Source organism: Hylobates moloch, unplaced genomic scaffold (assembly GCF_009828535.3).
Source record: "Hylobates moloch isolate HMO894 unplaced genomic scaffold, HMol_V3 SCAFFOLD_2, whole genome shotgun sequence".
NCBI classification, from domain to species: domain Eukaryota; kingdom Metazoa; phylum Chordata; class Mammalia; order Primates; family Hylobatidae; genus Hylobates; species Hylobates moloch.
Genome location: NW_026652277.1, coordinates 68,159,312 through 68,230,939, shown reverse-complemented (window position 1 = coordinate 68,230,939; position 71,628 = coordinate 68,159,312). Strand labels below are relative to the sequence as shown.

The 71,628-nt window shown below is 44.7% G+C and overlaps 2 protein-coding genes across 4 annotated transcripts in view; one reads left to right on the top strand and one right to left on the bottom strand.

The window, feature by feature from the left end:
- The window catches only part of NOA1 (nitric oxide associated 1), a 28,897-nt gene extending 26,351 nt beyond the window's left edge, over positions 1-2,546 (top strand). The window contains exon 6 of the mRNA XM_058435722.1: positions 2,478-2,546. Coding sequence (XP_058291705.1) covers positions 2,478-2,546 — 69 coding nt within the window. The remainder of the gene's footprint in view (positions 1-2,477) is intronic.
- A 21,556-nt stretch (positions 2,547-24,102) lies between these two features.
- On the bottom strand, positions 24,103-50,971 carry REST (RE1 silencing transcription factor). 3 transcript variants are annotated; one of them, XM_032151562.2, is made up of 4 exons: positions 50,658-50,971; positions 47,339-48,245; positions 38,014-38,097; positions 24,103-28,079 (listed from the first exon to the last, which is right to left on the bottom strand). In XM_032151562.2, exons 2-4 carry the CDS (start codon positions 48,234-48,236, stop codon positions 25,768-25,770), a joined length of 3,294 nt encoding a protein of 1,097 aa, XP_032007453.1. In that variant the 5' UTR covers positions 48,237-48,245; positions 50,658-50,971; the 3' UTR covers positions 24,103-25,767. The 3 variants fall into 3 exon arrangements, with proteins under 3 accessions (XP_032007453.1, XP_032007455.1, XP_032007460.1); XM_032151564.2 differs by lacking the exon at positions 50,658-50,971 and adding an exon at positions 49,832-49,958; XM_032151569.2 differs by lacking the exon at positions 50,658-50,971 and adding an exon at positions 49,283-49,401.
- Between the last annotated feature and the right edge of the window lie 20,657 nt (positions 50,972-71,628).

Here is a 71,628-nt window from a genome sequence, read left to right as displayed (position 1 = left end):
CTGGAAAATAGAGAAAGAGCAAACTTTAATTTGCTTAGTAGCATTTACACTAACCTCTTACAGAGTTTCTTCCTTTCCCGCATAAAGCCACTACCTCATGGTCATTGTATTTGAGACTTCAGATTACTCATAGTTGCTATAATCATATGATAGCCCATATATCTGTTTACTCCTTTATACTCATATAATAATAATAATAGTAGCTATCACTTATATAGTAATAAAATGAGCCAGGCACTCTTTCAAGTGCTTTACATATATTAACTGAATCCTTACAGCAACCCCATGCAGAAGATACTATTATTACCCACATTTACAGATGAGGAAACTGAGGCACAAATAACTTACCCAGGATCTAACTAATAAGTGATGGAGCTGTGATTCAAACAAACCCAGGCACTCTATCTCCAGAACTCGTGAGGCTTTGTTGTTTTATTTTGAAAAAAGTTCTCACTCTGTCACCTGGGCTGGAGTGCAGTGACACAGTCTCAGCTCACTGTGGCCCCCACCTCTCAGGCTCAAGCGATCCTTCCATGTCAGTAGCTGGACTACAGGCACGCACCACCACACTCAACTAATTTTTTAATTTTTTACAGAAACAAGGTCTCACTATATTTCCCAGGCTGGTCTCAAACCCCTGTGCTCAAGCGATCTTCCTGAGTCGGCCTCCCAAAGTTCTAGGACTGCAGGTGTGAGCCACCATGGGCCCAGCCTGCGGTTTTTAATTATAACAGACTTTGTTTTCATGTACAGTTCTATGGATTTTATCACACGTATATGTTTGTTTAATGACCACCATAATCACAATATAGAACAGTTCTGGTTGGGCACAGTGGCCTGTAATCCCAGCACTTTGGGAGACTGAGGCAGGTAGATCACGAGGTCAGGAGTTCAAGACCAGCCTGGCCAAGATGGTGAAACCATGTCTCTACTAAAAATACAAAAATTAATCGGGCATAGTGGCGGGCACCTGTAATCCCAGCTACTCATGAGGCTGAGGCAGGAAGAATCCCTTGAACCTGGGAGGCGGAGGTTGCAGTGAGCCAAGATCACGACACTGCACTCCAGCCTGGGCAACAGAGTGAGACTCCATCTCAAAAAAAAGAAAAAAAAAGAAAAGTTCCATCAGTATCCATGTCTTCAACCACTGCACAGTAATTCCTCTATATACTAAAACCCATCAACAAATCTAAAGGTGAGAATTTTTCAACCTTAGGAAGGAAACCTACTTTGAAGACATTCAAAGATAATAGCACAATTCTCTTGGGAATTCTGGACAACTACCACTTAATCTTCTTCTGGCTTCCTTTGAATTCTATCATATATAATTTCTCCCAGAGCATTTGTCTCAGAGCTGTGTGTGTGTGTGTGTGTGTGTGTGTGTATGTGTGTGTGTGTGTGTGTGTAATGTGCTGTGCCCCTGCTGTCTTACTTCAGCACTGCTGCCCAAACCAAAACAGGTATCCCAGTGTGATTTCAATGCTCTCTCACCACCTCAGATGGCTTTAAATGGACTGTGCTTCCCTGGCTGGCTGGGAATCTTTCACATGGCTGGTGAGCTTGCCAAGTACCACGGACAGATCACAGCATGCATGGAGATCCTTACCCACGATTCTGATTAAGAAAATAGTAAATTAGATATACAGAAAATTTGGGAAGCAAACATGCAAAAATTACACTAAACTGTCATAGAAAAGAGACTGTAATTTTTCATCCTAATCCTACTCATGAGATTAGAACCGGTGATCCCCGTTTACTTGCAAATCAAAAAGCCTCAAAAACCAATTTGTTAATTTGGCCCTGAACTTGTTTAAATGCCCCTGCTTTTCCTACTTGTGTAGCTGTCAATCCAGTTGCCTGTTTCTTGCTACATCTTACTGACTTTCCCTAAACAGGAGTTACTGGGTTGTCCAATTAAAAGCTTTCTATTATTGCAAGTTTTGCTCGCCATTTAGCATTTGACCTAAATAGATTTATCTTTTTTTCCCTGTCTTTGACTTTAAACTCTGTGGTGAGGCCAGGCACGGTGGCTCACACCTGTAATCCCAGCATTTTGGGAGGCCGAGGCAGACAGATCACCTGAGGTTGGGAGTTTGAGGCCAGCCTTACCAACGTGGAGAAACCCCGTCTCTATTAAAAATACAAAATTAGTCGGACATGGTGGCGGGCGCCTGTAATCCCAGCTTACTCGGGAGACTGAGGCAGGAGAATCGCTTGAATCCAGGAGGCGGAGGTTGCAGTGAGCTGAGATCGTGCCATTGCACTCCAGCCTGGGCAACAAGAGCGAATCTCTGTCTTAAAGAAAAAAAAAAAAAACTATGGTGAAATACTCAACAGGAAGGCAAATTAGAGAAATGGGGCTGCTTTCCTTTAAAATACCAGATAAAAGATGTATTTTACTGAAACACTAGCTTTTTCATTAGATAAATAAAGCTTTATGTAAAGCTAATTCTGAGAAATGTGTTAAAATTTTTCAGCATGGGAACGTGGACAAGAGACTGTTCAACAAAGGAGAACAATGTGTAACTGTCCCATGTACCCACTAACTCCCCCGTTGGGCATGGAGTAAGTCACTTCTAGGTACAGTTGCTCATTTGTTCGTTGAAAATGCTTCTTTTTTATTAACTAGGTTTGAGGAGATGATTAGGTTTGTATTCACATCTATTGCTGAATAACAAACCACCCTGAAAATTGGTGACTTGAACCAAGCGATTATTTGCTCCCATTCTTTAGTTTGGCAACTTAATCTAGGCTCCACTCCGTGGTACTTCTGCTCTGTGGCAATATGCATTTGCACACAGCACACAGCCAGGCTGACCTCACGCACAGGAGTTTCAGCTGAGATGGGTGTAACAGCTGAGCAAGTGAGGCATTTTCCATTGATCACTCTCTCTTCCAAGGGTCTCATCCTCAAGTAGGCTAGTTCAAGCTTGTTCACAAGCTGACAGTGTTCACAAAAAGCCTGAGAGTAGAGCTTGCAAAGCCTCTGGAGGCCGAAGCTCAAAGTCACACAGTGCCACTTCTGCTGCATTTGTTGGTCAAAGCAAGTCACAGTGGCAGCACAGATTCAAACATGTACAGGAATTTGTGGCTATTTTAATCCATCACAAGCTTTTGACGTTGATGACCCTGAAGAAAATACAAACATAATGTGCTATCTAACTGGCCTATAGAAAGTGAATCCAGGCCGGGCACGGTGGCTCACGCCTTTAATCTCAGCACTTTGGGAGGCCAAAATGGGTGGATCACGAAGTCAGGAGTTCAAGACCAGCCTGGCCAATATGGGGAAACCCCCTCTCTACTAAAAATACAAAACTTAGCTGGGTGTGGTTGTGTGTTCCTGTAGTCCCAGCTACTCAGGAGGCTGAGGCAGAAGACTCGCTTGAACTTAGGAAGTGGAGGTTGCAGTGAGCCGGGATCGCACCACTGCACTCCAGCCTGGGCGACAAAGTGAGACTCCATATTAAAAAAAAAAAAAAGTGAATCCAATATAAATCTATCAAATAAGAAATACTGAGGCCGGGCACAGTGGCTCATGCCAGTAATCTCAGCACTTTGGGAGGCAGAGGCAGGTGGATCACCTAAGGTCAGGAGTTCGAGACCAGCCTGACCAACATGGTGAAACCCATCTCTACTAAAAATATAAAAATTAGCTGGGCATGGTAGTGCATGCCTGTAATCCCAGCTACTCAGGAGGATGAGGCAGGACAATCGCTTGAACCTGGGAGGCGGAGGTTGCGGTCAGGTAAGATTGCACCACTGCACTCCAGCCTGGGCAACAAGATGAAACTCCATCTTAAAAAAAAAAAAAAAAAGGGGGGGGGCCGGGCGCGGTGGCTCACGCTTGTAATCCCAGCACTTTGGGAGGCCGAGGCGGGCGGATCACGAGGTCAGGAGATCGAGACCACGGTGAAACCCCGTCTCTACTAAAAATACAAAAAATTAGCCGGGCGTGGTGGCGGGCGCCTGTAGTCCCAGCTACTCGGAGAGGCTGAGGCAGGAGAATGGCGTGAACCCGGGAGGCGGAGCTTGCAGTGAGCCGAGATTGCAGCACTGCACTCCAGCCTGGGCGACAGAGCGAGACTCCGTCTCAAAAAAAAAGAAAGAAAAGAAAAAAAAATATTATCCTAATTTAAATTTACCTCAGAAGTCTGATACATAGAGCTGCTATATGACGAGGAAAGAACGGGGGAGAGATTTTCGGCTTTTGATTTCATCATAAATCCTTTAGGAATATTTTGCTTTTACTTATGTGTACATATTACTTGGGTGAATTTCAATGAAAAAAAAATCCATGCAGACTCAATTCTGGGCTATCTTTCCCTCTAGCTCCAGTACTTTTTTTTTCTTTTTGAGACGGAGTCTTGCTCTGTCTCCCAGGCTGGAGTGCAGTGGCGCAATCTCGGCTCACTGCAAGCTCCGCCTGCCGGGTTCACGCCATTCTCCTGCCTCAGCCTTTCTGAGTAGCTGGGACTACAGGTGCCCGCCACCACGCCCGGCTAATTTTTTGTATTTTTTTTTAGTAGAGACGGGGTTTCACCGTGTTAGCCAGGATGGTCTCGATCTCCTGACCTCGTGATCCGCCCGCCTCGACCTCCCAAAGTGCTGGGATTACAGGCGTGAGCCACCGCGCCCGGCCTAGCTCCAGCACTCATACTAGAAGAAAGCTATCCTAGGAAGTCCTCTACCTGGGAAGTCTCTGTAATGGGGAAGGTAATGAGAACACAGAAATGAAGGGCCTTCATGTCTCAAAATAGTATCCTATTGCCCTCCAAGAAAGAAAAATGGACAAGGGTTTGAGGCAGAGTTCAAGCTGAGGGTCCTGAAGCCATACAAACTCCTTTCTTTTCCTGGATCCATGACCAGGGAGAGAGGTGGGGAGGCCGTGTGGCTGGAAGTAATTTCAGAACCCCTTTTAGCAGTGGCCATCTGCCAGCATTTTCGCAACTCTATCCCTCCCCTCCCCACACCCGCTTGTCTTGCCAGAGCACACTGGGCCCATACTGAGACAGAAGGGGAGGCAGGGAACAAGGAGAACCATATAGGAGGTCCCTTTGTTCCCAAATCCATCTTCAACTCCATGTTCTACTAGAATCTTATATTGGGGCCGGGTGCGGTGGCTCAGGCCTGTAATCCCAGCACTTTGGGAGGCCGAGGCGGGCGGTACACGAGGTCAGGAGATTGAGACCATCCTGGCTAACACGGTGAAACCCCGTCTCTACTAAAAATACAAAAAATTAGCTGGGAGCGGTGGCAGGCGCTTGTAGTCCCAGCTACTTGGGGGGCTGAGGCAAGAGAATGGCGTGAACCCGGGAGGCAGAGCTTGCAGTGAGCCGAGATCGCGCCACTGCACTCTGGCATGGGTGAAAGAGCGAGACTCCGTCTCAAAAAAAAAAAAAAAAAAAAAAAAAAAAGAATCATATATTGGGGTATCTAGAGATGTGATAGTGTTGAAACCCAAAAAGAAACTACTTGAACTGTCCCCACCAGTTAGTGTAAAAACTATCAAGATGAAAAAAACATTGGGCAAAAAGGTGTAAAGTCAATTTTTTTTTTTTTTGAGATGGAGTCTTGCTCTGTCGCCCAGGCTGGAGTGCAGTGGCACAATCTCGGCTCACTGCAACCTCCACTTCGTTCAAGCAATTTTTCTGCCTCAGCCTCCCGAGTAACTGGGACTACAGGCGTGTACCACCATGCCTGGCTAATTTTTGTATTTTTAGTAGAGACAGGGTTTCAGTATGTTGGCCAGGCTGGTCTCTAACTTCTGACCTCAAGTGATCTGCCTGCCTCGGCCTCCCAGAGTGCTAGGATTACAGGCATGAGCCACCACCCCCGGCCAAAAGGTGATTTTTATATGCTTTATGAATTAATTTCATCATATATTTACAAGGTTATTAAGTTTGAAGAGGCCACTTACTCTAATTAAAGTGATCAAGTATTCTGGCAGGACTTGAAATCTGGGGATCTGCATAGGTCTCAGGGAATATCTTGAGATTTTCCAGGTTCTGCCACAAGGCACATTTGCCACATAGGTATGAGTGTCAGGTGTGAGAACCAAAGCAACTCCATCTTAAATAGGAGCTGGGTAAAATGAGGCTGAAACCTACAGCGCTGCATTCCCAGATGGTTAAGACATTCCAAGTCACAGGATGAGACAGGAGGTCAGCACAAACTACAGGTCATAAAGACCTTGCTGATAAAACAGGTTGCAATAAAGGAGCCGGCCAAAATCAACCAAAACCAAAATGGTGACGAGAGTGACCTCTGGTCATCCTCACTGCTACACTCCCACCAGCGCCATGACAGTTTACAAATGCCACAGCAACATCAGGAAGTTACCCTACATGGTCCAAAAAGGGGAGGCATAAATAATCCACCCCTTGTTTGGCATAGAAATAACCATAAAAATGGGGAACCAGCAGCTCTCGGCGCTGCTCTATGGAGTAGCCATTCTTTTATTCCTTTACTTTCTTTTTTTTTTTTTTTTTTTTTTTTTTTTGAGATGGAGTCTTGCTTTGTCACCCAGGCTAGAGTGCAGTGGCACGATCTCAGCTCACTGCAACATCCAGCTCCTAAGTTCATGCAATTCTCCTGCCTCAGCCTCCCGAGTAGATGGGATTACAGGCATGCACCACCATGCCAGGCTAATTTTTGTATTTTTAGTAGAGATGGGGTGTCACCATGTTGGCCAGGCTGGTCTCGAACTCCTGACCTCAAGTGATCCACCCATCTCAGCCTCCCAAAGTGCTGGATTTACAGGCGTGAGCCACCGTGCCCAACTCCTTTACTTTCTTAATAAACTTGCTTTCACTTTGCATTGTGGACTCGCCCTGAATTCTTTCTTGTGTGAGATCCAAGAACCCTCTCTTGGGGCCTGGATCGCGACCCCCTTTCCTGAAACATATTTCTGGTGACCACAGAAGAGACTATAGTGCAGAAACCTTGACCCAGCAGCTACCTTTGGGTGAGTGTTGGGTCCCGTAACCTCTTTCTGGTGACCAGGGAAGTGACTATACTGCAGGAACTCCCAACCCAAAGGCTAACATTGGGTAAATGGTGGGGTTTGGTAACATCTATCTTGCAAACCACAAAAGGGACAATACTGAGGAGACCCCCCTGACCCAAAGGAAATAGACTCCAGCAGTGATTGGATGACTTTCGGTAAGTGGTGGGGTACCCAGGTAAAGAATGGGATTGGGTTAGAGACCCAACTTAGGGGAGTTAGAGTCTCCCCTAAGACAGAGTAGGTTAGAGGCCCCTCTTAATAAAAGGCAAGTATGCTTGACTAACCGCGGGTTAGAGTCCCTTCTAAGATTTAGAAGGTTAGAGACCCCTCTCAGTAAAGTCTACCTCTCAGCTAAAAGGGGTTTGGCACTGCAGGCTATGCTCTTTGTATTAATCTGCCTTGCACTCTTTGCTGACGGCTGTGGGTGACAGGATTAGGCAAGTACAGGATCGTGGGACATGGGGAGCTTTTTCCTCCCTAAGAGGGGAAACTTGAGAGCTGATGGGACTGCTGGAAAAGGTATCTTCATGACAGCAGCCGCAGCCACCTAACTTTTCAGTGTTGCTGCAATGGGTGGGTCTTTCTCTGGCCTCCCTGAGCACTTTGCCTTCCCCACCCTGCCACAGGCAATGCTTTTTTCTCTCTCCTTTCCTTTTTTTTTTTTTTTTTTTTTTTTTAATCTTTTCTGCTACTCAGGGCAACCATATTGCCCAGAGTCCATGTGTTGAAACTCCAACTCGGAGGCTGGATTAAGGATGACAGGGTTGCCGGCTGCAGTGGCTCACACCTGTAATCCCAGCACTTTGGGAGGCCAAGGTGAGCTGATCACGAGGTCAGGCATTCAAGATCAGCCTGGGCAACATGGTAAAACCCCGTCTCCATTAAAAATACAAAAATTAGCTAGGCGTGGTGGCACGCAACTGTAATCCCAGCTACTCAAGAGGCTGAGGCAGGAGAATCGCTAGATCCTGGGAGGCAGAGGTTGCAGTGAGCTGAGATCACGCCACTGCACTCCAGCCTGGGTGAGAGAGCAAGACTCTTGTCAAAAAGGAAGGAAGGAAGGAAGGAAGGAAGGGAGGGAGGGAGGGAGGGAGGGAAAGAAAGAAAGAAAAAAAAAGATGACAGCGTCCATCTGGGGGCAAATTTAAGCCTTGCCAGTTTGATATTGGGGGCTAAGCAGAATGGCTAATGTCTATGTTGTATCACACATATTTTGCTCTAGCCAGAACAAAAAAAAAAAATTTACCTTTATGGCCGGGCGCGGTGGCTCACGCTTGTAATCCCAGCACTTTGGGAGGCCGAGGCGGGCGGATCATGAGGTCAGGAGATCGAGACCACAGTGAAACCCCGTCTCTACTAAAAATACAAAAAATTAGCCGGGCGTGGTGGCGGGTGCCTGTAGTCCCAGCTACTCGGAGAGGCTGAGGCAGGAGAATGGCGTGAACCCGGGATGCGGAGCTTGCAGTGAGCCGAGATCGCGCCACTGCACTGCAGCCTGGGCGACAGAGCAAGACTCTGTCTCAAAAAAAAAAAAAAATTTACCTTTATGATGCTGCTTGGCCCCCAGGGTGATGGTGCCACAAGCCACATCACTAGGGCCACTCAGGGAAAGGGAACCCAGAAGCCTGGCATCCCAGGAAAAAGATAAGAATTTCTTACCAGTCAGATTTCTGGTTTCTCTCTGAGCAAACAGTTGAATGAATGGTAAAAAAAATTAAATGCAAAAAGAAAAAAAAAAGTCTTACCTGAAATTCCTTCTATGGAACAGAGTTCCATCAAACCCAATTTAAAAAGAGCTTATGTGAAAAATAATTATTCTTGCTGCACTTTATACATATAATCAGGCCAAGTATAATAAAGCAAATAGTCTTATCATGATTTCTCTTTAGTAAAAATAGGAAACTGGAGAGAAATATTATGTTATTAAATTCTAGTCTCATTAGTTATTTTTAAGTTTGTTTCTGCAATTTAGGCTAACGTTGCTTATTCCTATGAGCCAAGCAGTAATCTCTGACTGCTGATCTGAAGAAACAAGAGGATGGGTAATGTAAAAATCTGGATCAGTATTCTTATTCTGGACACATTACAATCAGCTAACAACCCTGTATCAGCTTAGTTCCAACAGTTGCCCAGTTCATGAAAAGCCTTCTAATTTAGTTTACTTGGAATAACTTTACTTATTTTGCTTTACTCTTGTGGAATATATTGCTGTTATACTGTTTGTGTAGGAATACAGGACAAGCTTACTAAATATTTTCTTAAACACTAATCTTCCAGATATCACCTTTTGTCAAAACTCAAGAGTTATGAATGGACCTTACCATACTGATGCTTTCTGAGCTCCTCTCTACCCTAATTAGCAAGAGACCCTTATAGTTAGGCAGAAATATCTTCGCCCCCTATTCAGCCTGAAGAAGTTACAGAAGATAGATCTTAATCCCTCTGCAAACTTTAGGATTAAGGGTTCTCCTATAAAAGGGTCGGGGGAAATGTCAGAGGCATGTGAACCAGAGCAATTCCATCTTAAATAGGAGCTGGGTAAAATGAGCTAAAACCTACGGTGCTGCATTCCCAAATAGCTATGTCACAGGATGAGATAGGAGATCAGCACAAACTACAGGTCATAAAGACCTTGCTGATAAAACAGGTCGCAGTAAAGGAACCGGCCAAAACCAACCAAAACCAAACTGGCGACTCGAGTGACCTCTGGTTGTCCTCACTGCTACACTCCAACCAGCGCCATGACAGTTTACAAACGTCAGGAAGTTACCTTACACGGTCTAAAAAGGGGAGGCATGAATAATTCACCCCTTGTTTAGCATGTCATAAAGAAATAACCACAAAAATAGGCAACCAACAGCTCTTGGGGCTGCTTTGTCTATGGAGTAGCCATTCTTTTATTCCTCTACTTTTTATTTTTATTTTTTTGAAACGGAGTCTTGCTCTGTCGCCCAGGCTGGAGTGCAGTAGCCCGATCTTGGCTCACTGCAAGCTCCGCCCCCCGGGTTCACGCCATTCTCCTGCCTCAGTCTCCCGAGTAGCTGGGACTACAGGCGCCCATCACCACGCCCAGCTAATTTTTTTGTATTTTTAGTAGAGACAGGGTTTCACCCTGTTAGCCAGGATAGTCTCAATCTCTTGACCTCGGGATCTGCCCGCCTCGGCCTCCCAAAATGCTGGGATTACAGACGTGAGCCACCGCGCCCAGCCATTATTCGTCTACTCTCTTAATAAACTTGGCTTTCACTGGGGACTTGCCCTCAATTCTTTTTTGCGCGAGATGCAAGAACCCTCTCTTGGGGTCTGGATCGGGACCGCCTTTTTTTTTTTTTTTTTTTTTTTTTGAGACAGTGTCTCATTCTATTGCCCCGGTTAGAGTGCAGTGGCGCGATCTTGGCTCACTGCAACCTCCGCCTCCCAGGTTCAAGCGATTCTCCTGCCTCAGCCTCCCGAGTAGCTGGGACTACAGGCAAGGGCCACCACGCCCGGCTAATTTTTGTATTTATAGTAGAGATTGGGTTTCACCATACTGGCCAGGCTGGAGGACCCCTTTCTTGTAACATGAGTACAGCCCAGAAGGGTCTGGGCTTTGCTCATATCAGAGTCTTCTGGTATCTCCAGAAGAGTCTTTCCTCTGGAGTTCACTGACTTGAGGGACCACGGCCCTGAAATCCCTGTCTTCATCTGAGTGGGGTGGACTGATCTTGCGCTGCCTGCTGTAAGCCATCTACCCACCAGAGACAGAACTCCAGCAAGCCTCAGTGAAGAATTTAAAAGCGTGTGTGTGTGTGTGTGTGTGTGTGTGTGTGTGTGTGTGTGTGTGTGTGTGTGTGTGTGTGTGTGTGTGTGTGTGTGTGTGTGTCCGCACGTGCATACATGCAGGCATGCCCTGCAGATGAGGAAAATACCCAAAAGGTGCAGGATTAAGAAAGAAAATGCAGGCCGGGCGCGGTGGCTCACGCTTGTAATCCCAGCACTTTGGGAGGCCAAAGCGGGCGGATCACGAGGTCAGGAGATCGAGACCACGGTGAAACCCCGTCTCTACTAAAAATACAAAAAATTAGCCGGGCGTGGTGGCGGGCACCTGTAGTCCCAGCTACTCGGAGAGGCTGAGGCAGGAGAATGGCGTGAACCCGGGAGGAGGAGCTTGCAGTGAGCCGAGATCGCGCCACTGCACTCCAGCCTGGGCGACAGAGCGAGACTCCGTCTCAAAAGAAAAAGAAAAAAAAAAAAAAAGAAAGAAAATGCAGCTGGGCGTGGTGGCTCACACCTGTAATCCCAGCATTTTGGGAGGCCGCAGCGGGCAGATCACCTGAGGTGGGGAGTTTGAGGCCAGCCTGGCCAACATGGAGAAACCCCGTCTCTACTAAAAAAAAAAATACAAAAATTAGCCGGGCATGGTGATGCATGCTTGTAGTCGCAGCTACTCAGGAGGCTGAGGCAGGAGAATCACTTGAACCCAGGAGGTGGAGAGTGCAGTGAGCCAAGATTGTGCCAATGCACTCCAGCCTGGGCAACAAGAGGGAAAATCCGTCTCGAAAAAAAAAGAAAAAAGAAAATTCCTATGCCTATTACTGCTATCAGTGCTATTACTGCTGTGGCTGGTCAAGGAGAAATGAAACAGGAGAGGACAGCACAAAAAGCAGCTTACATTTTTAAAAGATTTAAAATTAAGCAAAATACAACTCAAGTGTCCAGTGGACACCAAGCAAACAGATAGAAAGCCATTTGGGGAACATTTGTTGCTCTCACGGCTTCCTGCTTTCTAGAGTCGGTTATTGGTTCTGGGACACCATGAGACGTTGGCCGACTACAAGTGTCTTCAACTAAAGTGATATTCTAATAAGTGAATCAGTTGAGACAAATAGCAAGGCTGTAATACAGCAGGCTCACAAGCCCAAGAACGAAGAACATTTTCAAACAAATCCAAAAAGTTAAGAAGTATTCTTTTTTTTGAGAGGGGGTCTAGCTTTGTCGCCCAGGATGGAGTGCAGTGGTGTGATCTCGGGTCACTGCAACGTCTGCCTCCCGAGTTCAAGCAATTCTCCCGCCTCAGCCTCCCAGGTAGCTGGGACTACAGGCATGCACCACCATGCCCGGCTAATTTTTGTATTTTTTGGTAGAGACAGGGTTTTGCCATGTTGGCCAGGCTGGTTGCAAACTCCTGAGCCCAAGTAATCTGCCCACCTCAGTTACGGTTGTAAAGAACTGCACACATAATGAATACAGTGGCTTATCTAAAAATGCTGGCTTATGCTATCTCAGATCTCTCTGTACAAGTAGAATCAGGGCCGGGCGTGGTGGCTCACACCTGTAATCATAGCACTTTGGCAGGCCGAGGAGGGCAGATTGCTTGAGCCCAGGAGTTTGAGACCAGCCTGGGCAACATAGTGAGATCTTGGCTCTACAAATAATAAAGAAAATTAGCCGGCATGGTGGCATATGCCTGTAGTCCCAGCTTCTCGGGAGGTGGAGGTGGCAGGATCACTTAAGCCGGGGGCTGTCAAGGCTGCAGTGAGCTGAGATCAAGCCACTGAACTCCAGACTGGGCAACAGAGTGAGACGCTGTCTCTCAAATAAAAAAATAAAAATGAAGCAGAATCAGGGTACAACTGTTTTATACGTTTACTTTTGTCAAAAGGATGAAATTAATCTGCCAAGTGTTGGTAAGCTTCTTATGGTCTTTAGTAAATTTATTTTTTGAGGAGCCTCACGCTACCACCCAGGCTGGAGGGCAGTGGTGCAATCTCTGCTCACTGCAACCTCCGCCTCCCAGGTTCCAGCGATTCTCCTGCTTCAGCCTCCCGCGTAGCTGGGACTACAGGCGCACACCACCACGCCCAGCTAGTTTTTGTATTTTTAGTAGTGACGGGGTTTCACCAAGTTGGCCAGGATAGTCTCAATCTCTTAACTTCGTGATCCACCTGCCTTGGCCTCCCAAAGTGCTGGGATTACAGGCGTGAGCCACTGCACCCGGCCAAGTAGTTCTATTTTAAGAACACAAGGATAGGCCGAGTGCGGTGACACATGCCTGTAATCCCAGCACTTTGGGAGGCCAAGGCGGGTGGATCACCTGAGGACAGGAGTTCAAAACCAGCCTGACCAACATGGTGAAACCTCGTCTCTACTAAAATACAAAAATTAGCCAGGCGTGGCGGCCCACGCCTGTAATCCCAGCTACTCGGTGGGGCTGAGGCACAAGAATCACTTGAACTCGGGAGGCAGTGGTTGCAGTGAGCTGAGATTACGCCACTGCACTCCAGCCTGAGCAACAGAAAGAGACTTTGTCTCAAAAAAAAAAAAAAAAAAAAAAAAAACACAGGGATAAACAAACATAACTCGTAGGGTTGTAAGAAATAAATTATGGGTATGTGAACCATTCGCTTAACCATGGCCTTCCACTCTCAAAATACACTGTCAACCAATTTTGACAATAAGAATGTCCCAGAAATAATAGATGTTAAAATGATTAACCCATGATACATCCTGCTATGTGCTATGGCTTGAATGTGTCCCCCAAAGTTCTGTTTTTGAGGGGTTTTTGTTTTTAAATGGAGACAGGGTCTCACTATGTTGGCCAGATTGGTCTTGAACTCTTGGCCTCAAGCAATCCTCCCACCTCGGCCTCCCAAAGTGCTAGGATTACAGGCATGAGCCACCAAGCCCGGCCAGAAATCTGTTCTTTAAACGTTATTCTGTCTCAGGTATTGTCTTAGCAGCACAAAGTGAACTAAGACACATCCATAATATGAAACGTTATGCAGTAGTTTAAAGAATGAAGGTCTCCTTCCTGACAAAGATCTCCAAATTAAGAGTTTCACAAATTGCAGAACAGTATCAAAAATCCCATTTATTGTCAGTAAATAAAACTGTCAAAATTGAGCCTTTTTTCCTGGCATAGGTGTAGCTACATTTGATCCTATAAACTAAAGCATTCCTGACTATGCACATGAAAGTCAGAGTATTAATCTCCTTACCAGAGTCACCAGGATGGTTCACTACACAGTTCCCTATAGACTACAAGACTTTAAGAGAAGAAATGTGTGCTGTTGTTTGTAACCAAGAGAATAGTACCCAGGTTAGTCTATGAGAGACATCACTTCCTACATAATAGTGCTTACATGCAGACTTCTTATTTCTGTAGGCTAAGTTTGCTACTTCTTCAAGTTTGAGATTTGGGTGCTGGAGAATTTTTTGGATACCTTCTAGTAATTATTCATTTGGCATTTCAACGCTGCTGTGGAATTACAGTCCTATTTGTAATAAAAATAAATGGAATATTATGGGGCTTTATTAACCAGCAGGCTTTTCGTTTTATTAGTGCCAACTATCTCTTTACTCTGATATTTTATTTCTGTATCACCTTTTTCAGGAATCAAATGCTAAGAAATTCAACTTTAGGACCGGGCACGGTGGCTCACGCCTGTAATCCCAGCACTTTGGGAGGCCGTGGGGGGTGGATCACCTGAGGTCGGGATTTCGAGACCAGCCTGACCAACATGGAGAAAACCCATCTCTACTAAAAATACAAAAAATTAGCCGGCCATGGTGGCGCATGCCTGTAATCCCAGCTACTTGGGAGGCTGAGGCAGGAGAATCGCTTGAACCTGGCAGGCAGAGGTTGCGGTGAGCCGAGATTTCGCCATTGCACTCCAGCCTGGGCAACAAGAACAAAACTCCATCTCAAAAAAAAAAAAAAAAGAAAGAAAGAAAGAAATTCTGCTTTAGGCCATGGCTCACACCTGTAATCCCAGCACTTTGGGAGGCCAAGGGGGGGTGGATCACCTGAGGTCAGGAGTTCAAGACCATCCTGGCCAACATGGTGAAACCCCATCTCTACTAAAAATACAAAAATTAGCTGGGCGTGGTGCAGGTGCCTGTAATCCTAGCTACTTGGGAAGTTGAGGCAGGAGAATTGTTTGAACCTGGGAGGCGGAGGTTGCAGTAAGCCTAGATCATGCCACTGCCCTCCAGTCTTGGCAACAGAGCGAGACTCTGTGTCGGGAAAAGAAAAAAAAAATCGATTTTATAAGATATTAAAGGACATCATGTTGATTTTGGAAATGTTAAGAAGTGGGAAACAGAGTATTTAAAAGACCATAACAAATTATGATATTTATGGATATTCCTTTAGACTTACACTAACTTACTAGATTTCAAAGATATAGGGGTCTGATTTTTTTTTTCCTTGAGAAGGAGTATCACTTTGTTGCCCAGGCTGGAGTGTAGTAGAGCAATCCCAGCTCACTGCAACTTCCACCTCCGGGTTCAAGAGATTCTCCTGCCTCAACTTCCCGAGTAGCTGGGATTACAGACATGCGCCACCACACCTGGCTAATTTTGGTATTTTTATTAGAGACGGGGTTTCACCGTGTTGGCGAGGCTGGTCTTGAACTCCCAACATTAAGTGATCTGCCCATGTCAGCCTCCCAAAGTGCTAGGATTACAGCGTGAGCAACCATGCCCGGCCAGATCTGATTTTTTAATAATCTGTAACATTTAGGAATTAGTAATAACAATAGTAGATAACTTAATCTACAACATGAATGTGGATCAGCATGAAGTTGTGAGAGGTGTGATATTAATAAAAATAAGTGCATTAGGTTGCAAATGCTGATTCCATGTTGAGAAATCATGCGTTTCAATCCGCATATACAAGTAAGTAACAAGTTAACAATAAGCAGTTAACAGTGGTTAATTCTGGAGAAGAAACAAATTAAATAGAGTTAGTAGGAAGAGAGCTGTAATCAAGATGAATTCTGAGGATGTAATTGTGTGAGTTGTGACTTAAACATTATCTAATTAGAGCACATAAAGGAAGACATGAAAATTGTGGTATTTCGAAGTTAATAAAAGAGTTAGGATATTGTTCTCTAAGATTGCCTCTTCTGGTACAATCTTCAGTGCTGGTAAATTTCCATTTGCAGTTTATCCCTTAAGGTATTCCATCAAGCTTTCATAAATTTTAAATCGTATAGTACTGTTATGACTTATACATTCGTTTGATGTAGCTGAGTTTGAATGTCTTTGGTCACAAATTGGAACCCTTCAGTGTATTAACAGACTGTACAAAGTCTCATTCAAGGACCTGAGATGAGCACCCCAGCCCCCAACAGCTGAATGGGGTAAAGTGAATGACTGTCATGGGTCATAACACATTAATCAAATTAAGAATTGAGTCTACACCAACACTGGTGTAGAAATTAGATATGATATAAATGAAATGAGAGAAGGGAAAGCTCTTCTTGACTGGAGAAGTTATCAGCTAATATATAAGGTATGATAGTAATAACTGATTCAAGCAAGAATCAACAGATGTTAAAATCAGTGGGTTTGTTGAGGAAGGAGAGTCAATGTATCCTCCTGCAGAATCATAAGAAACCTTACAGTAGAGAAATCTGGCAGACAACACCTTAACCACCTAAGTTAACACAACAAATATTGGAATAAGCTGACATAATGTGCCTTCTCATGTAATATAACAGAGTTATATTATGCCAAAATGCATAACCTGAACTGAAGCTGGAAGAAACAGAAAAAAACAAGGGACATTTTTTAAACATCTGGTGTGCACCTTTTAAAGTGTCACTGTGAAAGACAAAGGCTAAGGAATTGTTCCAAGTTAAAGGAAACTGAAGAAATGTGACGAGTGCAATGGGTAATAAATGGAGGGAATTAGGTATCAAGACATTTATCAGTTTGAAAAGACATTTGTTGAGCATCCCAAATCTGAATTGGACCATTTCAGATTTTTGATTTTCAGATTTGGGATGCTCAACTGATTAAGTATAATGCAAATATTCAAACATCCAAAATCCAAAACACTGTAGTCCCAAGCTTTTTGGTTAAGGGATACTCAATCTGTATAGACTGTCTATTAGAACATTACATTAATCTTGCTGGGTGCTGTGGCTCACACCTGCAATCTCAGCACTTTCGAAGGCCAAGGTGAGCAGATCACTTGAGGCCAGGAGTTCCAGAGTCTGGCCAACATAGTGAAACCCCGTCTCTACTAAAAATACAAAAATTAGCCAGGAGTGGTGGCACGCGTCTGTAATCCCAGCTACTCAGAAAGCTGAGGCACGAGAATGGCTTGAAACCGAACCCGGGAGGTGCAGGTTGCAGTGAGCTGAGATTGCACTGGACGACTGTCTCAAAAAAAAATTTTTTTAAATAATACTAATCTTCAATGTCCCAAATTTATTATACTGATTGTAGAAGAAAATGCCCTTATCCTTAGGAGATACAAATGACATATTTAGAAAGGGTATATCTGCAACTGAATTTCTAGTGGTTTAGCAAATAGCATAAATATATAGAAAGCAAATGTGAGGCCGGGCGCGGTGGCTCACGCCTGTAATCCCAGTACTTCGGGAGGCCGAGGCGGGCGGATCACGAGGTCAGGAGATCGAGACCATCCTGGCTAACACAGTGAAACCCCGTCTCTACTAAAAAATACAAAAAATTAGCCGGGCGAGGTGGCGGGCGCCTGTAGTCCCAGCTACTCTGGAGGCTGAGGCAGGAGAATGGCGTGAACCCCAGGGGGCGGAGCCTGCAGTGAGCTGAGATCGCGCCACTGCACTCCAGCCTGGGCGACAGCGAGACTCTGTCTCAAAAAAAAAAAAAAAAAAAAAGAAAGCAAATGTGAGTGGTGAATCCAACTGAGGAGTATGTTTTCTTTTTTCTTTTTTTCTTTTTTGAGACAGAGTCTCACTCTGTCACCCCTGTCACCCAGGCTGGAGTGCAATGGCACGGTCTCAGCTCACTGCAACCTCCGCCTCTGGGTTCAAGCGATTCTCCTGCCTCAGCCTCCCGAGTAGCTGGGATTACAGGCGCGTGCCACCAGGCCCAGCTAATTTCTGTATTTTTAGTAGAGATGGGGGGGTTCACCATGTCGGCCATGCTGGTCTTGAACTCTGGAGCTCAGGTGATCCGCCCGCCTTGGCCTCCCGAAGTGCTGGGATTACAGGCGTGAGCCACCACGCCCATCCTAGTATACCATTCTTTCAGTGTCTCTATAAACTTGAACCTTTCTCAAAATAAAGTTGAAAAAAATATCTTTTTCGGTCAGGTGTTTCAATGTCTCTGTAAGCTTGAACATTTCTCAAAACAAAGTTGAAAAAAAAACTTCTTTGGCCAGGTGCGGTGGCTCACCCTTGTAATGCCAGCACTTTGGGAGGCCAATGTGGGAGGGCTACTTCAGGTCAGGAGTTCGAGACCAGCCTGGCCAACAGGCAAAACCCCATCTCTATTAAAAATACAAAAATTGGCCGGGTGTAGTGGTGCATGCCTGTAGTCCCAGCTATTTGGGAAGCTGAGGCAGGAAAACTGCAGTGAGCCGAGGCTGCAGTGAAACGAGATCGCGCTACTGCATTCCAGCCTGTCTCAAAAACAAATAATAATCTTTTTCAAGTCTTGCTATTTCCTGCTACTTAGGATGACTCTCCTTTTTTTTTTTGGAGATGGAGTTTCGCTCTTATTGCCCGGGCTGAAGTGCAATGGCGCAATCTCGGCTCACCGCAACCTCCGCAGGTTCAAGCAATTCTCCTGCCTCAGCCTCCCAAGTGGCTGGGACTACAGGCATGCGCCACCATGCCCGGCTAGTTTTGTATTTTTTCAGTAGAGACGGTGTTTCTCCATGTTGGCCAGGCTGGTCTCAAACTTCCGACCTCAGGTGATCCATCCACCTCGGTCTCCTAAAGTGCTGGGATTACAGGCGTAAGCCACTGCGCCCGGCAACTCTCCTTACTTTGTTAAGGCATCCAGAAAGAAACAGTCTGTTTACAAAGAGATTTCTACATTATCAGAATTTTAAAATCACAATAAAACTACCATTGTGTATTAGTTAATATCAATATACACATACTATTCTTGGCCTAGGCAATTAACTCTTTGTCCCAATAAGGGCCAGTATGTGAAAATAAAAGCATTCTTGCTCTCATGGAAATGTTAACAGATTGACACAAAGGCTTACATACTACTTATATACCAGTAAAATGCTCACTACTTCGCAAACCATGCAAAAATGGAGATAAGCTATACAACTGAACCAGAAATTGAGAAAGCACCTTTTCTTTAATATTTGGTTTGTTATCTAGTGGAAGAGGTCTTAATGCTAGCACTATATGCCAAGCAAATGCCACTCTATAGACAGATGTGCTACACATCCACTTTATAGATGAGGAAACAGGCTTAGTAAAGTTAAAATGATCTGCTTAATTATAGAAGAGAATCCCCTTGTAAACCTGGCTCCCACTGCAGGGCCCACAAAGCACTTGATACAGTGAACTTCAAATCCTTTGAAAAGTCACTTTCGGCTGGGCGCGGGGGCGGCTCACGCCTTTAATTCCAGCGCCTGGGGAGGCTGAGGCGGGCGGAACACAAAGTCAGGACATGGAGACCATCCTGACCAACATGGTGAAACCCCATCTCTACTGAAAATACAAAAATTGGCTGGGCATGGTGGTGAGCGCCTACAATCCCAGCTACTGCAGGAGGCTGAGGCCGGAGAATCGCTTGAACCAAGGAGTTGGAGGTTGCAGTGAGCCAAGATCGCACCACTGCACTCCGGCCTGGGCGACAGAACAAGACTCCGTCTCAAAAAGAAAAAAGCCACCACTTTCTTCACACTGACCTCCCTGAGCAGCAAATGTTAGCATATGGTTCTTGGAACTTTCATCAATCTGCCTTCATGAAGGCAGATTTTAACAGGCTGCTCACCCTACTATACTGTTAATTCTTCCTACGTTCAACCCACGTGAGACCCTTGGGAAGAAAAAGGGATGGGGCAACAAGGCAATTGTGAATGTGTAATGTATGTAAAAACCCTTACCAGGGATAGCTGTGGGAAAGCAACAGCAAAGGACTGGAGAGAGACCTCGCAGCAATTACTTCATTCACTAAACACCCCAAATCAAAGGATTTATACATTCAAGATAAACTCCCCATATATCCCAGCTCAGCTAGAAAATTCCATGCTACTCATCATCGACTCTACCATAATAAAATCAATGCTTAGAAAATTCATTTTGTAGTCAGGCATGGTGGCTCACGCCTGTAATCCCAGCACTTTAGGAGGCCGAAACAGGTGAATTGCCTGAGTCCAAGAGTTCAAGACCATCCTGGGAAAACAAGGCAAAACCCTGTCAATTAAAAAAGAAAAAAAAAAAAAAAGAAAAAGAAAAAAAACTAGCTGGGTGTGTGGCATGCACCTGTAGTTCCAGCTACTCCAAGAGGCTGAGGTGGGAGGACTGCTTGAGTCCAGAAGGTTGAGGCAGCAGTGAGCCATGATGGTGCCACTGCACTACAGCCCGGACAACAGAGCAAGACCCTGTCTCAAGGGCAAAAAGAGTTCATTTTGCTTTGTTGCTGATAAGGAGTTTTGCAGGAGTGGGAAGAGGGTGAATAACTCACCAATCCAAATATGAAATACCATTCTCCTGACTCAGAATCTTCCAGATCTGACGCTACTTCAAGACAAAATGTGGCGGGCCATGATGGCTCATGCCTACAATACGAACACTTTTGAGAGGCGGTGGCAAGAGGTGTGATGGGGCAGGTCTGTAGTCCCAGCTACTCGGGAGGCTGAGGCAAGAGGACCGCTTGAGCCCAGGAGTTCAAGGCTACGGGAACTGTGATCATGCCACCATGCTCCAGCCTGGGAGACAGAGTAAGACCCTTTCTCAAAAAAAAAAAAAAAAAAAAAAAAAAAACAGGCCGGGCGTGGTGGCTCATGCCTATAATCCCAGCACTTTGGGAGGCCAAAGTGGGAGGAATACTTCAGCTCAGGAGTTCGAGACCAGCCTGGGCCACATGGTGAAACCCCGTCTCTACTAAAATACAAAAATTAGCTGGGTGTTGCGGCAGACACCTGTAATCCCAGTTACTCAGGAGGCTGAGGCAGGAGAATCACTTGAACCTGGAGGCCAAGGTTGCAGTGAAAGGAGATCGTGCCATGGCACTCCAGTCTGGGTGACAGAGCAAGACTCCGTCTGGGAGAAAAAAAAAAAACACATGCAGGGCATGGTGGCTCACATCTGTAATCCCAGCACTTAGGGAGAGTGAGGTGGGAGGATCATCTGAGCCCACTCTGGGAAACACAGAACTCTGTCTCATTTTATAAAAAACAGCCAGGTGCAGTAGCTCACGCCTGTAATCCCAGCACTTTGGGAGGCCGAGGCAGGTGGATCAGGAGGTCAGGAGATCGATACCATCCTGGCCAACATGGTGAAACCCCATCGCTACTAAAAATACAAAAATTGGCCAGGCGCGGTGGCGGGCGCCTGTGATCCCAGCTACTTGAGAGGCTGGGGCAGGAGAGTTGCTTGAATCCGGGCAGCAGAGGTTGCAGTGAGCTAAGATCATGCCACTGCACTCCAGCCTGGGTGACAGAGCCTCTGTTTCAAAAAACAAATAAATACCTAAAATAAAACATCTTCATGAATCAAAATTCACTAATTCCAGGCCTGCTACTGGAAAGGGATATGCATATGAAAACTATTAAGGGGACTTGTGGTTGGCAAGTAACTACTATTTAAAATCTTGTGTGAATTGTCCAATTTCTCCCCCACCTCCCACCAAACAGTGTATGCTTTGGGTTACTACCCATTCTGGACTGTTACCTCAAACAACATGCTGTGACTTTTCTACCTGTGATAATTTTCTTTTCTTTTTTTTTTTTTTAAGACGGAGTCTCGCACTCTTGCCTGGGCTGAAGTGCAATGGCATGATCTCGGCTCACTGCAACCTCCACCTCCCGTGTTCAAGCGATTCTCCTGCCTCAGCCTCCCGAGTAGCTGGGATTACAGGCACCCACCACCACATCCGGCTAATTTTTGTATTTTTAGTAGAGACGTGGTTTCACTATGTTGGCCAGGCTGGCCTTGAAATCCTGACCTCGTGATCCACCTGCCTCAGCCTCCCAAAGTGCTGGGATTACAGGCGTGAGCCATTGCGCCCAGCCTGAGAAATAATCTTGAAAAGCCTATTAATACACTTGCAGTTCCAGCAGCATAAATTTGGCTTTCCTGCATTCTGGATATACCAATAATAAACAAAGACATCATGGTTTTTAAAACTTTATTTCAACGTAACTATGCTTACAGAAATACACTCATATTGGTTAATAGAATGCAATTTAAGTTTAACTTATCCTACACAGTTTGGACCAAAAACTTGGTACATGGTTTAAGATTTTAAAAAAGGACTTGCAATCTGGTTTATTTTTATCTATTACAAATGTATAAAAGATCTTCCATTAAATGCTGCTCAAGAAGGCAGCAAGAACCTTGAGAAATTTACCTTTGGTTTGCCTCAGAAAAATAACACGTATTGCACTGCATAAGTACATAAAATTGGTGCAACAAAACATTGTTGTAATGTTTCAATGCCAGTTTAGAAAGTTCAATAACTAATGGATATGGAAGGGACTGGGAGGGAACCTATGTACACATGTGAAACTGTAAAAGCTTTCTGATTTAGTTAATATTGCATGTAGATTGTAGATCTACACAAACCAAGATTCAGATAATTTCTTCAATCTGAATTAACACTATCTGTTCACTTCATGTGCTGAGGTCAACCAGGAAACTAGGAACACCAGCTGTAAGTTTTTCTGACTTACGTAAAAAAGCAACTTAACCTTCTTCCTCAGCTTTTCAGTCCAGAAGTGACAGTATACTATAGGCAAGGTATTCCTTCCATTGTCAACATTCATAGGGTGACATGCAATGAGGTCTACTTGGGTTTTAATTTGCATCAGCACTCATATGCAAAACAGTCTCCAAAGTTAATTACCACATGACTTTAGAAGTGACTCTAAAAAATAAAATGGCCCTTCTTAGAAGACTAGAGCAAAAGATCCAGCCATAGTTATAAGCCTTATTAAAAAAAAAAATGCAGCCCCTTGTGAATTACACAATTAAAAAAAAAAAGTAGCCCCAGAATAAGAAGCAGCTCTGAAAAGAGGAAAAAATATAACTTAAAATATCTTGAAAACCAATGTGAATACAGGTTCAAAAGATAGTTAAGAGATTCATTTTCATAAGACTACCTAAGATTAAGGCTTATAATATATGCTAGTATTTCAAGTTTATCACTAATTACTAAACACCAATTTACAAATAACATGTTCAATTTTTGTTCTTTTATCCAAAGGGAAAATTCTAGACTAAATTCTATCCAGTGTGGGGGAGGGGGTCTAGAAAATAAAAAAGTTTCAAACAGTTCCATGCAAATATCACATTTTTCAAATGGAAGAACTTCCAACTGGACCAGAAGTTCATACTGCTAATGTACTTTTCATTGAAACAATTTTTAGTTAAGTACAAATACACGGCATTAAGGTTCAGAACCTAATATAGGCCTGACAATCAAGTCCTTATTTTCTGGAGGAAGGCCTCAAGTCCAATCAATTTCCAGTAACAATGTTTTTACAAATCAATTTAATAATAAGGGGTTTTAATTTCCTTCATGTTTTTGTTTTTAGCATTCTAGTCTTAAAGACTAGAGTTTAGCTCAATTCCCCAAAAGGCAAATGGTTTTTCTTTGCAGTATGAAAGAATCCACAAAAAAAACCTCTTCCCCAAACTAATTCCTAATAACCAATCTGTACTTAAGATGTATCTTTTTCTATATAATGTAAACGGTAACTTAGGTAAAATGTACCCATGAACATTAAAACTAGTCATTAGAAAGACTTAACTAGCTTTATAATTTAAGTTTTAAAACATAAATATTTGCAGCTTGAATCTTCTGTTGACAATGATTGTCGGAGCCTAGAATTCAACATTTACAATGTCCATTCATGCACACAAAACACACACCATTATCACACAACTTACTCCTCATGTCTTAAGAGAAGAATCTTCTGCTTCTTTAAATCTTTGGCCTCCCAGTCAATTCCAAGTTCAAACAACTTTTAACTCAAACTTCACTCTCAGATTTTTAACAAGCTTTCCACCCACACGTTACTAATGCTTTTCCTAATCTTTCATGTTGTACTGCCAAAATCTGAAACCTGCCCCAAAGAGATCATCAGATTTTTAAAAAATGAAATATAAAGTGGTTATTTCAAAACAGAATATGGGAGGTCAGAATTCAAGATTCCCTAATGGGATCATATTTTATTTTACTGCAATGAATGACTGCTATCAGTAAGAAAAATCCTCTATTGGATACTTTCATACTCTTTGGCAACTGGCCAAAGAACCTACAAAAATGTTTTCGAGTACATGCCCTTTTTCATACAAAGTGCCCTCATAGGAACACCAGGATAGCTGCAATTCATTTGAGGCCTCACCTATAGAAAGAGGCTATCACACAGACAGCCAGGACACCCACCAGTTTGTGGAGATCCCTGAGAAAGTATGATTTTAAAAAATCTGGACTGTACTTGTTTCACCAGCCATTTTCACTGTAAAGGAAAGTTGCAGCTGGTCTACCAGCACTCATACTACCTCTCTTATCCTAGGTTTGCCGCGTAATAGCTATGGCTTTGGAATCTCCCAAGTGATATTCTATAAAACTTGAAGGAATAATTATGTCTCCTAATTCCAGGTTTGCAGTTTCCAAATATCACTTACAGTTCTCTTTATTGTAAAGTAGCCATATGAACACCAACCATCTATGAGAAAAGGTTCTCCTCAAACATTTAACACTCTACAATTAGGAATTAGCTGTACCAAAACACATGAAAAAAAAAAAAAATGATGGTTGGTATTTGAGATAAAAATTTGTTCGATGTGCAACCTAGTGGTTTATTTATTGCAAAATCAAAACTGATAGCTGTGAATTTACTACATCCATTCAAAATAAATAAGTTATATGAAATACAGATTCTGGCATAGATATAAGATGTAAAAATCAAAATCAATGGATTGAACCTGCATATTTCATTTGCTCACAAACTTGCACACACTATTATTCTGCAAAATAGACAACTGCAGCAAAGAAAAAGAACTGCCCTTTTGCAAACAAGTCTAAAAGCATCCCTCCAAAGATGCCAAACAAAATAAACATGCATATATATACGTATAAAGTGTTACTGTTCAACACAAACGCTATTTCTAGGAAAAATTTAACTGCATAGGCAAAAAAACAGAAACAGAAACCAAAAGAAAAAAAAATGTGCAACATCTTAAGCCATTAAAGCACCAAAATAAAAAACACACCAAAATCACTGTTTTTATGACGATTAACATACACAAATAAAAAATATTGATCAAAACTCAGGAAGTAAATACTTGGACTGATAGAATGTCTATTGCTGGGAGAATTTTTCTTCAATTTAAATGTCTTCTCATCTCTAAAAAAAAAATCTTAAAGTGCTAACTTTATATAAAGCAGGCAAATTCTTCAAGTAATTTGTTATTAAGTAAGCCAATTTTTTATAGATCTCAATAAAAACGAAGAATAAACTAAAGTGAAACAGGAAGATAAGACACGGAGAAAAAAATGACAAGCTGTAGCTGGACAAAGCAATAAAATGCTGTTATACCATCTTAGCCTTCTAATTTCAATTAAACACATAAGCTAACAGATACAGGTATCTGCTGGTTTAGTACACTAACTCTCTTAGATTTGCTAAAATTTACACAACAGTCAACAGGTATACATAAAAAGTCCTAAGGAAAAGAATGCCACTTAAAAATCAATATCAGATACTAATTAAAGCAATCTTAAAAGGTTGTCTGCTATTATAAATGAATATAAAATGTAATATACCTTACAAACTAAGAACCGAAACCTCGTCCAAAGTTTCATTACTCCTGCCCTTGAGCTGCTTCTTCAAGATAGTACACATTAACCAAATGGCGATTGAGGTGTTTACTGTAATCTTTTCCCTTTCTGAAAGAACGATCACAGAAGATACAAACAAAATCTCCCTTGGCCGCTTTGACTGCCAAGGCTTCCTTTGCATTTTTTCTGCTAGATTCTTGTGGAACTGGCCGAGCCCCATGCAATCCAGAATCATCACTACCCTCTGACATGTTGTCACTTAGGTCACTTCCTTCATGGCTGTGGATGCCTTCATCTTCATCAATTTCCTGAGACTCATTTGCTGCCATGGTAGCAGGAGGTGATGCCAGTGCAGTTTTGGACACTGCTTCACGTTCTTCTACTGCTGAAGGGGGAAGCACTGGTGAAACTGGTTCTTCAGCTGTTGTATTTATACCAGTGAGATTCTCTCTTGTGTTCTGATCAGTGTCCATTTTCATTTCACAAACTATAGTGTCAGTCTGATGTTTACCATTTAAAGTTTCACCCTCTGACATATTCAAGTTTTGTCCAGAGGATGAAACATGGGTAGATTCGTTGATATTAGCAGCAAGACCAGGTAGGCTCTCATCTGCCTCTTCTGCTCCTACTTTCTGAAGAGGGGCTTCTTCATTTCCTTCACCTGTGTTGAGTAATTTTTGGTCTCCTGATGCCTCTTCTCTTAAATTTTCCTTTGGCAGTGGTGGTGATGGTGGTGAGAGATCCTCTGTGCTTACACTTTCCTTTAGAAGCCAGCTATCTTTAACAGGCACTAAGCCAACTTCAATAAGGACTTGCTCCTTCCGTGCCCTTTCACTCTGCATGTTAGACTTTTCCTTTTTATCTTTTCGGAGAGGAGGCTTTTTGGAAATTGGCTCCATGTGAAGGGGAGGCTCTCTGGAAGGAGGTGACTCCCTCTGAGCAGGCTCCTTCTGAACTACCCCCATGGGAGGAGACAACTCCATCTGAACAGGCTCCTTCTGGACCACCTCTATAGGAGGAGACAGCTCTATCTGAATAGGCTCCTTCTGGACCACCTCCATGGGAGGAGACAGCTCCATCTGAACAGGCTCCTTCTGGACCACCTCCATGGGAGGAGACAGCTCCATCTGAACAGGCTCCTTCTGGACCACCTGTATGGGAGCAGGTTCTACCTGGGCAACCCCCATCTGAGCAGGTTCCATGGCAGCAGGCCCCATTTGGGCAACCTCCGTCTGAGCAGTCTCCATGGGAGAAGGCAGCTCCATGTAAGCAGGTACCATCTGGGCACCCACCATCTGAGCAAGCTCCACAGGAGGCAGCAGCTCCTTCTGAGCAGCCCCCTCCTGAACCACCTCCATCTGAACAGGCTCATCATGAGCAGGCCGTATCTGGGCACCCTCCATCTGAGCAGGCTCCATGGGAGGTGGCGGCTCCACCTGAACGGTCCCCTTCTGAACTGCCTCTGTGGGAGCAGGCCCCATCTGAGGAGGGTCCATCTGAGCAGATCCCTTCTCAACAGGTTCCTTCTGAGGAGGCTTACTGCTTTTCTTACTTGATTTATTTTTCAGAGTTTTCTTCTTTGTACTTTTTTTCATGCAAGTATTTTGCTTTTTATTCTCCTCCACTTTGCTGTCACCTTTTGGCACTTCCTGACTATTATTTTTGGATTTGCTTTCTACCTTCTTTTTCTTTTTTGTTGAAGATTCCTCATCATTCACAGGACCATGTAAAGCATGGATGTCAACTTCCAGCTTCCTTTTGCTTTTCTTAGTTTTACTGAATTTTTCTGAATTGCTTCCTGTATGCACATCCATCTCTTTCATCTCTGTTACTGATTTTCGAGTTCTGGTAGTCACCTGGATCATTGACACATTATTAGAAGGCTTTTTCTCTTTTGAGACATCTCTTTTCTCCGCTTTGATGGACTTTTCGTTTTTCTTTCCAGCCACATCCCCTTTTATTTTTGTTTGTTCTATTTCTGTTTTTTCATTGGTAATATTATCAGGCAAGTTGGCCTCTCGTTTTTTGGTTTTCTTTAGTTTCACTTTTGAGACATCCATTGTTTTATTAGGACAAGTAGGATGCTTAGATTTGAAGTGATACTGTAGATTACACTTCTTGGAAGCTGCATAGTCACATACAGGGCAATTGAACTGCCGTGGGTTCACATGTAGCTCTACATGTTTTTTGAAGTTGCTTCTATCTGCTGTTTTGTAATCACAGTGTGGGCAATTAAGAGGTTTAGGCCCATTGTGAACCTGTCTTGCATGGCGGGTTACTTCATGTTGATTAGAGGCCACATAACTGCACTGATCACATTTAAATGGCTTCTCACCTGAAGGCAAATCAAAAGTATGAGAGAAGACATAGATTAAGACAAATTCAAGATTAAAATATAAAGAACTGTATATGTAAAGTAACAACAAAGACTATTCATTGAAAATGCTGTATCATGCACCTTATATTTACCATATTTATTTGTATAACATTTCTCTATCCTTTGACATTGATTCTCAAAAGAGAGGAATAAATCTCAGTTAACCACAAGCTTCAAAAAAGTTCAAGTTAGAGTCCTCAAGCACTGTTAAAGAACAGAGATTCTTTAAGACATACACAACTATTGGCAAAGTTCAGTTGGGCTCTGGGTGTTAATTTGGGGGAAAATTATCAATTTTAAAATTTTTTTGTGTTTAGTTAAATGCCTAATGGAGTAGAAAATAAAATTCTGGCCAGGTGCAGTGGCTCACGACTATAACCTCAACTCTCTGGGAGGCCATGGCAAAAGGACTGCTTGAGCCCAGGAGTTAGAGAACAACCTGAGCAAAATAAATAAAAACAAAAATTAACTTTGGGAGGCCAAGGTGGGCGGATACCTTGAGGCCAGGAGTTTGAAACCAGCCTGGCCAACATGGTGAAACCCCATCTCTACTAAAAATACAAAAAAAATTAGCTGGGCGTGGTGTTGCACACCAGTAATCCCACCTACTCAGGAGGCTGAGACACGAGAATTGCTTTATCCCAGGAGGCAGAGGTTGCAGTGAGCTGAGATCGCACCACTTCACTCCAGCCTGGGTGACAGCAAGACTGTGTCTCAAAGAAAAAAAAAAAAAATTAGCCAGGCATAGTGGAGTGCACCTGTAGTCCTAGCTACTCGGGAGGCAAAGGCGGGAGGACTGCTTAAGCCCAGGAATTTGAAGTAGCAGTGAGTTGTGAATGTGCTACTGTACTCCAACCTGGGCAACAGAGCAAGGCCCTGTCTCAAAAATAAATCAATACATAAAATTCCCAGTCAGGCGCGGTAGCTCACACCTGTAAATCCCAGCACTTTGGGAAGCCAAGGCAGGTGGATCACCTGAGGTCGGGAGTTCAAGGCCAGCCTGGCCAACATGGTAAAACCCCACCTCTACTAAAAATACAAAAAAAAAATCAGCTGGGCGTGGTGTTGCATGCCAGTAATCCCACCTACTAGCGAGGCTGAGACACGAGAATTGCTTTAACTCAGGAGGTGGAGGTTGCAGTGAGCTGAGGTCGCACCACTTCACTCCAGCCTGGGCAACAGTAAGACTGTCTCAAAAAAAAAAAAAAAAAAAAAATAGCCAGACATGGTGGAGTGCACCTGAAGTCCCAGCTACTTGGGAGGCAAAGGTGGGAGGACCACTTAAGCCCAGGAACCTTAAGTAGCATGGAGTTGTGAATGTGCTACTGTACTCCAACCTGGGCAACAGGGCAAGGCCCTGTCTCAAAAATACATCAATAAATAAAATTCCCAGCCAGGCGTGGTGGCTCACACCTGTAATCCCAGCACTTTGGGAGGCCAAGGCAGTGGATCACCTGAGGTCAGGAGTTCAAGACCAGCCTGGCCAACATGGTGAAACCCTGTTTCTACTAAAAATACAAAAAATTAGCCAGGTGTGGTGGCAGATGCCTGTAATCCCAGCTACTCGGAGGGCTAAAGGAGAATTGCTTGAACCCAGAAGGTGAGGTTACAGTGAGCCAAGATCACACCACTGCACTACAGCCTAGGCGACAAGAGCGAAACTTCGTCTCAAAAATAAATAAAAATAAAATTCCCATACTCCCTCCACCCTAAATTTCTTATGGTAAATCTTGAGAAAAATATCTTTCACTCTGGGCTATACTCCCAGATCCTAGGTGCAAAAGTTTTGAAATTCTGCTTTAGCCTAAGCAAAGGCTTTTTCTTGAAATTTAATCCTTCTGTCCATCATGGCAAGAGCTGAGTAAATTTTCACTCAGCAAAGTTCCTGTGCTAGCATTGCTATTTTAAAGCAAAAATATAGGCCAAGGTAATCATTCAGAAAACTTTCTTGATTTTCCCCCCACCTTTCTATAAAATACGTAAAGGAACTAGGTAATGAGAAGTGGCACACAAATAGATACGGTATGTAAAATAAGCAAAGTCACAATCACTGACACATACAAAACCAGACCCCCACCCCCAAATTAAAGGCATAAGAGTAATACATTCTACCTGAATACATACCCATCTAGATCACACTCTAGTAAATATTACCAAATGGTATCCATACCCCACTGGTCCAATGGAATGCATAGTAGAAAAACGGAAATTGACATTTATGAAAATTCATCTCAAACATTCTCAAATTCATATCAGATCTTACTAAAATTTTTCATAAAGCAAAACTCAGACATCAGGTAAAACCATGTAGATGTTAAGTTTTACATGATTAGAAAATGCCTGGCGATAAAATAAGCACCTTATCCAGGTAGTCCAATTGGATATTCAGCTGACTGGACAATTCTTCTCCATGTTGGTCTACTAACAGATTTACAAATATGCAAGTTTCTACAACATGCTACATTACTCTATACCTAGTTCTCTATTGTCTTCTCCAGTGAATTATTTAAATGGAGACAAACATTTTCTTAACATATGTGGACATAGAATGTAGAAAGATAGGTAGCATAAGGCCTAAGAACTTCCTGATAGAGCTAGACTGTCTGGGAGATAAAACATGAGCTCTGCAAGTTGCTCACTCTGAGACTTTGAGCAAAGTCCTGAAACCTCTCTAGAGTTCAATTTCTTTTTTTTTTCTTTTTTCTTTTTTTTTTTTGAGATAGAGTTTTGCTCTTGTTGCCCAGTCTGGAGTGCAATGGCGCAATCTCGGCTCACTGCAACCTCCGCCTCCCAGGTTCAAGCGATTCTCCTGCCTCACCTTCCCCAGTAGCTGGGATTACAGGCATGTGCCACTAAGCCTGGCTAATTTTGTATTTTTAGTAGAGATGGGATTTCTCCATGTTGATCAGGCTGGTCTCAAACTCCTGACCTCAGGTGATCCACCCTCCTCGGCCTCCCAAAGTGCTGGGATTACAGGCATGAGCCACCGCGCCCGGCCTCAATATCATCTATAAAATACTCTCTAAGTGTTGTGAGCTATAAATAATCTAATCTTGTAAAGTCCTTAACATGGAGCAGACAGCAAGAACTCAAAATGCATTACCTATAATTGTTCACTTTTGGAACCAATTGGTAACTTTGAGTATGGATAAATAAAAGGGAAGACTCGGCTGGGCACCGTGGGTCACGCCTGTAATCCCAGAACTTTGGGAGGCATTTTTGTAAAAATACAAAAAATTAGCTAGGCGTGGTGACACATGCCTATAGTCCCAGCTACTTGGGAGGCTGAGGCAGGAGAATCCCTTGAACCCGGGAGGCAGAGGGTGCAGTGAGCCGAGATCACACCACTGCACTCCAGCCTGGGTAACAAAACAAGACTCCATCTCAAAAAATAAATAAATAAAAAAGGCTGGGCACAGTAGCTCACGCCTGTAATCCCAGCACTTTGGGAGGCCGAGGCAGGCGAATCAAGAGGTCAGGAGTTGGAGACCAGGAGCTAGAGACCAGTCTGGCCAACATGGTGAAACCCCATCTCTACTAAAGATATAAAAACTTGGCCAGGCGTGGTGGTGCATGCCTGTAATCCCAGCTACTTGGGAGGATGAGGCAGGAGAATCACTTGAACCCAGCAAGTGGAGGTTGCAGTGAGCTGAGATCGTGCCACTGCACTCCAGCCTGGATGACAGGGTGAGACTCCATCTCAATCAATCAGTCAATCAATGGGAAGACTCTTACGTGTCCTGTCTTTCTTACATTCTGAGTAAATAGATAAGTGGAATTTATCTCTTCTCTTCATATTTACACACTAATAAAATAATTATAATTAAAATAGCACCATTTTATAACTAATGAATAAGGAGATCTATACAGCAAGCATGCATCAATCAAGGTACAAGGGTCCACCTAAGGAATGGTGAATGGAAAGGGAGGATGTAGAAATTTTCTGTTTAAAATTTGATGGCATGATTTATTTGCTCTGTTGTTTTTCTCCCTTAATTTTTACTTTATTGCCATTAAATCTTGCTTATATTAAAATATATTCATCAAGATTTTCTAATTAGTACCTACCTGAATGTTAATTTTTTGCCCTGTACAAACAATTTTAAATTCTTTTTCCCAATTCTAGTAACAGGTTCTCTTCTTTGTAAATCTGCCAGTTGTCTGTTTTATGCCTCCGAAATGAATTTATAGGTGCAAGCCAAGACAAAAGGGGAAAGAGTTCTACAAGCTTTATACATATGTATCAAAAATATTCTTAGAAGAATGGCCAGGCATAGTGGTTCACACCCATAATCCTAGCACTTTTGGGAGAATGAGGTGAGGAAGATTGCTTGAGCTAAGGAGTTTGAGACCAGTCTGGGCAACCTAGTGAGACCCTGTCTACAAAAAAATTTAAAAATTAGCCACATGTTGTAGCACAAGCCTACAGTGCCACCTACTCCAGAGGCTGAGGTGGGAGGATCGTTTGAGCCTAGGAGGTTAAAGCCGCAGTGAAAAATACATAAATACAAGCCTCTCAATTTTTTTAAATTTTTAAATTAATTCTCTTAAAAATAAAAACAAAACAAAACAAAAATCTAGAGGGAATGGCAAAGAAATTTTTTTTTTGAGACTGAGTCTCGCTCAGCCGCCCAGGTTGGAGTGAAATGGTGCAATCTCGGCTCACTGCAACCACCGTCTCCTGGGTTCAGGTGATTCTCCTGTCTCAGCCTCCCGAGTAGCTGGGATTACAGGCACCTGCCATCATGCCAGGCTAATTTTTGTATTTTCGCAGAGATAGGGTACCACCATGTTGGCCAGCCTGGTCATGAACTTCTGACCTCAGATGACCCGCTCACCGTGGTTTCCCAAAGCGCTAGGATTACAGGTGTGAACTGTGCACAGCCAGCAAAGAAAATTTTTAAGTAAAAAGTAATGGCGGCATACAATACGTTACCAGCAATAAAATGAAGTCCAATAACCCAACATGGATAAATCTCAAGAACATTTTATATGAGAATGTTCTAAAACTAGGCGCAGTGGCTCATGCCTGTACTTCCAGCACTTTGGTAGGCTGAAGCAAGTGGATCGCTTGAGCCCAGGAGTTCAAAACCAGCCTGGGCAACATAGTAAGACTCCATCTCTACAAAAAAGAAAGAAAGAAAAAAAAAAACAGGCATGGTAGCGCACACCTGTGGTCCCAGCTACTTGGGAGGTTAAGGTGGGAGGATTGCCTGAGCCCAAGAGGTTTAGACAGCTGTAACTGCACCCACTGCACTCCAGCCTGGGTGACAGAGTGAGATCCCACCTCAAACAAACAAACAAACAAATGCTATAATGTTCTTTGATAGGAGACAGAATATCATCCAGGGGAAAGACTGGGTGGAAAGGGCAAGGTGTTTCTGAGCAGAAATATTCCATCTCTTGTTCTTGAGTGATAATCAAATAGGCGAAAGCACAGTCACTCAGCTGTACACTTAAGACCTGTGCATTTTTAAATTTATAAATTATACCTCAATAAAATAGTTTTTAAAATTTATTCTACAAAGACTCTCAAACCATCACAATATCTTTCAAACAATCCCAGCTATTTCAAACAGTCCCTTGGCACCAACGTTATCAATAGAAAAAAATAAAACGTATGTCTGTCTGGGCACAGTGACTCATACCTGTAAACCCAACACTTTGGGAAGCTGAGACAAGATAATTGCTTAAGGCCAGGAGTTTGAGGCCAGTCTGGGCAACACAGCAAGACCCAGTCTCCATAAAAAGAAATAGGATATTGGCCAGGCACGGTGGCTCACGCCTGTAATCCCAGCACTTTGGGAGGCTGAGGCGGGCGGATCACGAGGTCAGGAGATCGAGACTATCCTGGCTAACATGGTGAAACCCCGTCTCTATTAAAAATACAAAAAATTAGCCTGGCATGGTGGCACGAGCCTGCAGTCCCAGCTACTCGGGAGGCTGAGGCAGGAGAATCGCTTGAACCTAGGAGGCGGAGGTTGCAGTGAGCTGAGGTCGCGCCACTGCACTCCAGCCTGGGTGACAGCGAGACTCAGTCTCAATAAATAAATACGATATTTAAATAAAAGTAATAGTTCAGCCAGGCGCGGTGACTCATGCCTGTAATCCCAGCACTTTGGGAGGCCGAGGTGGGTGGATCAACACCTCTACTAAAAATACAAAAATGAGCCAGGCATGATGGCGGGTGCCTGTAATTTCAGCTACACAGGAGGCTGAGGAAGATTCTATAGCTTGAACCGGGGAGGTAGAAGTTGCAGTGAGCCAAGATCGCACCATTGTACTCTAGCTGGGTGACAAGAGCAAAACTGTCTCGAAAATAATAATAATAATAATAGTCCCCAATTAGCTGGAGTGGTGGCATGTGCCAGTAGACCTAGCTTACTCAGGAGACTGATGCAAGAGGATGGCTTGAGCCTAGGCATATGAAGTTGCAGCGAGGCATGATCACATCACTGCATTCCAGCCTGCGCAACAGAGTCTCCAACTCCAAAAACAACAACAACAAAATTACTTATTTGTGAGCTTGTATCCTATAATATGTAATCTGAAACTCGATATCTTCGTAGTACTAAGGTTGGAGACAGCAAATACTTGTTTTTAGTACCTAGCATACATACAATAGCTAGTGGCTACTACTAGCTTTTAAGACACCATTAAAATACTTGCTATACTGTTAACAGCAAATACTAAAAATCATCTTTAAAATATAGCAGACAAAACTCAAAACATTTTGCAAACCCAAATACAATTGTTTCATGCAAAGATTATCAACTGGTATAAAACTCCATAAACATTTAAACAGTGACAAAACAAAGTATTACTAATTGAACGAAAGGATAAAAGTATGTAGTCATTCTAAATGCAGTGACCTAACATTATATTAATGGGTCACCCACATGTGACTTTAAACGAGGCGTATCATTTGCGAGAAAGATTATCAAGCATTTAAATTTAATTTCCAGTTTACAATACAAAGGACAGAAGAAAAGCTAAATGACACCATGAGAAAACAAGTGGACATATCCAGAAGGAAGGACATTCTACAGGAAAAAAGGTCATATTTTTTTCAATGCCCTATATTCCCCATCTGTAAAATGAGGATAATAAAACTCATGCAACATAAAATAGTTATGAAGACTAGAACTAGTTAACTAATATAAAGCTCTTGGCCGGGAGCAGTGGCTCACGCCTGTAATCCCAGCACGCTGGGAGGCTGAGGCAGGCGGATCACCTGATATCAGGAGTTCGAGACCAGGCTGGTCAACATGGTGAAACCTCATCGCTACTAAAAATACAAAATTAGCTGGGTGTGGTGGCACATGCCTGTAATCCCAGCTACTTGGGAGCTTGAGGCAGGAGAATCACTTGAACCTGGGCGACGGAGGTTGCAGTGAGCTGTGATCACACCATTGTATTCCAGCCTGGGCAACAAGAGCGAAACTCCATCTCAGGAAAAAAAAAGAAAGTAATAACAATAATACTACAAAGCTCTTAAATATTTTACTAAAAAGCTAGCACAACTATCAACAGGACATGATGCTTACCTCCAAAGTCTGAGATTGCAGCCACGTTACCATCAGAGAATGAAACCAAAAAACACCCAAAAATAATAAAACCAGGTTTCTGGTTAAGTGGCACCACTCAATGGCTTAGATTTAGGAAAAAAACACTCAAAGTACATTAGTGTGACAAGCATGTAGGGTCAAGAAAGGCTAGCAAGTATACTATAGACAACTTCATAGCTGTTCAAATAAATCAGAATCTGCGATATAATCAAGTCTTATCAAATCTTGTTACTAACTCATAGCAGCAACGTCCAGTAGAAATATAATGCATATCACACATGTAATCTTAAATTTTCTAGTAGTCATATCACAAAGGTAAAAAGCAAACAGTTAAAATTAATTTTATTACTTTTTAAAGCCAATGTATACAATAGTTTCGCCATATGATCAACTTCAAAAATAAATATTTAACATTCTTTATTTTTTCTCTAATCTGCTTCAGAGAAAGATAGTCTTTTCTTCATACTGTTTTAAGTCAGTGGCCGGGCACGGTGGCTCACACCTGTAATCCCAGCACTTTGGGAGGCCAAGATGGGCAGATCACTTTAGGCCAGGAGTTCGAGACCAGGCTGGCCAACATGGCGAAACCCCATCTCTACTAAAATTACAAAAATTAGCTGGGTATGGTGGCACATGCCTGTAATCCCAGCTACTGTGGAGGCTGAGGCACAAGAATTGCTTGAACCCGGGAGGCAGAGGTTGCAGTGAGCTGAGATCCGCACCACTGCACTCCAGCCTTGGGGGATAGAGCAAGACTGTGTCTCAACAACAACAACAAAAAAAAAAAAAAAAAAAAAGAAAAATCTGGTAAGTACATATTTTATAAGTATCAATTCAAACTACTAATGTTTCGAAAGCTTAATAGCCACATGAGGCTAGTGGCTACTCAACTGAATAGGGCAGATCTAAGGTAATTATTAATTGAAGGGAGATGGGTCTACATAGGCTTTTGTAACAGCAAGATTTAAGATACTTTTCCCACAGGGATATACATTCTAAATCTGTATTCTAATTAGAAGTGGTAGTTTGGCCAGGCATGGTAGCTCATGACTGTAATCCCAGTACTTTGGGAGGCCAAGGTGGGTGGATCATGAGGTCAGGAGTTTGAGACCAGCTTGACCAACATGGTGAAACCCCGTCTCTACTAAAAATACAAGAATTAGCCAGGCGTGGTGGTGAGCACCTGTAATCCCAGCTATTCAGGAGGCTGAGGCAGGAGAATCGCTTGAACCCGGGAGGGAGAGGTTGCAGTGAGCTGAGATCGCACTACTGCACTCCAGCCTAGGCAACAGAGCAAGACTGTCCCCCAAAAAAATTAAAAAATAAAAAGTAAAAGTGGTAGTTCACCAACAGTCAATCAGGGCTACCCATTCAAGCAAGTTCACCAACGCTAACATTCATTACTTTTTAACTTGGCCACTTACATACTTTGATAATAGGGACTTTTTTTTTCAAGATGGAATTTCGCTCTTGATGGCGTGATCTCGGCTCACAACCTCTGCCTCCCAAAATTCAAGCAATTCTCTTGCCTCAGCCTCCTGAGCAGCTGGGATTACAGGCATGTGCCACCACGCCTGGCTAATTTTGTATTTTTAGTACAGATGGGATTTCTCCATGTTGGTCAGGCTAGTCTCGAACTCCCAGCCTCAGGTGATCCGCCCACCTTGGCCTCCCAAAGTGCTGGGATTAAGGGCATGAGCCACCATGCTGGCCAACAGGGACTAATTCTGAGTGGTGATGGTGATTGTTTCAGTCACTGGAGTGGACGAATCTCTCATGTTATAGTCCTATACTCTTACTACAGCTTAATAAATTGGCATCCTAGATTGTCTATCATTTTCTTTTTCAAGCTAAACTTTTGCAGTCAGTCCTTAAAAGCTCTACCAAACCTTGAAACAGAACAAACCTTAATTTCAGGACCTGAGAAGCTAAGAAGGAATCCCTGACACTTGTCAACCACACATTATGAGTCTCAGCTTTATACTGTTAGGAGAAATATGAGAAGTAGGGGTTAAAAGATCAATCAGCCTTGGTCTACATTAGTTTAACTTTTGTTGGAATCACGGAACGCTTCAAAGATTTGATGAGAATTAAGGCCCCTCCTCCCAGAAAAAGTGTACACAAAAATTCCATTTTCAGGAGGTCCACCTTTGGATTCCATGTTAGGAATCCCCAGATTGACAGAACACTTGATTTTTAAATTCTGATTTCTAAATTATATTAAAAATAAATAATAAGTAAATGACTCAGTTACAAGTCTAAAAGAATTTCCTTAAAATGGTCGTTTAATGAAAATGATAGAAAAGTTCCAATTTCTTACCAACCTGAATGAGTACGCATATGTCTAGTTAGATGAGTCTTCTGAGAACTTGAGTAAGGACAAAGTTCACATTTATATGGGCGTTCTCCTGCAAAATTTCAATAACGAAGAGTGTTTAAATGTCACGAAATAAGCCAAATACAATTCTCACTAACAATGCAACAATGTTCAGCGCTCAGCACATTTTAACAAGAATTTTTTTTCCTATTTCTGGCAAAAAGATCAATTTATCATGTATTTAAAATGTAAGTTATTTATTTCAGAAACTATGACTATATTATTTTGGCTTTGCTGACAAAAAAACAACATGACTTTCTGAATTCTCACAGCCCTTTTAATTTTCAGTGATACTGCATGTTAATACATTTAAGTAGTGATAAGTAAAAAACTATCTTGATAAGGTACAAAGCATTTTTGTTATATAAGAATCACCTTTTAAAAAATCTACCCGAACTGGCCGGGCGCGGTGGCTCACGCTTGTAATCCCAGCACTTTGGGAGGCTGAGGCGGGCGGATCACGAGGTCAGGAGATCGAGACCACGGTGAAATCCCGTCTCTACTAAAAATACAAAAAAATTAGCCGGGCGTGGTGGCGGGCGCCTGTAGTCCCAGCTACTCGGAGAGGCTGAGGCAGGAGAATGGCGTGAACCCGGGAGGCGGAGCTTGCAGTGAGCCGAGATTGCGCCACTGCACTTTAGCCTGGGTGACAGAGCGAGACTCCGTCTCAAAAAAAAAAAAAAAAAAAAAAAATCTACCCGAACTGTCTGACTGTCTGATGCTATTAACACCGGTTTTTGTTTTTTTTTAAACTTGTAAATGATGAATCTACTACCATTTGAAAGTGTTAGCTTAAAACAACACTTTTCAGTGAGAATGTAATTGCTTTATGCTAAAAATTTTCAAGTGGTAGAGTTCCAGACCAGCCTGGGCAACACAGCAATACCTCATTTCTAAAAATTTATTTTAAAAACTAGCCTGGGGCTGGGCACGGTGGCTCACGCCTGAAATCCCAGCACTTTGGGAGGCCAAGACTGGTAGATCACGAGGTAAGGAGTTCAAGACCAGCCTGGCCAACATAATTAAACCCCCTCTCTGCTAAAAATACAAAAAAATTTAGCCGGGCATGGTGGCACATGCCTGTTGTCCCAGATACTCGGGAGGCTGAGTGAGGCAGGAGAATCGCTTGAACTCGGAGGTGGAGGTTGCAGTGAGTGAGACTTCGTCTCATTTAAAAAAAAAAAAAAAAATAGCCTGGGCCGAGCATGGGGATTGTGGCCCCTGACTGTAACCCCAACACTTTGGGAGGCCAAGACAGGCCAATCATATTGAGCCCAGGAGTTCAAGACTAGCCTGGGAAACACAGCAAGACCTCCTCTCTACAGAAAACAGAAAAATTAGCCAGGCGTGGTGGCGCATGCTTGTGGTCCCAGCTACTTGGGAGGCTGAGATGGGAGGATTGCTTGAGCCCAAGAAGGACGAGGCTAGTGTGAGCCGTGATTGTACCACTGTGCTCCAGCCTGGGTCAAAGTGAGACCCTACATGTAGTCTCACTTGGGAGGCTGAGGCGGGAGGATCACTTGAGCCCAGAGTTTGAGGCTACAGTGAGCTATGACGGCACCACTATACTCCAGCCTGGAGTACAGAGAGAGATCCTGTCTCTAAACATAAAAATAAATAAAAAACAGTAAGTTAAAAAGAAAAATTTAAGAGAAGGTCATCTATTTTCTTTTCATTGTTTTTTATGAGACAGGGTCTCGCTCTGTCGCCCAGACTGGAATGTGGTGGCGTGAACGTAGCTCCTGCAGCCTGGACCTCCCGGGCTCAACAGATCCTCCCACTTCAGCCTCCTAAGTAGCTGGGACCATAGGCGTGTGCCACCAAGCCCAGCTTTTTTTTTTTTTTTTTTTGATAGAGACCAGGTTTTGCCATGTTGCCAGACTGGTCTCGAACTTCTGGGCTCAAGCAATCCACCTACATTGGCCTCCCAAAGTGCTGGGATTACAGGCATGAGCCACCATGCCCAACCAGTCATCAATTTTTAAAACAAATTATAAAAGCCACAGGGACTGAAGACTAAAGGCCAGTGATTTAATACTGAAGAATTTAAGACTCAAAGGTAGGACACGTATATTCTTTTTAGACATGGTTGTCAACAACAAAACAAGCCTTTTTTTTTTTTTTTTTTGAGACGGAGTCTCGCTCTGTTGCCCATGCTGGAGTGCACTGGTGAGATCTCGGCTCACTGCAAGCTATGCCTCCTGAGTTCACACCATTCTCCTGCCTCAGCCTCCCGAGTAGCTGGTACTACAGGCGCCTGCCACCATGCCCAGCTAATTTTTTGGTATTTTTAGGAGAGATGGGGTTTCACCTTGTTAGCCAGGATGGTCTTGATCTCCTGACCTCGTGATCCACCCACCTCGGCCTCCCAAAGTGCTGGGATTACAGGCATGAGCCGCCACACCCGGCAAAACAAGCTTTTAAAAAAAGGTGTACAATTTGTTTTAATATAGTCTCCAGACACAAGATAATCATGACCTTGGTAAAGCTACTAAAACACCCTGTTTCCTCATCTGTAAAAGTAACAGAATCTTCACTTCCTGTAATTGCAAAGGTTTAAGTAATACATGCAGAGCATTTAACACTATGTCTGGCACATAGTAAAAGCCCTCAGTAAATGTAAGCTATCAATTTTGTCTAAGGCAGAAACAAATGTTTCTAATAAAATAAGGAAAAGGTGGTACACAGAAAAAAAGAAAGGCCGGGCGCGGTGGCTCACGCTTGTAATCCCAGCACTTTGGGAGGCCGAGGCGGGCGGATCACGAGGTCAGGAGATCGAGACCGCGGTGAAACCTCGTCTCTACTAAAAAATACAAAAAAATTAGCCGGGCGTGGTGGCGGGCGCCTGTAGTCCCAGCTACTCGGAGAGGCTGAGGCAGGAGAATGGCGTGAACCCGGGAGGCGGAGCTTGCAGTGAGCCGAGATTGCGCCACTGCACTCCAGCCTGGGCGACAGAGCGAGACTCCGTCTCAAGAAAAAAAAAAAAAAAAGAATAGGCCGGGCATGGTGGTTCATGCCTGTAATCCCAGCACTTTGGGAGGCAGGCGGATCGTCTGAGCCCAGAAGGCAGAGACTTCAGTAAGCCGTGATCACACCACTGTACTCCACACAGGGCAACAGAGCAAGACCCTGTCTTAAAACAAAAAACAAACAACAACAAAAAGAATGGTGATAGGGGTTGGGCGCGGTGGCTCACGCTTGTAATCCCAGCACTTTGGGAGGCAGGCGGATCACGAGGTCAGGAGATCGAGACCACGGTGAAACCCCATCTCTACTAAAAATACAAAAAAAATTAGCCGGGCGTGGTGGCAGGCGCCTGTAGTCCCAGCTACTCGGAGAAGCTGAGGCAGGAGAATGGCGTGAACCCGGGAGGCGGAGCTTGCAGTGAGCCGAGATTGCGCCACTGCACTCCAGCCTGGGCGACAGAGCGAGACTCCGTCTTAAAAAAAAAGAAAAAAGAATGGTGATAGGTCTTAAAAAAAAAAAAGAAAAAAGAATGGTGATAGGTGGGAAATGTGTTCCTTGTAACTATTCTGCTGTAATTCACTGGTAGCTATGTATTAGCTGTAAAGAGTTGGTAGCAACAGAATGCCTACCTTATGACCTGGAACAATTAAGATAGTTTTATGTTAATGGAATTCTTTAAAAAAAAGATATACAAATAGCCAATAAACACATGAAAAGATGAACATTATCATTAGCCGTGAGGGAAATGCAAATCAAAACCACAATGAGATGAAGACTTCATACCCACTAAGATAGCTGTAATCACAAAGACAGATGTTAACATTATTGCTGAGCATGTGCTGAAATTGGAACCCTCACACATTGCTGGTGGGATTGTAAAATGGCATGGCTAATTTGGAAAACAGTTTGGCAGTTACCCAAAATGTTGCTACTATACTGCCCCACAATCTCACACTTAGGTATATATCCAAAAGAAACAAAAACATACGTTCACACAAAACTTAAAACATATATTCATAGCAGCATTATTCAGACTACTTATTATATGATTCCACTTATGTGAAATATTCAGAATAGGCCAATCTATAGTGAACTGCATAGGTAAACTGTATCTCAATAAAGTTGGAAAAAATTAAATACCATTGCAGATAAACTTGAAGAATCAAAGATAATGTACTTTTAAATTCTTTTATTTTATTATTATTATTTTTTGAGACGGAGTCTCGCTCTGTCGCCCAGGCTGGAGTGCAGTGGCGCGATCTTGGCTCACTGCAACCTCTGCCTCTCAGGTTCAAGTGATTCTCCTGCCTCAGCCTCCCGAGAAGCTGGGACTACAGGCTAAGTTTTGTATTTTTAGTAGAGACGGGATTTCACCATGCCGACCAGGCTGGTCTCGAACTCCCAACCTCAGGTGATCTGCCTGCCTCCCAAGGTGCTGGGATTACAGGAATGAGCCATCTTGCTCAGCCTGCTTTTAAATTCTTTACAACAGATTACTTTATCTGCGTAATCCCACAAACTAGGCATAACTCTCCTCCAGAAAGCTTAGTTACCTACTGATTTTTCAGTTACACATACAGGCAAAAAGGTTTTCTTTAAAAGTAGATTTTGTGAACTAGTTAAATATCAAAACCACTAAACTAAAGAGGTCAACCTGAACGAAAGTCCCCAGCTCCCCCCCACCCTTTCGGTGGAGGTTGCAGTGAGTCGAGTTTGCTGAACTTTAAATGCTACTTGTTTTGTTTGTTTTTGAGACAAGAGTCTCACTCTGTCACCCAGGCTGGAGTGCAATTGCGCAATCTCGACTCCCTGCAACCTCCACCTCCCAGGTTCAAGCGATTCTCCTGCCTCATCCTCCCAAAGTGCTAGGATTACAGGCGTGAGCCATCGTGGAACGGCTATAAATGATACTTGTATATGACCTTGGGAACATCACTTCAGGCTTTTAAATCTGAAGTTCTCCCCTGTGTAAACATGAACTATCATCACAGATGCTATTTTCCTCAATGGATTGTTCTGAAGATTAGCACAGAATAGAAGGGCACAAGAAACACAATTAAGCCCATTAAGTTAATCAGAAAACTGGGCTACTTACTAATGCAAGTGGAAACGAGAAGTAATTCCTGAACACTATCAATTTAAGTGATTCCTGTCTTTTCTTCCTCTACTCTTCCGCACCAGATGAGTTTATTTTCCATAATTTTCAGAACTATCCATTTAATACCAGAGATACTTTCAGAATTTACATAATCAAAATATTAACCTTCAATCTATACATCACCAAATTGTTTTAAAATGTAAAAAAAGGCCAGGTTCGGTGGCTCACACTTGTAATTCCAACACCCTGAGAAGCCGAGGTGGGCTGAGCACAAGGTCAGGAGGTCGAGACCAGCCTGGCCAACATGGTGAAACCCTGTCTCTACTAAAAATTTTTTTAAAAATTAGCTGGGCGTGGTGGCACGCACCTGTAATCCTAGCTCCTCAGGAGGCTGAGGCAGGAGAATCACTTAAGCCTGGGAGGGAGAGGTTGCAGTGAGCAGAGATCACACCATTGCACTCCAGCCTGAGTAACAGAGCAAGACTCCCCCTCAAAAAAATAAAAAAAATAAAAAATAATAATAATACACACACACACACACACACAAAATTGGCTGGGCGTGGTGGCTCATGTCTGTAATCTTTGGGAGGCTGTGGCAGATGGATCACTTGAGGCCAGGAGATCAAGACCAGCCTGGCCAACATGGAGAAACCGTCTCTACCAAAAATACAAAATTAGCAGGTGTGGTGGCGCATGCCTGGAATCCCAACTACTCAGGAGGCTGAGGCAGGAGAATTGCTTGTAACTGGGAGGTGGAGGTTGCAGTGAGCCGAGATTGCACCATTGCACTCCAGCCTGGGCGACAAGAGTAAAACTCTGTCTCAAAAAAAAAAAAAAAAAAAAAAAAAATCAGAATGAAGGTAATACCGGGGAAAAATAAGCATTAAGACCAAATGAACCAGGCCAGGCATGGTGGCTCAGGCCTGTAATCCCAGCACTTCAGGAGGCTGAGGTGGGCAGATCACCTGAGGTCAGGAGTTCAAGACTAGCCTGGCCAACATGGTGAAACCACATCTCTACTGAAAATACAAAAATTAGCCGGGCATGGTGGAAGGCACCTGTAATCCCAGCTAAATGAATATGATGTACTTATTTATGAGCTTAGTATATATGATGGCTGGGATTTAAGATATTGTAGGTGAGGCTGGTTTAGTCTAACAGTTTGTCTAATTCAAACTATTAAGTGATTAATGGGGTTGTAACCCCAAGTAACTTTCATTTCCTACTCTATGTATTGTTGTAATGCTTGACCTTTACTTCTGAAATTGAATGCTTTCAAAGCATTGAGACAATCAATCACAGGTTATGACAAATTCCAAAGGGACTACAAATTCTTTTACTGGACTAAATTTTAAAGCATTCAACACATGAGCCATCCATCTGCTGGGGCTTAGCAATCCTGTAACAGAGGTCACTCTTGTAATGGAATTTCACCTGCAAGTTTTACTGTTTAAGCCTACCAGTTAATAGTTTTAAGTCTTTGGGATGTAAAAAATAAGTAAATAAAATAAATTTTTAAAAATTCAGTCGCTGGATACGGTGGCTCACACCCATAATCCCAGCACTTTGGGAGGCTGAGGGCAGATTACTTGAGCTCAGGAGTTAGAGACCAACCTGGGCAACATGGCGAAACCCTGTCTCTACCATACAAATATCAGCCAGGTGTGGTGACATGCGTCTGTGGTCCCAGCTACTTGGGGGACTGAGGGGAGAGGGTCACTTGAGTCCAGGAGGTCAAGGCTGCAGTGAGCAGTGATCGCGCCACTGCACTCCAGGATGGGTGACAAACTATCTCAAAAAAAAAAAAAAAAAATTGGCCAGGCGTGTAATCCCAGCACTTTAGGAGGCCGAGGCGGATCACAAGGTCAGGAGTTCGAGACTAGCCTGGCCAACATAGTGAAACCCCATCTCTACTAAAAAAACAAAAAATTAGCTAGGCATGGTGGTGGGCACCTATAATCCCAGCTACTTGGGAGGCTGAGGCATGAGAATCGCTTGAACCTAGGAGGTGGAGATTGTAGTGAGCCGAGATCGCGTCACTGCACTCCAGCCTGGGGCATAGAGGGAGACCCTATCTCCAAAACAAAACAAAACAAAAATTAAGTCTACCACTCCACTTAAAGCAGCATCAATTCCCCTCCTCAGTGTCCCCTTTACCAGTGGGGTTCAGTCCTGGCAAGTGCCAACTCCTGTTAAGAGGAGACCTGAGGCAAACAGCATCCCACACCCCCTATTCATTTGTGATCCCAAGAGTAGAGTATGGGATTATTCTCTATCCATTCATCAGGACCCAAATGCACCAATTCTTACCAGGAAAATGTAACAGAAATGTCCAAATGAGCTACCAATAGTTAAAAACATTTATTTGAAAAATGAGGCCCCTCAATTACAATATGTGAAACCCAATTTAAATTTTAAAAAATTAGGGTGTGGTAGTGCACTTCTAGTAGCCCAGTTACTTTGGAGGTTGAACCCAGGAGGTAGAGGCTGTGGTGAGCTGTGATCACACTACTGCCTGGGCTCCAGGGTGAGACTCCGTCTCAAATACATCAATAAATGAATAAATAAATCCAATTAAAAAAACTACAGTGGACAGCAGCTGAATAAAACCCAATTTAAAAGTGAATGACTAGTGTGCACAGTGGCTCACGCCTATACTCCCAATACTTGGGAAGGCTGAGGCAGGAGAATCACTTAAGGCCAGGTGTTCAAGACCAGCCTGGGCAACACAGTGAGACCCCCCCATCTCCACAAAAAGAAATTAAAAAAAAAAAAAAAAAAGTTTCGGCCGGGTGCGGTAGCTCACACCTATAATCCCAGCAATTTAGGAGGCCAAAGTGGGTGGATCACCTGAGGTCAGGAGTCTAAGACCAGCCTGGCCAACATGGCAAAACCCCATCTCTACTAAAAATACAAAAATCAGCCAGGCGTGGCACTCACGCCTGTAATCCCAGCATTCTGGGAGGCTGAGGTGGGCGGATCACGAGGTCAGGAGTTGAAGACCAGCCTGGGCAACATGGTGAAACCCCGTCTCTACTAAAAATATAAAATCAGCTGGGTGTGGTGGTGGGCACCTATAGTCCCAGCTACTCGGGAGGCTGAGGCAGAACTGCTTGAACCTGGGAGACAGAGGTTGCAGTGAGCCAAGACCATGCCATTGCGCTCCAGCCTGGGCAACAGAGTGAGACTCCGTCTCAAAAAAAAAAAAAAATTAGCCAGGCACGGTGGTGGGTGCCTGTAATCCCAGCTACTCGGGAGGCTGAGCCAGGGAGGCTGAGGCAGGATAATCACTTGAACCCTGAGGCAGAGGTTACACTGAGCCGAGATCGTGCCACTGCACTCCAGCCTAGGCGACAGAGCCAGACTCTGTCTCAAAAAAAAAAAAAAAAGTTTCAACTTTTTTTATACAGTTGCACCTAGTATGAGTTCAAACATCCTAAACATAATTGTCTGAAAAATACATTTTCTACAAGTGTTTGCTTTCATAGGAAAATAGTTTCAATTGGTAATAATCCCACCCATCTTTTAAAAACTACCTTCTTACATTTCTTTTTTGTGGACAAAGACAAGTTGTTCCATTTAGGAACTCAATGCTATAAGTCAAATGTTTTAATGTTTGAGGCTTTTGTTAAGTGGGCATGTGCAAGGTTAATCACTGAGTTTTCCTTTTTATTTAAGCCCTCAATTCCTTTCAGAAACTACACTGCCTCTTAAATGTGTTCACTGTCACAGAAATAAACATAAAAACTTTTTTTTTTTCTGTTTTCTTTTTGAGACGGGGGTCTTTCCACGTTTCCCAGACTGGTCTAGAACTTCTGGGCTCAGGCAGTCCTTCCACCTCGGCCTCCCGAAGTGCTGGGATTACAGGCGTCAGCCACCATGCACGGCCAGTCTAACTTGCTGAAGGTAAATCCCAAGTTAGGATATGTACTTTAGTAAGAGCACGGTAAGATCTCTTGGCTGTTCCTCCCAGGTAACACTCTGTGCTTTACATGTAACTTCACATAATCCTCCCATCCTAGATATCGTTACTCCATGGAGAAATTTCTGAACAAAGAGGTTAAACAACTTGTGCAAGGTCACAAAGATAGCAAAAATGGAACCTGGATTTGAACCAGAGTCCTTTTTCTCAAGCACTACTTAACTAACCACTCAAGTAACAATCAGAAAAAAGAACTGAACTTAAGGACTAGAAAGCTTCTCTTACCTGTATGAGTTCTAACATGCTGAACATAATTGTTTTTTCTGTCTGAAAAATAGTTGCATTTTCCACATGTGTATACTTTCCTTGGAAAATGGTTTCTTAAATGTTTCCTCCAGTGATACTCGCTCACTGTTGTGTATGTGCAAATGATGCACTTGTAGACTCGCTCATTATCCCCAGCTCTGGTGTGGTGTTTCAGGTGTGCAGTATAGTGATCATATCGATTGGTATTGTAGCCGCAGCGGTCACAGCGAATGGGGCCCTTGGAGAAATCTCCCTCTTCTGCAGTGGAAGAGCCAGATTCCCTGGCTTTTGCCTGCTTCTCCGCACTCTCTTCCACAAAAAATTTCTTAGCACTGTGAACTCTGATGTGATGCACAAACTGTTCTTCAGATTCTGCTTCATATTGGCATGGCTTACAGCGAAAGGGTTTGGTCTTCGAGCTCTTGCCTTTGTCCTCCGCGCCAGGTGTTTCAGGAGGAAGATCTTTACTTGAACTGTAAATCTCTGGAGCACCTGATGCCTCAAATACAGGCTGAGGTTCTACGACGCTGAGTTCCAAACTTCTCAGTTCCATGTTTTCCAGTCCATGAGGTTCACCTTTAATTTCAGCAGACTCTTCAAGTCCTTCTCCTTCTTCACTATCTGAAAAGTTGTTATCCCCAACAGGCATCAATTCTGCCATCTGTCTTTCTTCACCGACCAGGTAATCACAGCAGCTGCCATTTACTTCCCCAGTTAAGGCCACATTTGCCAGCATAATAAGCTGAGGTGCGGCCAGTTCAGCTTTGGAAAGGTCATGCAAGTCATACATGTCGTTAGGCAGGGCCATTCCAATGTTGCCACTGCTGCTAAACAGCCCTCCTCCTCCAGAAGACTGCCCCATTACCTGGGTGGCCATAATTGTATTCTGAATTAAAAACAAAACAAAACAAGAGCACCAGTTTAAACACTACTGTTACTGGCTTAAAACCACATCGCTGTAATTCTTCATAACTTAAAAATTTTCCAGTATGATCATTATAACTCAGTAAACTTCATCGCCTATTAAAAACAAATCTTTAAAATAGTTAATTCCCAATAGTCTTTACTGCAATCACCAAAAAAAAAATTTCTACTATCCCTAGAAAACAATTCTACCAATTGTTTGACACAACTCATTCATCATTCAGCCACTGGCATGTGGTCCCTCCTCAAGCACTTTTAATTGTTCTGGTGGGGATAAAAAGTAACCTTCATTTTTACTGTTAAAATTATTTTAAGAATTCAAAACATGAGTAGTAAATTATTGTCCTCCCAACTTTTCCCCCCTTCAACAGTTCAATGGTCTGAATCAGAAAGCCCAGAAATCCACAAGCCATTCAGTGCATTTATTAAGTACACAAACACATCTGGAAAGTACAAGCCTGTAATAATTGTTCAACTTAATTGGATTTCGCATGAACTCAACTAACTCCAAAAGAATAAACTACTGTGAAAAAGTAGCAGTCAGTCCCTTAATTTTTCGACAACTCCACAGGCTTAAAAGAAAAAACATTATGGACCCCTTTTCTTGTGAAAAAGGAAGTTTGATTTATTCAAAACTTCACAAATAAAAATTAATAAGCTTATTTTTCTGCAGGCTGAAGTTTCACAACACTTAATTCCAAGCTTTTCAATACGAATAAAATCATCGTGCAACTCAACACGACAATCAGCAACTTTCTTGCCTTGTGCTTGGCCTACTTGCCTAGTGGAAGCCATTACAAGATCACCTTCTTGAAAACAAGTTGGGCTTTCTAAATGCTACGTTACTTCTCAATCTAAAAGGTGCCATTCTCAAACGAAGTGTTCACTCGCAAATTAAAAAAAGTAACAAGTTCTAAGAAAATAAAGTTAAACCGAAAATACAAAAAGTAACCCGCTTCACCCAAGTATATAAACACAAACCGGTTTAGTTCTACGTACCAACAAAAGTTGGAAGCAAATGCCATCACAGAAAACAGAGGGCGAAGGCTGTCCCGGGGCTGAACAGCCCAAGCTACTCGGCAATTTGGCCCAACATCGACTTTTCTAATTGCTCCCTAACCCCTAACTGCCACCCCAAATGGAATTTTAACGATTGTTAGGAAGACCGGTCCAGGCACAGCCCGAAAGCCCAACGTGCTGCACGAATTCCTCCGTGCTGCTGCCACCAGCGCCTGCCTCGGCGGCGGCATTCCTAACTGAAATAGGCATTCGGCCATTTTCTCAAAATACCAAACACAAAGCAGCTCTTTGCAAACTCGGGCGCTCTCGCTTCCTCTCGCCTCGGCCCGCTCACTGCACACATTTACACACCAACTCGCGGGAGTCGCCCCGACACTCGTCCTGAGCCTTTTCCTGCGCTCTCCAACACTAAAACGGGGGAGGGGATCAAGCTCGGGGCGCTGTTTGGCCGGAACGAGTTCTCCCCGAGTCCAGGCAGCCCCCTCCCCAGCCCTAGGGCCCCAGTCCCGGGAGACGACGGAAAGTTACCGCGCAGCCGGCGTCCGGGCTTCTCCGACCGCCCCCGGGCCCCTCCGACCGCCCCGGGGCTCGCCCAACGCCCAGGGCCGGGGAGGCTCCGCGGGCGCCCTCGCGAGGCGTCGGGCTCCGAGCGCCGGAGGGGGCCCCCACGCGGGCCAGCCGCCACCCCCGCGCCCCGGAAGTTTGCGAACTTCACTCCCCCACGGCGCCCGGCAGGACGCGCGCCCCAGCCCCGCCAGCTCCAGCGGTCGGGTGGCCGGACGCTGGGGCCAGCGGCGCCGGGCGGCCGAAGCGCAGAAATCGCTGTCCAGCCCCGCGGGCGGAACCGCCCGGGCCCCGGGGCTGACTCAACCCGCCCGGCCGCACTCAACGGCGCCTTCCGGCGACAGGGAGAGGCCCTGAGGGAGGGGGCCAGTAGGGCCGCAGGCCGGCGCGGGGCTGCGGTGGGACCCGGGGGCAGGAGGAGGAAGCAGAGGAAGTTTCAGGACTAGGGACCCGAGCAGCTCCGATCCTTGGCCTCAGAGGACCTGACTCGGAGGAGCGTCCGGGCCAGCGCGGAGGCGGCGTCCCAGCATCCAGTGGGGAGGGGGTCCAGGCGACGCGCCGCTCCCAACAAACGCCCCCAGCCCCCGGGCGGCGGCTGTGTAACCCGATCCTGCTCGGCCGCCAGCCTCCGCCCGGCGCGGCCGCCGCCGCCGGAGCCACAGTATCTGCAAATCAGCCCTGGACAGCGCCTGACTCCGCGTCCTTCCGCGCCCTCCCCCTCCCGCCACTGCCGCCGCCCGGGCGGCCCTCCCCCACCCTGACCGAGCCCCCAGCTCCGCGCCCCACTTACTGGCCTTCCTCGGTGAGGAGGGGCGGGCGACCCTGCGTCGCCGCTCCTTCTCCGACTACTTTTCTTTGTTGCTGGAGTTTCAGGGGAGAGGTGGGGGAGGGTGGAAAAGTTGGGTGTTGGGGCAGTCGTGGACCAAGAAGGCCCAGGAGTGGGGCTGCAGAGGGTGCTCAGGCCTCCGGGCCTAGCCCTGCCGTCTCGGCTGCCGCAGCCGCCGCCGGGGTCTGAGGCCCCGGGCCTCGGCGGCGCTCGCTCCGCTGCTGCGCCGCGAGCTCGCGGGAGCCGCACATTCCAACACAGGACGCTGCGCCGCGCACCCAGTCCGCGCCGCCGCCGCCGCCGCCGCCGCCCGCGGGACACGCCCCCTCCGACGCCCGCGCGCGCCCGCGAGACACGCCCCCTCCGACGCCCGCGCGCGTGGCCGCTAGGCGCGCCCCGCCCCTCGACCAAGCAAGGAGTGCCCCAGTCTCCGGCCCGCCTGGGGGCGCGTCTAGGGGAGCCGCCCGTAATCCTCCCGGCCCCTCACTCCTGCCCTTAGGTCAGAAAAGAGGCGGGCCCCACTCCCTTTCTCGATTCCTATTACAAACAAACAACAAAAGTTCCCCCCAGCCCTGGCGTGCAAGCATGAGAATAGAGCTGTTAAAAGAAGAATCCGCAGGCTTTGACGGGTCTCTTTAGAGCTATTGTCACCGGCCTCTCAAGTCTAAAGCGCTCCAAGATACCCTTCAGATCTCTTCAAGTCTCCACCCATAGCTGTCCTTGACTAATTAAGCTTCGTTTTAAGCGTCTGCGGTAAAAAAAAAAGTCTTCCAAATTTCAACCTACCGGAGGGGAAATGCAGTCAGTTTGGGAGACGTGAGAAGAAAACGTTTCGGGAAGGAGGTTATGGACTCAAAGCGTGAGCGTGAGGACTGAGGGGACAGATCCCTAGACGTGGCAGGTAGCAGGTCGTTGCTGAGCCCGGAAAGCACGACTGCAGGGGAGGAATTACCCTCAGATGCCAGAAGAAAAGGTGGTGAGGACGGGGAGGCTGCCTAGGACCACGGTGTGTCGGAGTAACTGGGCTGACGTCTATGAAGCGGGATAACCAAGCGGAATGCCTAGCCCATAGTCATGTGCTAACAAAAACAAAAACAACAAAAAAGAACAGAGAGAGAGTAATTCCACCCCCTTTCACACCTGATAAGAGCTTCTCAGTCTGCCTTTGATACCTTCCTAAACGTCAGTCATAAGTCACACCTGTCCTCAGAAGCATAATGGCTCCCCATGACCACAAACTTAAAGCTTAAACCCCTTAGTGTGGCGTTCAAGCCCCTACTTAACTTGACCTAGATAAGTCTGACTATTGCTTGGTATTACAACATAAGTAGCAAGTGCTATGGGGGTTTGCTAGTAGGGAGATGGATCCCAAGAGGTTCTAGAAACTTTTCACAGTAGATGTATTCAGTCTGACCTTGGAGAATAAGGAAAACTTCAACAGGTGGAAAGTAGGGCAAGGAACACTCTACACAGTGAAAAGGGCAAGCTCAAAATCCCAAAACAGTTGTTAAGACATCCCAGCTTCTCCTCAGGGTACCTCACTTCCTTCTCTTTGAAGTTCCTTTATTTGTTTCTCTTAGGGCAGGGCTTCCAGACTCTTCATTTCCTGGTATACCCACATAGGACCTCTGTTTCCCTCTATCTGGACAATATATTACTAATTAATGCAGCCTCCGATGCAAGATGAAATGGAGACCCTAAGGTGCTCTACCACCAAAAGTTTCAGTGAGGCAATTTCAAATGTAACACCTCTCCATGAATCAAACCTGAAAAGTATTCATTTTCATTGAACCAAAGAGACAGGAAGGAAGGGAGGGAGGGAGGGAGCAAAGGAAGATCAACATTTTTAGAGCTGGTACAAACTTTTCTTTTTTTTTCTTTTTTTTTTTTTTGAGACAGAGTCTCGCTCTGTCGCCCAGGCTGGAGTGCAGTGGCGCAATCTCGGCTCACTGCAAGCTCCGCCTCCCGGGTTCACGCCATTCTCCTGCCTCAGCTTCTCCGAGTAGCTGGGACTACAGGCGCCCGCCACCACGCCCGGCTAATTTTTGTGTGTGTGTGTGTGTGTGTGTGTTTTTAGTAGAGACGGGGTTTCACCGTGGTCTCAATCTCCTGACCTCGTGATCCGCCCGCCTCGGCCTCCCAAAGTGCTGGAATTACAAGCGTGAGCCACCGCGCCCGGCCTAAACTTTTCTATATATATTTTATTTGTTTAACTAAAATCAAATTTGACGTCACATGGCTTTTTTAGATGCTGTAGCCCAGGGTACAATTCAGGCCTCTACCAAGGTTGTCAAAGACATAAACTTGTTTTCTTTCCCTTTTTTATGTCCAAAAAGGCAAAAATGAAATATCTCTTGTTAAACTTACTAAACGTCCTTCACTTCCTCAATCTGACTGCTTACTGGAGATGTCTTATTAATTGCAAATTTATTCCCACATATTGTGATGCAAATAGAAGAATGGCAAATGGGCAGCTGCATTCATTTAAAATTAGCAGAGGCCCTTGTTCAAGGGATGGCATATTCAGAGTGACCCAAATTATCATGACATGAAGGCCACAGGTCAAATTCAAGGCCAAATTACAAATCAATAGAAAATTTCCTTGGGGGAAGCTGTTGCTATGAACTTGAATTCCTAACTGTTTTCCAAAAGTCTGTATTTTACTTTGCTGTTTCCAAACTTTAGGATCTTCTGCAAGATAAAAACTTTGAAATGAGAATGAGTTCTGCTTTTCTTATATGGTTTTTTTCCTGCATATTTAACTCGTCAATTTTTTTATTTTAATTATCATATGTTCTTAATAATACTTTCTCTAGAGATTTCTTTTTTCTTTTTTCTTTTTTTTCAGACAGAGTCTTGCTCTGTCACCCAGGCTGGAATGCAAAGGTGCGATCTCGGCTCACTGCAACCTCCACCGCCCGGGTTCAAGTGATTCTCCTGCCTCAGCCTCCCAAGTAGCTAGGATTACAGGCACGTGCCACCTTGCCTGGCTAATTTTTGTATTTTTAGTAGAGATGGGGTTTCACCATGTTGACCAGGCTGGTCTTGAACTCTTGACCTCAGGTGATCCACCTGCCTGGGCCTCCCAAAGTGCTAGGATTGCAGGTGTGAGCCACCCCACCCAGGATTCTTGCTCTGTCGCCCAGTCTAGAATGCAGTGGCAAGACCTTGGCTCACTGGAACCTCTGCCTCCTGGGTTCAAGCAATTCTCCTGCCTCAGCTTCCCGAGTAGTTGAGATTACAGGCACCCGCTAGGACGCCCAGCTAATTTTTGTATTTTAGTAGAGATGGGGTTTCACCATGTTGGTCAGGCTAGTCTCGAACTCCTGACCTCAGGTGATCCACCCACCTCGGCCTCCCAAAGTGCTGGGATTACCTGTGTACGCCACCGAGTCCTGCCAGCATGATCTACTCTTGCTGCCGGTTGGACTCTGACCTCTTGTTCTGGTTCTGATAACTGAAATAGTGTCTTATTCATTATAGGCATCAACAGCTTGAGCCAGGGAGGTGTCCCTCCATGCTGAGAAGGGAAGGAGGTGAACAAGGGAACTTGAGACTTGAGCTGGGCTCCTTCCTGCCTTCTTTTGGAGCCTAGATCACATTTGGAACCCGCTCCCATTTTCAACCAATCCTAATGCCCTTCCCTGCTGTTTCTGTCTGTAGCATTTATTACTAACATGCTAGGTATTTTTATTTATTTACCCTACTTAGGAACTTAAGCTCCAGAAAGGCAGAGACATTTCTTTATCCCCAGCACCTATAACTTGGCAGTTGCTCAACAAATATTAGTTAGATGAATGGTTACAAAATCCTGGTTTGGTATCACAATCTCTCAAAGTGGGGACTATCCTTACCCATGTCGGTACCCAACGTTCAGTACCCATCACAGTCTTCCCTCATGTTAAGCATGAGCCTGCCTCCTTGAACCTCCCTAATAACTACTGTTAAATAAATAAATGCTCCTGGATCCCTGGTCTTGGGGTTCTACCCTCCTAGTGAAAATCTCCCTGCCTGCTCTTCTGCATATTTTATTCCTAGCACATTCCTGGTTTCACGCATCAGCCTCTGGTTGGATTTTCCATGGTGATCATTAACAATCTATTTTGGCCTGGTGCGGTGGCTCACGCCTGTAATCCCAGCACTTTGGAAGGCCGAGGCGGGCAGATCACCTGAAGTCGAGAGTTCTAGACCAGCCTGACTAACATAGAGAAACCCTGTCTCTACTAAAAATACAAAATTAGCTGGGCGTGGTGGCACATGCCTGTAATCCCAGCTACTCAGGAGGCTGAGGCAGGAGAATGGCTTGAACCTGGGAGGCGGAGGTTGCGTGAGCAGAGATCGCGCCAGTGCACTCCAGCCTGGGCAACAAGAACGGAAGTCCAACTCAAAAAAAAAAAATTGTTTCAACCTTAGGTGTCGTTCCATTTGATGAGTTTAAATACAAGTTGCATAGCCCATCATCTGCATTGCTCTGCCCCTCTCTTCTCTGGCCTTTACCATTGTCCTTCTTTCCAGAATTCTCCCTCCAACTGGTATGTAGGCCACAAAATGTCACAAATGCAAGAGATCTTAGAGGTGCAGGCTCTTGTTTTATGTGTAAAAGGAGACAGGCCTACAAGCTTTTGGCTTGTCCAGGTTTGCACAAGTAATTAGGGCACAGATGGAAGTAGGACCCATGACTCAATTTCCAGCCAGTCCAGTGCTCTTTCCATGTCTCTCAGACACTTTGCCCAGTCTTCTTTCTCCTCTACCCTGGCCCCATTCCCGAAAACATCTTTTAATCTTTGGGGCCTGATGGGCCACTATGTACAATGGCTTTAGAGATGTATATATTTGAGATAGGGGGAATTTTCAGATCAGCAATTCCATAACTCTGAAGCCTACTTTTTATATTAAGATTAATTACCTTCTGGGCCAGGCCCAGTGGCTCACGCCTCTAATCCCAGCACGTAGGGAGGCCGAAGTGGAAAGATCACTTGAGCCCAAGAGTTCGAGACCAGCCTGGGCAACACAGTGAGACCTCATCTCTAGTAAAAATAATTTTTTAAGGCCGGGCGCGGTGGCTCATGCCTGTAATCCCAGCACTTTGGGAGGCCGAGGCGGGCGGATCACGAGGTCAGGAGATCGAGACCATCCTGGCTAACACAGTGAAACCCCATCTCTACTAAAAATACAAAAAATTAGCCGGGCGAGGTGGCGGGCGCCTGTAGTCCCAGTTACTCGGGAGGCTGAGGCAGGAGAATGGCGTGAACCCAGGGGGCGGAGCCTGCAGTGAGCCGAGATCGCGCCACTGCACTCCAGCCTGGGCGACAGCTAGACTCCGTCTCAAAAAAAATAATAATAATAATAATAATAATAATAATAATTTTTAAAAAATAACTGGTGTGGTGGTTGTGCCTCTAGTCCCAGCTACTTGGGAGGCTGAGGTGGGAGGATTGCTTGAGTGCAGGAGATTGAGGCTGCAGTGAGCCAGGATCACACCACTGCACTCCAGCTGGGTGACACAGCAAGACCATGTCTCAAAAAACAAAAGACTTTTTACCTTCTGGCTTGGGAAGCAGAAGCCCTCATTGTCTTCCATGGCATTTAAAACACTCAAGAGCCAACATTGACATGTTAATTTACGAAGCTAATCATCAATTTAGAGGAATATGGACTTGATTCAGAAGACAACTTCTGGCAACCTTTCCCTTCTTCCCGAGGAGAGGTTAAAACCTTCCCACATGAGCTCCTAAAGTGCCTTAAGTATACTCTTGCACCTGTTTTCTTTCCTATGTCTTTCTCATCTGTCTGAGGGGGTCTAGAGACAAGAAACTGTGTTGTATGTTCTCAACATGCTGATATTCCTGACACAGTAAATAAAATCAAACTTCTGGCAAAGTGTATCAACCCAAAGCTAAAGCCAGGCACTGGTTTTATGCATAAATGTTTCCTAGATTAATGAACCTGTACATTTTCCTTGTTTGTCTAAAAATTATCGCTAAACTTACTAGAACGGCTAAAAGTTTAAAAAGCTAAGTATAAAATGCAACAAGGGCTGGGTGTGGTTCTCATGCCTATAATTCCAGCACTTTGGGAGGCCGAGGGGGGCAGATCACTTGAGGTCAGAAATTCAAAACCAGCCTGGGCATCATGGCAAAACCCTGTCTCTACCAAAAATACAAAAAGTTAGCTGGGTGTGATGGCATGCACCTGTGATCTCAGCTACCCGGGAGGCTGAGGTGGGAAGATCGCTTGAGCCCAAGGGGTGGAGGTTGTCGCGAGCTGAGATCAAAACACAGCACTCTACAGCCGGGCACAGTGGCTCACACCTGTAATCCCAGCACTTTGGGAGGCCGAGGCGGGCAGATCACGAGGTCAGGAGATCAAGACCTTCCTGGTTAACACGGTGAAACCTTGTCTCTACTAAAAAGTACAAAAAAAATTAGCCAGGCGTGATGGCAGGCACCTGTAGTCCCAACTATTCAGGAGTCTGAGGGAGGAGAATGGCGTGAACCTGGGAGGCAGAGGTTGCAGTAAGCCAAGATTGCGCCACTGCACTCCAGTCTGGGCGACAGAGCGAGACTCTGTCTCAAAAAAAAAGAGAGAGTAACACAGCACTCCAGCCTGGGTGACGGAGTGAGATCCTATCCCAAAAAAAAAAAAAAAAAAAAAAAGCGACAAGGATGCTGAGCACCTGGAATTCTCTCTCTCTTTTCCTCTCTCTCCCTCTTCTCTCTTGAGACAGGATCTTGCTGCATCACCCAGGCTGGAGTGCAGTGTCGTGATCTCAGCTCACTGAAACCTCTGCCTCCTGGGCTCAAGCGATGCTCCCCACTCCGCATCCCCAGTAACTGGGACCACATGTACGACCTACCACACCCTGCTAATTTTTTAAAATTTCTTTTTTGTAGAGACATAGTCTCACTATTTTTCAGGCTGGTCTTGAACTCCTGGGCTCAAGTGATGCTCCCACCTTGGCCTCCCAAAGTGCTGGGACTGTAGGGGTGAACCACCTGCCTGGCCTATGACTCTAATATTGCTGATGGAAATGCAAACTGTTGTAACAACTTTGGAAATGCAGCACTTTCACAAACTTGAATTTTCTTATAGACACTTAGCATATAATCCAGTCATCACATTCCTAGATATTTACACAAGAGAACTGAAAACGTGTGGTACCCAAAGACGCAAATGGGAGGTGTCTAACAACGGGAAACAACCTAAAAGTAGTCTAGACTGTGAATGAAAAGCAAATTTGTATCTACCCATTCAATAGAATGATATTGTTGGGGAGGAAAAACTTTTCTTCCATCCTCTTAGGTTTTTTTTTGTTTTGTTTTTGTTTTGTTTTTTTTTGAGACAGAATCTCACTCTGTCACCCAGGCTGGAGTGTAGTGGTGCGATCTTGGTTCACTGCAACTTCCGCCTCCCGTGTTCAGGCAATTCTTCTGCCTCAGCCTCCTGAGTAGTTGGGACTACAGGCGCACACCACCACGCCCAGCTAATTTTTCTGCTTTTTGAGACGAAGTTTTGCCCTTGTTGCCCAGGTTGAAATGCAATGGTGTGATCTCAGCTCACCACAACCTCCGCATCTCCACTTCCCGGGATCAATAGATTTGCCTGCCTCAGCCTCCCGAGTAGCTGGGATTACAGGCACGCACCACCACACCTGGCTAATTTTGTATTTTTAGTAGAGACAGGGTTTCTCTATGTTGGTCAGGCTGGTCTCGAACTCCACACCTCAGGTGATCCACCCATTGTCTCAGCCTCCCAAAGTGCTGGGATTACAGGCTTGAGCCACCACTCCAGCCTATCCTCTTAGGTTTAATCACTGGGGGCATGCAAATCAAATTGACAAAAGACATACTGGCAACAGAAAAGACAAATTTTTTTTTTTTTTTTTTTTTGAGACAGAGTCTCTCTCTATCCCCGAGGCTGGAGTACAATGGCGCGATTTCGGCCTACTGCAACCTCCTCCTTCGAGGTTCAAGTGATTCTCATGCCTCAGCCTCTGGAGTAACTGAGATTACAGGCACCTGGCACCATGCCCAGCTAATTTTTGCATTTTTCGTAGAGACAGCCTTTCACCATGTTGGCCAAGCTGGTCTTGAACTCCTGACCTCAGGTGATCTGCCCACCTCAGCCTCCCAAAGTGCTGAGATTACAGGCATGAGCCACTGCTCCCAGCCCAGAAAAGACACAATTAATCATATATTAAATGTACATAAAATATTTGATCAAAAAATGTGATTCATGGGGCAGTTAGAATCTGGGCCTATATACCAACTTAATAGAGGAAGCAGAGAGGGAAAAGGGCACTTAGGGGAAAACAAATGACTTTTTGGAAAGACAAATGGGCTTTAGGAGAATAGATGGGAGATATGATAGTTTTGTGACAATGCCTTTTAGATGTGGTGTGCAGACTTCTCTCTCTTCTTTTGTTTTTCTTCAAATCTTGCTTGGTTGAAAGTGACTTCTCATTGGTGGTGTTAAGAGTCAATTGTCCCTGGTTGCTTTGCTGGGAAGGGATTTATGAAAACTGAATTCTTTTGGGAGGCTCTGCTTTTAGGGATATAAGAGATTTCAAGAACTCAGATGCCTTCTACTCAAAATAATTTTTATGCCACAGCTGTGTATTCTGGACTCATTCAATAATAAAATAAAAAGAAAGTAACTACAGATACATGCAACCGCATAGATGAGTCTCTTTTTTCTTTTTTTTTTCTTTTTTTTGAGATGGAGTCTCACTCTGTCACCCAGGCTGGAGTGCAGTGGCACGATCTCGGCTCACTGCAAGCTCCGCCTCCTGGGTTCACGCCATTCTCCTGCCTCAGCCTCTCCGAGTAGCTGGGACTACAGGCGCCCGCCACCACGCCCGGCTAATTTTTTGTATTTTTGGTAGAGACGGGGTTTCACCATGGTCTCGATCTCCTGACCTCGTGATCCGCCCGCCTCGGCCTCCCAAAGTGCTGGGATTACAAGCGTGAGCCACCGCGCCCGGCCAAGTCTCGAAAGCATTATGCTAAGGGAAAGAAGCCAGATGCAAAAGGCCACTTCCTCATAATTCCATGTGTGTACCATTCAGGGAAAGGCAAGCTATGGAAACAAATCAATGGTTGCCAGGGGCTGGTGGTAAAGGAATAGGATTGACTACAAAGGGCACAAAGGAATTTTGGGGGGTGATATAATTGTTGTATTTACTTATTTATTTATTTATTTAGAGACAGGGTTTCACTCTGTTGCCCAGGCCAGAGTGCAGTGGCATAATTATAGCTCACTGCAGCCTCAAACTCCTGGACTCAAGAGATCCTTCTGCCTCAGCCCCCCCAAGTAGCTGGGATTACAGGCATGCACCACTCTGCCAGCGGGGTGATGTAATAATCAACATCTCAACTGTGGTGGTGGCTACACAGCTATATACATTTCTCAAAATTTGTAAAACTAAACTACTTACGGCCAGGCGCGGTAGCTCATGCCTGTAATCCCAGCACTTTGGGAAGCCGAGACGGGCGAGGTGGGGAGTTCAAGATCAGCCTGCCCAACATGGAGAAACCTCATCTCTACTGGGCGTGGTGGCAACAAGAGCGAAACTCCATCTCAAAAAAAAAAGAACCTGAACTACTCACAAAGGTAAATTTTACTGAATACAAATTATACCCCAATAAACCTGACTTTTAATAAATATAACTATAGGCCAGGTGCAGTGGCTCATGCCTGTAATCCCAGCACCCTGGGAGGCTGAGGCAGGTGGGTAACTTGAGGCCAGGAATTTGAGACCAGCCTGACGAACACGGTGAAACCCCATCTCTACAAAAAATACAAAACTTAGCCGGGCATGGTGGCACGGGCCTGTGGTCCCAGCTATTCGGGAGGCTGAGGCACAAGAATTGCTTGAATCCAGGAGGTGGAGGTTGCAGTGAGCTGAGATCACACCACTGCACTACAGTCTGGGCAACAGAGCAACAACACTCTGTCTCAAAAAATAAATACGCCGGGCGTGGTGGCTCACGCTTGTAATCCCAGCACTTTGGGAGGCCGAGGCGGGCGGATCACGAGGTCAGGAGATCGAGACCACGGTGAAACCCCGTCTCTACTAAAAAAATACAAAAAAATTAGCCGGGCGTGGTGGCGGGCGCCTGTAGTCCCAGCTACTCGGAGAGGCTGAGGCAGGAGAATGGCGTGAACCCGGGAGGCGGAGCTTGCAGTGAGCCGAGATGGCGCCACTGCACTCCAGCCTGGGCGACAGAGCGAGACTCCGTCTCAAAAAAAAAAAAAATAAATAAATAAATAAATAAATAAATAAACAGGCCAGGTGCCGTGGCTCACGCCTATAATCCCAGCACTTTGGGAGGCCGAGGTAGGCAGATCACGAGGTCAGGAGTTTGAGACCAGCCTGGGAAACATGCTGAAACCCTGTCTCTACTAAAAATACAAAAATTAGCTGGGCATGGTGGCCCATGTCTGTAGTCCCAGCTACTCGGGAGACTGAGGCAGAAGAATCGCTTGAACCCAGGAGGCAGAGCTCGCAGTGAGCCGAGATCGCGCCATTGCACTCCAGCTTGGGCCACAGAGCAAGACTCTGTCTCAAAAAAAATAAAATAAAATAAATGAAAATAAATAAATAAACAAAAAACTATAAACAATAGATACTAGTTTTTGTGTGTTTCAGGTATATGCATTGTTTTGGTAAAGTGTTCAAAATCCTTTCATAAAATGTTATATCTGAGAATGTCTTTCCTCCTGATACAGTCTCTATTAATTTATACTAAAAAGTCACTTCCTATCATTAACACTATTTATCCAGCAGGTATTTATTAAGCACCTTCTCTGTTTAAGGTGCAAGGGTGGTGTGGGGCTAGGAGGTGGGTAAAGAAGTATAAAATGGGTTTTGACTTTCACCAGCTCATTATCTAGTTGAGGAAATAAAACATATCCTGCTTTAGTAAAAGCACAGTCAGTAAGAGCTTTTAGAGTTTGAAGACTTTGCTTCCAGCTAGTAGACTTGAGCAAGCTTCAAGGAGGAGGTGGAGTTTGTTTTGCCAGAAACGATGCAGCCCATGGCGCAGTTTACACGGGGAGAGTCCAAAGTACAGAGATCAGTTACCTTAAGGTCATTCCTGACGTGTCACTCCATGAAAGGCAGGGAAACTGGTCCTCGTGAAAGATGAAAAGGCAGAAGAATCAATGCAGGAAAAACAGCTAAACCAAGATGGCACACCAGCTGGAGTTGGAGCAAAAGAATACTGAAGATGAAGTGCGCAGGATCAATGGGGTACAGACACCCTTTTACATATGGGTGTGGCTTGCTTCAAAGAGGTATTTAAAAAGCAGGGATCTGGCCAGGCACAGTGGCTCACACCTGTAATCTCCCCGAGATCGTGCCACTGCACTCCAGCGTGGCGACAGAGTGAGACTCCATTTCAAAAAAAAAAAGTCTGGGCGTGGTGGCTCACACCTGTAATCCCAGCACTTTGGGAGGCCGAGGCAGGTGGATCAGGAAGTCTGGACTTCAAGACCAGCCTGTCCAGTATGGTGAAACCCCATCTCTACTAAAAATACAAAAATTAGCCTGGCATGGTGGAGGGCACCTGTAGTCCCAGCTACTCAGGAGGCTGAGGTAGGAAAATCGCTTGACCCTGGGAGGTGGAGGTTGCAGTGAGCCCAGATCACGCCACTGCACTCCAGCCTGGGCAACAGAGTGAGACTCCGTCTCAAAAAAAAAAAAAAAAAAAAGCAGGGATCAAGTCTCTCAGCAAAGCACAACCAATAGCACTACAATCCAATCATAAGCATGGATGTCACAGACAAACCGTAAACTAATGAAGTGCATGAACTGGGATGAAGATGAAGTCTAAATTCCTGGATTATACTAAGAAGAAATAATGTATTTCCATTAGAAGCTAGTCTGCATGTAATCTATAAGGACAAAAAAGAAGGTGAAACATTGAGCACTATTAGGCCAGGCGCAGTGGTTCACGCCTATAATCCCACCACTTTGGGAGGCAGAGGCAGGTGGATCACCTGAGGTCAGGAGTTCAAGACCAGCCGTGCCAACATGGTGAAACTCCATCTCTACTAAAAAATACAAAAATTAGCCAGGCGTTGTGGTGAGTGCCTGTAATTCCAGCTACTTGGGAGGCTGAGGCAGGAGAATCACTTGAACCCAGGAGGCGGAGGTGGCAGTGAGCCCAGATCACACCACTGCACTGCAGCCTGGGTGACAAGAGAGAAACTGTCTCAAAAAAGAAAAAAAAGAAAAATTGGCCACTATTCACCTAAAATTGTCTAATGATTATTGAGACACTGAATCTGGTAGACAGAGATGCATAATCTAGGTTTAGGACAAGGATAGTTCACTCCGATTTTTCATGGCTTAGATAAATGTCAAGTTTTTGTTTTGTTCTGTTTTTTGTTTTTTTTTTTTTTTTTTTTGAGACAGAATCTCGCTCTGTTACCTAGGCTGGAGTGCAGTGGCACGATCTTGGCTCACTGCAACCTCCGCCTCCCGGGTTCACACGATTCTCCTGCCTCAGCCTCCCAAGTAGCTGGGACTACAGGCGTGAGCCACCATTCCTGGCTAATTTTTGTATTTTTAGTAGAGATGGGATTTCACCATGTTGGCCAGGCTGGGCTCAAACACCTGACCTCAAGTGATCCACCCGCCTCTGCCTCCCAATTACAGGTGTAAGCCACTGCGACCGGCCAAATGTCAAGATTCTTTATCTCTCCTGACATTAAGTCCATACTCGACCGGGCACAGTGGCTCATGCCTGTAATCCCAGCACTTTGGGAGGCCGAGGCAGGTGGATTACCTGAGGTCAGGAGCTCGAGGCCAGCCAGGCCAACATGGTGAAACCCTGTCTCTACTAAAAATACAAAAATTAGCCAGGCGTGGTGGCACAGGCCTGTGATACTGGCTACTAGGGAGGCTGAAGCAGGAGAATTGCTTGAACCCAGGAGGCAGAGGTTGCAGTGAGCGAAGATCACACCACTGCACTCCAGCCTGGGAGGCAGAGAGAGACTCTGTCTCAAAAACAAACAAACAAAAATTAGCCGGGCATCATGGCAGGTGCCTGTAATCCCAGTTACTCGGGAGGCTGAAGCAGGAGAATCGCTTGAACCCAGGAGGTGGAGGTTTCGGTGAGCCGAGATTGTGCCATTGCACTCCTGCCTGGGCAACAAAAGCCAAACTCTGTCTCAAAAAAACAAAAAAAGGCTGGGCTTGGTGGCTCACACCTGTAATCCCAGCACTTTGGGAGGCCAAGGGGGGTGGATCACCTGAGGTCAGGAGTTCCAGCTGGTCAAGAGACTAGCCTGGCCGACATGGCAAAACTCCGTCTCTACTAAAAATACAAAAATTAGTTGGGCATGGTGGTGGGTGCCTGTAATCCCAGCTACTTGAGAGGCTGAGGCGGGAGAATCAACTGAACCTGTGAGGTGGAGGTTGCAGTGAGCCAATACTGTGCCACTGCCCTCCAGCCTGGGCAACAGAGTGAGACTCTGTCTCAAAAAAAAAAAAAAAAAAAGAGTCCCTACTCATCAAGTAACTTAATGGTTAATAATATGCCCTTCCCAATATTTTGATTTCTAGCCACAATTAAGTCATTTATCAACTGGTATTCTAAATTATGCATCTCTTCCTACTATTCCATTACATCTCCTACCATATCACTTCCTTTTCTCACATTCACTAAACTCCAGCCACACACACCAGCCTTTGCAGATGCAATCATTATTCTTATTGTTATTATTTTTGAGGCAAGGTATCACTCTGTCACCCAGGCTGGAGTGCAGTGGTGGGATCTCAACTCACTGCAACCTTCACCTCCCAGGCTCATATGATCATCCTGCCTCTAAACACGTGACACTGCCTGGCACAGTGGCTCATGCCTGTAATCCCAGCACTTTGGGAGGCCTAGGTGGGCAGATCACCTGAAGTCAGGAGTTTGAGACCAACCTGGCCAACATGGTGAAACCCCGTCTCTACTAAAAATACAAAAACTAGCCAGGCGTGGTGGCATGCGCCTCTAATCCCAGCTACTCCAGAAGCTGAGGCAGGAGAATCGCTTGAACCCAGGAGGCGGAGGGTGCAGTGAGCCGAGATCACGCCACTGCACTCCAGCCTGGATGACAGAGTGAGACGCTGTCTCAAGAAAATAAATAAATAAAAATAAACACATGACACCCTGCCCAGCTAATTAAAATACATATATATTTGTACAGACAACCTATATTGCCCAAGCTGATCTTAAACCCCTGGGTTCAAGCAATCCTCCCAACCTTAGCCTTCCAAAGTGCTGGTATTACAGTTGCAAGCCACTAAGACTGGCCATATTATCATTATTTTAGAGACAGGGTCTTGTTATGTTGCCCAGGTTGGACTTGAACTCTGGACTCAAGGGATCCCTCCATGTTGGCCTCCCAAAGTGTTGGGATTATAGGTGTGAGCCACCACACCTGGCCAAGTTGTTAATTTTTTATAAACTATTTTATTTATTTATTTATTTGTTTGTTTATTTATTTGAGACAGAGTCTCATTCTGTCACACAGGCTGGAGTGCAGTGGCGTGAACTCAGCTCACTGCAACCTCCGCTCTCCTCGGTTCAAGCGATTCTCCTGTCTCAACCTTCCAAGTAGCTGGGATTACAGGCATGTGCCACCATGCCTGGCTAAGTTTTGCATTTTTAGTAGAGACAGGGTTTTGCCATGTTGACCAGGCTGGTCTCAAACTCCTTAGCTCAAGTGATCTGCCTGCTTCGGCCTCCCAAAATGCTGGGATTACAGGCATGAGCCACCGTGTCTGGTCCTAAACTAACTATTTTAGTTGGTTCATAGTGACATCTTCCATCAGCAAAAATTTCATAGAACAAATAGCTAAGTTATTTTTGCCTAATCCGAGAATTGTTTAGCACAGGAAGAGGAAAATGTTTGTTCACAGAATATAGCACAGAGACAAGAAAGTTAGTTTCAGTTCTCAAGGCAAACAATTTAAAAATACACATTAAGAGATTAGATTAACAATTCACTGGAGGGACGTGGTGGCTCATGCCTGTAATCCCAGCAGTTTGGAAAACCTAGGCAGGTGGATTACTTGAGTCCAGGAGTTCAAGACCAGCCTGAGCAACATGGTAAAACCCAGTCTCTACAAAATATACAAAAGGTAGCCAGGTGTGGTGATGTGTGCCTGTAGTCCCAGTTACTAGGGAGGCTGAGGTGGAAAGATCTCTTGAGCACAGAAGGTCGAGGCTCCAGTGAATCATGATTGCCCCATAGTACTTCAGCCTGAGCCTGGGTGACTGAGCAAAACCCTGTCTCAAAAAAAACCCAGAAACCATAAAATAAAATAACCCATGGTACATCAACAAGAAAAAAATATTATCAGCCATTAAATAGGAAAATTATTTAAAATATTCAAAAATATGTTTATGTGTTTATAATATTAAATGATCAAAACAGAAGACAAAATATTAACTTATGTGGCTGTGATAATGTCAAAATATGTGAGCATGTAGAAGGAAGTATGCTAAGAAAATAATGCTAGGACGGTGGTGTGATCAGCATGTCAGTCAGGGTTCTACTAGGAAACAGAATTCTTTCAAAGTACTTAAAACAGGGAATTTGAGGCAATTAATTTTTTACGGAGGTGATATGGTTTGGCTGTGTCCCCACCCAAATCTCGAGTTGTAGCTCCCATAATCCCCAAATGTTGTGAGAAGGACCCAGTGGGAGGTAATTGAATCTTGGGGACAGGTTTTTCTGTACTGTTCTGGTGATAGTGAATATGTCTCAAAAGATCTGGTGGTTTTATAAAGGGCAGTTCCCCTAAACACAGTCTCTTGCTTGCCACCATGTAAGATGTACCTTTGCTCCTCATTGGCCTTCTGCCATGATTGTGAGGCCTCCCCAGCTATGTGGAGCTGTGAGTCCATTAAACCTCTTTCCTTCATAAATTACCCAGTCTTGGGTATGTCTTTATTAGCATCATGAGAATGGACTAATGCAAGAGGTGATTGAAGTGCTGAGTATCCAAGCGGGGCAGTCAAGGAGTTGAGGACGCCAACAGAAGCTGGAACCACCCCAGGCCTGTTTACCAGGAGGGGGAGCCATGGAAGAGCTGGAGCACATGAGGAAGTAACCGCCCTTGCTATAAGACACTGCCCAGGACAATCTCTTGCCAGTGCTTCCCACTGACCAAATCCAGCCTGATGCCAACTAACATGAAGCCTGGGAAACAAAGGCGGCAAAGACCATCCCTGCTCAGATTCAGAGAAGTGCAGAGACCAGATTTGAGGCCACATTGACAGCTTTTCATTTGCTTTAAAAAATATTTATTTAGGCCAGGCGCGGTGGCTCATGCCTATAAACCCACTACTTTGGGAGGCTGAAGCGGATGGATCACCTGAGGTCAGGAGTTTGAGACCAGTCTGACCAACATGGGAGGCTCTACTAAAAATACAAAATTAGCCGGGCATGGTGGCACATGCCTGTAATCCCAGCTACTCGGGAGGCTGACGCAGGAGAATCACTTGCCCCTGGGAGGCAGAGGTTGTGGTGAGCAGAGATCGTGCCATTGCACTCCAGCCTGGGAGACAAGAGTGAAACTCCTTCTTGGGAAAAAAAATATATATATTTGTTGGCAAAAAAAAAAAAAAAAAAAAAAAAAAAAAAGATAATGAAAAAATATCTGGAATAACTTTTTTTTTCTTTTTTTGAGACAGAGTCTCACTCTGTCGCCCAGGCTGGAGTGCAGTGGTGCGATCTTGGCTCATTGCAGCCTCCGCCTCCCAGGTTCAAGCAATTCTCCTGCCTCAGCCTCCTGAGTAGCTGGGATTACAGGCGCCTGCTACCATGCCCAGCTAATTTTTGTATTTTTAGTAGAGACCGGTTTCACCATGTTGGTCAGGCTAGTCTCAAACCCCTGACCTCGTGATCCACCTGCCTGGGCCTCCCAAAGTGCTGGGATTACAGGTGTGAGCCACCACACCCGGCCTGGAATAACATTTTGATTAGGGAAGTGGAATGAAAGAAGACTTCTACTTTCCTTCCTTTTTTTTTTTTTTTTTTGAGATTGAGTCTCGATCTGTCACCCAGGCTGGAGTGCAGTGGCGCGATCTCAGCTCACTGCAACCTCCACCTCCCGGGTTCAAGCTATTCTCCTGCCTCAGCCTCCTGAGTAGCTGAGATTACAGGCATATGCCACCAAGCCCGGCTAATTTTTGTATTTTTACTAGAGACAGAGTTTCACCATGTTGGTCAGGCTGGTCTCCAACTCCTGACCTCATGATCCACCTGTCTCGGCCTCCCAAAGTGCTGGGATTACAGGTGTGAGCCACTGTGCCTGGCCAGACTTCTACTTTCTTTCTTTCTTTTTTTAAAATTATATTTTATGTTCTAGGGTACATGTGCCCAATGTACAGGTTGCATGTTCCATGTTGGTTTGCTGCACCCATCAACTTCTCATTTATATTAGGTATTTCTCCTAATGCTATCCATCCCCCAACCCCCACCCCCCGACAGGCTCCAGTGTGTGTAAGAAGTGGCCACCACCACATCAAGTAATTTTGTATTTTATAGAGAGGGTTTCACCATTTGGCCAGGTGGTCTCGTCTTTGATGCCTCCCAAAGTGCTGGTATTACAGGCTTGAGCCACCATGCCCAGCCCGGCGTTTGGTTTTCTGTCCTTGTGATAGTTTGCTGAGAATGATGGTTTCCAGCTTCATCCATGTCCCTGCAAAGGACATGAACTCATCCTTTTTAATGGCTGCATAGTATTCCATGGTGTATATGTGCCACATTTTCTTCATCCAGCCTATCATTGATGGACATTCGTGTTGGTTCCAAGTCTTTGCTACTGTGAATAGTGCCGAAATAAACATACGTGTGCATGTCTCTCTACAGTAGCATGATTTATAATCCTTTGTGTATATAGCCAGTAATGGGATTGCTGGGTCAAATGGTATTTCCAGTTCTAGATCCTTGAGGAATCACTACACTGTCTTCCACAATGGTTGAACTAATTTACACTCCTACCAACAGTGTGAAAGTGTTCCTATTTCTCCCCATCCTCTCTAGTATCTATTGTTTCCTGACTTTTTTTTTTTTCTTTGAGATGAAGTCTCACTCTGTCGCCCAGGCTGGAGTGCAGTGGCATGATCTGGGCTCACTGCAACTTCCGCTTTCTGGGTTCAAGCGATTCTCTTGCCTCAGCCTCCCAAGTAGCTGGGACTACAGGCATGCACCACTACGCCCAGCTAATTTTTGTATTTTTAGTAGAGATGGGGTTTCACCATGTTGGTAGGCCAGGATGGTCTCAATCTCTTGACTTCATGATCCGCCTGCCTCAGCCTCCTAAAATGCTGGGATTACAGGCATGAGCCACAGTGCCCAGCCTGTTTCCTGACTTTTTAACGATTGCTATTCTAGCTGGTGTGAGATGATATCTCATTGTAGGTTTTTTTTTTTTTTTTTTTTTTTGTTTTTTTTTTTTTTTTTTTTTTTTTGATGGAGTCTTGCTCTGGCACCAGGCTGGAGTGCGGTGGCACGATCTCAGCACACTGCAACCCCCACCTCCTGGGTTCAAGCGATTCTCCAGCCTCAGCCTCCAGAGGAGCTGGGATTACAGGCATGCGCCACCACACCCAGCTAATTTTTGTATTTTTAGCAGAAACGGGGTTTCACCATGTTGGCCAGGATGGTCTCGATCTCCTGACCTCGTTATCCACCTGCCTTGGCCTCCCAAAGTGCTGGGATTACAGGCATGAGCCACCGTGTCTGGCCTCATTGTGGTTTTGATTTGCATTTCTCTGATGGCCAGTGATGACGAGCATTTTTTCATGTGTCTGTTGGCTGCATAAATGTCTTCTTTTGAGAAGTGTCTGTTCATATCCTTTGCCCACTTTCTGATGGGGTTGTTTGTTTTTTTCTTGTAAATTTGTTTGAGTTCTTTGTAGATTCTGGATATTAGCCCTTTGTCAGATGGGTAGATTGCAAAAATTTTCTCCCATTCTGTAGGTTGCCTGTTCACTCTGATGGTAGTTTCTTTTGCTGTGCAGAAGCTCTTTAGTTTAATTAGATCCCATTTGTCAATTTTGGCTTTTGTTGCCATTGCTTTTGGTGTTTTAGTCATGAAGTCTTTGCCCATGCCTATGTCCTGAATGGTATTGCCTAGGTTTTCTTCTAAGGTTTTTATGGTTTTAGGTCTAACATTTAAATCTTTAATCCATCTTGAATTAATTTTTGTATAAGGTGTAAGGAAGGGATCCAGTTTCAGCTTTCTACATATGGCTAGCCAGTTTTCCCAGCACCATTTATTAAATAGGGAATCCTTTCCCCATTTCTTGTTTTTGTCAGGTTTGTCAAAGACCAGATGGTTGTAGATGTGTGGTGTTATTTCTGAGGGCTTTGTTCTGTTCCATTGGTCTATGTCTCTGTTTTGGTACCCGTACCATACAGTTTTGGTTACTGTAGCCTTGTAGTATAGTTTGAAGTCAGGTAGCATGATGCCTCCAGCTTTGTTCTTTTGGCTTAGGATTGTCTTGGCAATGCGGGCTCTTTTTTGGTTCCTTATGAACTTTTTTTTTTTTTTTTTTTTTTTGAGACAGAGTCTCGCTCTGTCACCCAGGCTGGAGTGCAGTGGTACAATCTCGGCTCACTGCAAGCTCCGCCTCCCGGGTTCATGCCATTCTCCTGCCTCAGCCTCTCCGAGTAGCTGGGACTACAGGCGCCCGCCACCACACCCAGCTAATTTTTTGTTTTGTTTTTTTTTTTTTTTAGTAGAGGCGGGGTTTCACCATGGTCTTGATCTCCTGACCTCGTGATCCGCCCGCCTCGGCCTCCCAAAGTGCTGAGATTAGAAGCGTGAGCCACCGTGCCCGGCCAGTTCCGTATGAACTTTAAAGTAATTTTTTCCAATCTGTGAAGAAAGTCATTGGTAGCCTGATGCGGATGGCATTGAATATACAAATTACCTTGGGGAGTATGGCCATTTTCATGATATTGATTCTTCCTATCCATGAGTGTGGAATATTCTTCCATTTGTTTGTGTCCTCTTTTATTTCGTTGAGCAGGGGTTTGTAGTTCTCCTTGAAGAGGTCCTTCACATCCCTTGTAAGTTGGATTCCTAGGTATTTTATTCTCTTTGTAGCAATTGTGAATGGGAGTTCACTCATGATTTGGCTCTCTGTTTGTCTGTTACTGGTGTATAGGAATGCTTGTGATTTTTGCACATTGATGTATCCTGTGACTTTGCTGAAGTTGCTTATCAGCTTAAGGAGATTTTGGGCTGAGACGATGGGGTTTTCTAAATATACAATCATGTCATCTGCAAACAGGGACAATTTGACTTCCTCTTTTCGTAACTGAATACCCTTTTTATTTCTTTCTCTTGCCTGATTGCCCTGGCCAGAACTTCCAACACTATGTTGAATAGGAGTGGTGAGACAGGGCATCCTTGTCTTGTGTCAGTTTTTGAAGGAAATGCTTCCAGTTTTTGCCCATTCAGTATGATATTGGCTGCAGGTTTGTCATAAATAGCTCTTGTTATTTTGAGATATGTTCCATCAATGCCTAGTTGATTGAGAGTTTTTAGCATGAAGGGCTGTTGAATTTTGTCAAAGGCCTTTTCTGCATCTATTGAGATAATCATGTGATTTTTGTCATTGGTTCTGTTTATGTCATGGATTACGTTTATTGATTTTCGTATGTTGAACCAGCCTTGCATCCCAGGGATGAAGCAGACTTGATCGTGGTGGATAAGCTTTTTGATGTGCTGTTGGATTTGGTTTGCCAGTATTTTGTTGAGGATTTTCACATCAATGTTCATCAGAGATATTGGTCTAAAATTCTCTTTTTCTGTTGTGTCTCTACCAGGCTTTGGTATCAGGATGATGCTGGCCTCATAAAATGAGTTAGGGAGGATTCCCTCTTTTTCTGTTGTTTGGAATAGTTTCAGAAG

Bases quoted from the DNA above. Each gene is read 5' to 3' on its own strand.
- REST (XM_032151562.2), bottom strand. From the start codon at position 48,236: ATGGCCACCCAGGTAATGGGGCAGTCTTCTGGAGGAGGAGGGCTGTTT. The intron at 38,098-47,338 runs GTAAGAGAAGCT...GAAATTTTGCAG, and splicing joins GCATGTTAGAACTCATACAG to GAGAACGCCCATATAAATGT. The intron at 28,080-38,013 runs GTTGGTAAGAAA...ATTTGCCTTCAG, and splicing joins ACATATGCGTACTCATTCAG to GTGAGAAGCCATTTAAATGT.